The sequence below is a fragment of the Haliotis rubra genome, unplaced genomic scaffold (genome assembly GCF_003918875.1).
Source record: "Haliotis rubra isolate DU_JTF1 unplaced genomic scaffold, ASM391887v1 Scf112, whole genome shotgun sequence".
NCBI lineage: Eukaryota > Metazoa > Mollusca > Gastropoda > Lepetellida > Haliotidae > Haliotis > Haliotis rubra.
Genome location: NW_025765026.1, coordinates 213,735 through 282,851, shown reverse-complemented (window position 1 = coordinate 282,851; position 69,117 = coordinate 213,735). Strand labels below are relative to the sequence as shown.

General features: G+C 39.3%; 2 protein-coding genes across 2 annotated transcripts; both read left to right on the top strand.

Moving 5' to 3' along the window:
• Positions 1-26,926: 26,926 nt before the first annotated feature.
• Positions 26,927-33,271, top strand: LOC124289902 (acid-sensing ion channel 1-like). The gene is made up of 4 exons (XM_046726578.1): positions 26,927-26,951; positions 27,860-27,978; positions 28,430-28,525; positions 32,669-33,271. Exons 1-4 carry the CDS (start codon positions 26,927-26,929, stop codon positions 33,269-33,271), a joined length of 843 nt encoding a protein of 280 aa, XP_046582534.1.
• Positions 33,272-38,914: 5,643 nt separating this feature from the next.
• LOC124289891 (acid-sensing ion channel 2-like) lies at positions 38,915-57,979 on the top strand. The gene is made up of 7 exons (XM_046726567.1): positions 38,915-39,169; positions 49,983-50,267; positions 51,536-51,617; positions 52,767-52,885; positions 53,349-53,444; positions 56,523-57,035; positions 57,926-57,979. Exons 1-7 carry the CDS (start codon positions 38,915-38,917, stop codon positions 57,977-57,979), a joined length of 1,404 nt encoding a protein of 467 aa, XP_046582523.1.
• Positions 57,980-69,117: the final 11,138 nt, after the last annotated feature.

Here is a 69,117-nt window from a genome sequence, read left to right as displayed (position 1 = left end):
TACAGTCGTAACATCAACGATAGAACTTTAATAACGTTGATGACAGACGTAGATCTCGTTGACCAAGGTCGAACATCTGGTACACAAGACTGGTTTCATCAGAAGGACTGTGTAATGAAACCTTGGAGAAAGCGCCTCTCAAATTGGAAATGATCTTCACAGACATACAGGTGGTCGGCGTCTTCATGGAACCAACATGTCCAACGTCCAAGATTGACCGTCCCGTAACTGCTAAAGGTGGATGATATCACGAGGTTTAAGATAGACCTATAGGGGGTTATATTGTAAGAAAACTGAGTAGATGATAAATGCTTTTAAGTGACATTATGTTTACTTTTACAAAATACACATACATCCTTTTTGCTTCAGACAATGGTTCTCTGCTTGCTCGAAATTCCGGACGTGCCCATGGTCTGCGCATCTTGCTTAATGTCCAGGAAGAGGAATATTCTCGGAGTCATGATAAATACTTTGGAACAGGGTTCATGGTGAGTGTCAATGAAAAGTATCCAACTTTTGAATAATGATTATGTAAATGACCCGATTAACTGCATCGCATCCCCACCCAACCCTCACATACACCACCCACGTCCATCCCGAAAGGCAGTTACCATTATTCCAGGTTGTAGTACCCTCCCTACTACTAGTGCACATGCGACGACCAGGACACCAAAAATACATCCTTGATCTGGGATTGGCTGCAACACAATCCTTGGTCTGTGGATTGATGCTCAGGATAAGAACATATTATTATGAATCTGCTGCCATCCACAGAGGCACATATCAACATTGTCTGTAAGCAGGCGATGTCAAAACAGGGAAACTGCTGCAGCAACATGCAGTTATTTACAAATTCAATCATTAACAAGATATATGCTCTCTCCTGATATCATTTATCACATGATATTCCTATGTATTCCTATCATACATAGTAGTATTCCTATGTGTGATCATGGTATTTCTATTGGTAATATCTACTTGTTCTGACCTGAAGGTGGCTGTTCACGCTCCGGAGGTGATCCCAATTATGTCTGAGATTGGAATGGCGGTAGCTCCCGGCTCGCAGCACTTTGTAGGTATAGGAGTGAAGGTAAGTTTCATGCTCCGTTTAAGTCGAAAGGGAGCTATTTATCGGTAGTAAACCGCACCTAACGGGCTCTCCGGGTAAAGTTTCAGCCACGTTAAGCACATTCATTGTTGCCACCGCTATTTTGTCTGTAACTGACGGAAGAAAGTTGAAAAAGAGGAAAACTAACTACAAACTAACCATCTTCCAACGGTGACATGTGCAACAATTACATAGGAGATAGTCGGCCATTTAGGGACACATTCAGGAATATTTGTCGTTTGTTCGAAAATAGTGAGTGAGTGAGTGAATTAGTTTAACGCAGCACTCAGCAATATGCCAGTTGTAAGGCGAGGGTCTGTAAATAATTGAGTCTGGACCAGACAACCCAGTGACCAACAGCATGAGCATCGTAAACAGTCGTAAAGTGAGTTATTTATCAGTAGTAAATCGCACCTAACGGACACTTCGGGTATATTTTCTTCTACGTTAGGCACGTTTATTGTTGCTACGGCTATTTCGTCTTTGAATGATATAGAATTTAGGGTTAAGAATAACTAAGTACAAACACTACAGACGGTACACTATTTTGTGTGGAATAGAAAAGCATCACTCCGAGGCATTCGAGACATCCGAGTCAACAACAATTGTGGAGCAATACTTTAACCTTGTTCTTCCACAAAATGGCGATTGGAAAATTGTAGCCCGTGTCATCCCTTGATTACAGATGTAAGCTCTGAGCAGAGAATATAGTTTCACATGAAAACATGAACAGCAGCGAAGGATTAATTGTTACTGTGTTAAGTGTTATAAAATCAATATTTTTACTCTAATTATCCAAATAAATGGAATAATGTTTGTTCATTTTATTGCACAACGCTCATTTGTGACTTATAAGGCCAGATATAACATAAGACCTAGTATTCACAATGAGTAATAGATTTCAGAACATGAATCTTGTAATGATGTTATTTCTGTATTGTGACAGGAGGTGACAGCGCATGAGGGGATAGGCGGCTGTGGTCACAGATTCCTGAAGTATATTACTGGAAACTATTCCAGGGAGGCATGCAAACTGGAGTGTGAGATGGACTTCCTCTTGAGCATTTGTAACTGTAGGGACTTTGCAAGTCCAAGCGACGATTTTGCATTTTGTACCGTGCAACAGTACAGCGAATGTTATATCCCAGCTAAAGCTAAATATCTGCAGACAGACACTGGCTGTGAAGCTGGATGTCCTGAACCATGCAGCTATACCAGGTTCACCACCCAACACTCAAGCTCCCCATTGACCAGGAACTACATTACTGCGTACACCAAGGCCAAGGGTAAGACTGAAGAGTACTGGAGGGGGAATCTCGTTATTCTGGAGTTGTATCTGAGCTCTATGACCTACGAACACATGGAAAAACAGCTGTGGTATGGGATCCTAGACCTGTTCTGTGACATCGGTGGAGCACTGGGTCTGTTGCTTGGTGCCAGCCTGCTGACAGTGTTAGAAGTGTTTGACTTCTTTTGTATCACTGTCTTCTCGGTGGTGTTTGAAAAGAACAAAGCTCATAAAATTGACAGAGTAGACAACTCCAAATAAACCATTGGTAATGTAAATGCACAATAACATACATTTGAAAGCAACAATTGACAACGTCAACGATAATACCATTTGTTCTGAAAGGATCACACAATGTGCCATTCACACAATGTGCATGTAGAAGTTAGCCCCTTTGCCTAAAGCTTCACTTCAGTATTCCTGTCATACAGGTCATTTATATATTGTTGTGGGTCTTTATTAGTGGGAACACTTGTATATTGAGTATTAAATACCTGTAACTGCATTCTTGGCTCTGTGTCAGTTATGATGTTTACAATGTTATTCAAAAGATACACGCCATCACCATTTACACTGAGTGAGTGAGTGAGTTTAGTTTTACGCCGCTTTTAGCAATATTCCAGCAATATCACGGCGGGGGACACCAGAAAATGGACTTAACACATTGTGCCCATGTGGGGAATCGAACCCGGGTTTTCGGCGTGACGAGCGAACGCCTTAACTACTAGGCTACCACACCGCCCCACCACCATTTACAAGATACATAATGAGTTATGTTCAAAGGAAAACACTTCATCATGATGTAGAGTTAACTAAATCACCGATATGATATTTGAACAACGCTTAGTATTTATTAGTATTTCAGATAACAGACAACACAAATATATTCCCTCTGAAAGCACAGTCCGGCCAATTACCCAAACGAATACTTTGATTATTCTATGAATAAAGGTTAGCGGCCTTGCTGTGTGGACATTGTAAACTGCTACTACTTTGACACTACACTTTACCATTAACGTAACGATGTCGTGAGTTCATACTACATCACATTTAGTAACTGGTAAATATTCATAAACCATGCGAATATTGTGTCTGTTCTATGAATAAAAGTTTAGCGCATTCCTGTTTGGAAACTGTAAACTGCTATTACTTAGACAAACATGTGATTTACCATTAACGTAACGATGTCGTGAATTCACACTACATCACATTTACTAAGTGGTATATATTTATAAACCAGTCTAATTGTGATTGCTTTGCAAACACGTTCTGTAACACTCACAATGATCTAATTCCATCTAGATTAATGCCTGTTGGATGAAAATCAAGCAACAAATAATGTTTTCGTCATGAATAGGAATAATTGAGTCCACATTTGCCTTTAGTTCTCTTTCGAAATACGTTTTGAAATGTTGGATTACGTTTGCATCCCAACGGGGACCTGGTAGATCAGCAGCATGTGATCTGCTCTTACAATGAGGGAAATAATGTTCAATTCAGTACTCAGCACAAACATTTCGTTTTCGTTGCAGTGTGTGCATGTGTCTGTTTGGTGTGTTTTGTTTATATAGATGGGAATTTATATTTGTGGGACCTGTTTGTAATTTGGTTGTCACCCTGTCCATATTTGTGAATTTATGGTAGTGGTAGTTGTTTTAGTTTTGTGTGTGTTTTTTTTAGTAGATGTTTTAGTTTAGAATTTGAATTTTAGCATTTACTTTGCCGCTGCAGGAACATGTTTTGTTTTGAAAGGCTTTCTATTTCGTTTTTAGATGAAGGTATGTTTTAGTTAACTTCTGCCAAACACACCGACATGGCACGGATCCTTATAGACTGTACCTTTTTGCCTAAGGCGTTTAGATCCTGATGTGCAAAGACGATCCTACGTACTTGCAGTTCGTACAGGAATGCGCTATTATTGAGTGATCAAAAGGACAACGTGTGGAACCGGGTACTGTGGACATTTTGACGAGGTAATATATGTGAATTTTCCCCTTGAAAGACAGAAATATGAATGACATACATTCGTCAGCTACATATTCTACTCAGAAGCCTACTTCACTTGAATATGGGATTCTAGAAGAACTACGGGGAGCTTTAGGTGGAGGAGATTGACATTCATGTGAAGTTAAACTCACTGAAATATATTTTTTCCATCACAAGGGATAAATATTTCAGTGCAAAAACAGTTACGGATCTTTTAGTAATGTTAATTATCATTTAATCATTGAGTTTTTAAAAGAAATTGAACTAATTGAAAAATTTGGATTTTGGATTTAAACTTACCAATTTTTTAATCGTAGAATATGTGTATTTTTAGTTTATGGCTATATGTGTTTCCAATCACCAGTAGCTGAAGGGATGGTGTAACTCCAGCTAGGATCAATTCAGTTGCTGGTGATCTCCAGACGTTTTTTTATATTGTATTGTCCATAAAAGTTTGTTTAATTTTATAGTTACATGCTAGTTTTAATTCTCTAATTCTCTCTCTGTGATCATCTAGTTATTTTACTGTCCTTCGTTGACAGGTGTTATATAATTCAGTTGCATTTATTATGAGATCACAACTTTTTAAAGTCACGATATGGCTGAAATATTGCAGATGTGACTATAAATCTTACTCACTCACTCACTGAAATATACAGAAATAAGGAAAGGGAACTAAATGATGTTCGACTGGCACTATACGATATTGCTAAGTACGAAAATAACGACTTTCTTGGTGGCATTTGATAAAGAGAGTGAAGAGAAGTAGTCAAAGTAAAAGTGTTGCTATGAAATATGCTTGTATCTGCTATACAGTTACATCAACGGATTAGTACCCGCCCATGTCATTCAGTCAGCCGTTATGAGCAGACAGAAGGCTAGGAATACTGCTGAGGGTGCAAACACAGATTGTAATGAGAATCTCTTCCATACAGATAAGGACTTTTCTGCTATGTTTTTTTCTGCAAACTGCTAAGCTTACATGAGAACATAACGAACTTTTCACTGAAATGTCAAGATAACTGATTTCAAAATGAAATATGAAAGTGACATGTGTAGAATGATATATGTTCTGTAAGAGAAGAATATTGAAATTGCCAGTCTCAAGATTAGAACTAAGGAACTGAGGTCAAGTGAGGAAAAACTACAAAAAGCTGTGTTAGCTTTAAAAGATGAACTGGAGAGAAAATGAATTCAGTGTAGTGATATTCAAGAAACTATGGACTCACAGATTAAAGTGATCATCAAACGTACACGTGCGATTGATGGTCAAACAGATTATATGAATGTTCGCTCAAAGCTGTCATACTCAGAAACCGTCAAACATGTCTCACCCTGTAAGATTATTGAACAACAAAAGAAAGCCCCTATAATTGAAGAATGCAATGAACATGTATCAAGTGACCCCACCATTGTTTCACCAAGCCACAGTCCGGACCCAAGTCTCCCAGAAACGACAGAACGTGACCACAAAGCAAAGAGCTCAAGGCCACGGGAAAACAAGCCCAACAACCTATCGTGTTATCTCTAGCGAACCCGTGAAGGTCCGGGTTAGAATATTGATCTTTAGTAACCCACATGTCATCGGTTCCCAATTGCGCAGATCGATGCTCATGCTGTTGATCACTGGATTGTGTGGTCCAGACTCGATTATTTACAGACCGCCGCCATATAGCTGGAGTATTGCTGAGTGCGGCGTAGAACAAAACTTACTCACTCACTATCTCTAGTGATGACCAGTCGAGGACTGTATTGTTTAAAGAACAATGGACAAAAGCCTCCTCTGGAGTGTCCCGATTTAAGCGAAACAGACTTGTGTTATCTTATGTGAAGGCAAGCGAACCCTTTGACGTTACTGAAGACGCAGTCAAATGCTACACAGATGAGAGAGGTGTGAAAATAAGTCACATGAAGCTATTGAAACACTGGGAGGGATGAACTCCGACGTATACGATACGAATCAACCTTTCACCACAAGCAGTAAACATAGTTTTGTCAGACAACACACTCTGGCCACCAAACGTGAACTGCAGAGAATGGACACCTAATACCTCATGGTACACAAACAACACATATGGTGCTGATAAAGAACAATATTAATCATGAATGAACTGGTGAATATTATAATGATCTTATCACTCCGTTCAGCAGTATGGAACATACGCGGCTTGGAATGAGAACGATAACCGTGCACTATAAACAGTCATTTAGTCATTAAATTACTGGAATGTACTTCGCGGTGTCCTAATTGAGTCAGTCCCTATATTTTTCGTCCACACTCCACCTCACCCCACTTTTCAACAACACGACTGATTGATTGACCGGCTGATTGATTGAATATTTCTGAGCAAATACAGTAGGCTGTTAGCAAAGCCTTCACACAACAGCTACTAATTCATGCAATCCCGAAAATGATAGTGTCAGCCATCAAGCAATTAACAAAGTCAACATATGAATCTGTTATTATGTATTGAAGCCACTCAACAACACACGCCAAATATAACAACACACGTTGAACAGTCGGCAGTGATTTGACCACGAACGACCAGTTAAAAACTCTACACCAAGAAACAAGAACTTCTAATACTTCATGTACGCAGGGTTTGAAACCTAAATCCTCGCTACCTTGACGAAAGTATCTACTCTCTGGCAATGAGAGGCAACAAACCTTTACACGAGGTGGTGACTGTACAGGGGTTATCTCAAATATGTGACGTCAGTTCCAACATCTCCAGACGGGTAGTCTGGTTCCTCATCTTTTGTGGCGGTCTTGGTTTCACTACTTTCAACATCTACAAGCAGGTGTCTCTATATCTGTCTGTGCCTGTCAACGTGAGAGTCGATGAAATCCTTGACAACAATATTTTGTTTCCAACAGTAACAATATGTAATAACAATAAGGTGAGGAATTCACTGATTGAGAATCTTGGATGGAGCGATCTGTTGCAAATTGGGTATCCATATACTGATTTCGATGAACAGTTACCAAACGTAAACCTAAGTCAGTATGACTTCTCGAAGGTTTTCAAGGTTTCCCATCTACAACAGTCAGAGGACAACAGTTATGGACACGCCATGGAAAACAGTATCTTTAAGGTAGGTAGCATGAGTAAACAATAGGGGGTGCTAACGTGGTCATAATTATACGGGAATTATTATTGTTTGCCTCTCCATGTATTTATTTAGAGAAATAGAAAAAAAGCGACAAGGCAAACGAATTTATAACAGCAGTCGGGAGAATTTGCACGGTCATGTTAACATCAGCCATAATCAACTATCATAATTTTCTTTCAGTGTGACTGGGAGTCAGCGCCATGTGGACAAGAAGACTTTGTTTACCTGGAAACGGATATGGGGAAATGTTTCACATATAACGGTAAATGATATTGTTATGGAAACATCTAAATTTTGCAACCCAGTAGCGAGTGTTACCGCCACGTACTTAGATGACAGCATTTCTGTGAGTCCAGGTTTGTATCGACTAGAACAAAATGTTTGGGACTTTCCTGGACACAGTGGCATGCAGTAGATTCACCAGTGTAGAAACTGACAGCTTTAAAGGCTGAATTGTGTACCTTGAGTACCATATCAATGAGTTTGACATTTCATGATGAATGCAGTGATGAACCTAAGGGTGCTTTGGCCAACCATCTAACACATTTTATGGTTATCTGACGTTCAGCACCTTGTCAGATATTCCTTTTACACCCTCATTCATCTAATTTAGGGTATAAAATATGAATATTTTAACAAAACATTTTATTGAATATCCCTTATCCTTAATAATATAGTTATGAAGAATCAGTGAATAAAGCTGGAACCACTTTCAATGAAAACATCATGATTCTATCATAACATTGAAAAGTGTGACAAAAATATGAAAAACATCAGGTACAGTACAACCAGAAATTATTGAGAATTTAAAGATTGTAATTGTTGTATTTTTTCCACTCATTACTTACGTATTAAATGTGAATATTAGCAGAACATAACTCCCGATTCAAATTTTGTCAAGTCACCATGGGCAGCAATGCAGGCTTCAATGCGGCGGGGCATACTACTGATCAAAGAAGTTAGAAAGTCGTGGTCCATGCTGTCCCAATATCGGACCACCTCTTCTTTCATTTCAGCAATATTTGCCTGATTTTACTTATTGACACTTTCCTTCATAAGTCCCCAAACATTTTCTATTGGATTTAGGTCAGTGCAATAGCTTGGCCAATCCAATAATGTCATATTTTGGGTCCGAAACCAGTCCTGCGAATGCTTTGAACGATGTTTTGGGTCGTTGTCCTGTTGGAAAATCCAAACATGTCCATAGAACACGTGAGCAGATGGAAGTAAATGTCCCTCTAGATAGCTGTGTATCACTCACTGTTCATATTCCCTACAAATACACAGAGGGGCGTTGCCTCTAACACAGATATGCCACCCCACACGTTAAATTTTGGACCGTACTTTGGGCGCTGATGCAAAGGTTTTTCAGTTTGTTTGGTCCGGAATTCCAGCGTATTAGGAAACAGCCACACAGAACTTTCATCTGAGAAAATCACATTGTCCAAGTTAAAATGTCTATGCTGTAAGCACCAGTTCAACCTTCGCTCCTTTTGTTCAGGTTTCATGATCGCTAGACTTTTCTGCCAACCCATTGCATGCAGCTTAGTTCTAATTGTCTCCTTACAGACAGCCACAGTTCCTCTATCAATCATATCCAGCCTTAAGTTTTCTAAACTCCTTCGTTTGTTTTTAGAAACAAGAATACCAAGCCGCCTCCTGTCACCGACAGTCAAATTTCTGGGCTTACCTGCGCCTCCCTGGTGCTCAATGCCATATCCATTTGCAATATTTTTTAAAACACGATAAACAGTGGACAAAGATGCCTGTCCTACTTGAAATCACTTTAGCTGATCTGATGCGATAATACTCTAAAATCAACTTCCTCTTCTCTAAATCATCCATACTGAGGATCACTGAAAATGTCGTCTGCTAGCAAGTAAACAAAGGGGGGTAACTCTTCACAAACTAATGAAAAAGGACCAAGCACTTATCAAGGTTTTTTATACTAGAAATCCAAATTCTCAATAATTTCGGGTCATACTATATATTATTCCCTTTAATCCCACAAAACATACCCAATACCTGTTAATCACCTAACAATAGCTCTTGCTATCCAATTAGGAGCATATACGTTTAATTCCTACAAACCCGAAACTGGCACTGTCGGATGATGGAGACACTTTGACATATTGTGCTAATCTCTGCAATTCTATACAATTTGTAAGTAGTAAATAGTCACCATTAACAACTATTCTGGCACAGATTTGAAGAAAACAGTGATTTCTGTTAGTTGATAGGTTCAGTCTGTTTGTCACCAATACAGGGAAAAGAGTCATCTCGAACTGCCAGTCCGGGAAATGACATTAAAGATATATTTATAGAGGGTTATTTAAAAAAAAAAAACATATAAAAAGAAATATTTCTCATTTGTAGGCACTTAATATTTTCAAGTGACATGATGTTTATTCTTGCAAAGTGCACATACAAGCTATCTGCTCCAGCAAATGGTTCTCTGCTTGCTCATAATTCCGGACGTGCCCATGGTCTGCGCCTCTTGCTTAATGTCCAGGAAGAGGAGTATTCTCGGAGTCCTGATGGATACTTTGGAACGGGGTTTATGGTGAGAGTAAAAACAAGTTTCTACATTTTGAATAATGGTTATGAAAATGATCCGATTTATAAAAGTGTATCCAACCCCACCCAATGCTCACATGTTCATCCCCTTGAACGTATACCATTATTCCTGGTTGTTCGTACTCCCTACTACTATAGCAGACGACGAGCTCTCCAAAAATTAAACATCGTGGATATGGGTCTGACTGCAGCACAGTGATTGGTCTGTCGAATGTTACGCAGGATAAGAACATATTATTATGAATCTGCTGCGATACACAGAGAATCGTTATCTGTAAGCAGGCGATATCAAAACTGGGAAACTTTTATGGAAGCATACTGTTTTTGACAAAATATAAGCTCTCTCCTGATATCATTTATCACATGTAGTATTCTCATGTATGATGATGTCAATTCTACTGGTAACATGTATTTCTTATGACCTGAAGGTGGCTGTTCACGCTCCGGGGGTGATCCCAATCATGTCTGCTATGGGAATGGCGGTAGCTCCCGGCTCACAGCACTTTGTAGGTATAGGAGTGAAGGTAAGTTTCATACTCTGTTGATAATAGAAATGATTAATTTCAAACCTAAAAAAAAGTTGCAAAATTAGTTATTTATCAGTAGTAAATCGCACCTAAGGGGCACTTCGGGTATATTTTCGTCTACGTTAAGAACATTATTGTTGCCACCGCTATTTCGTCTATTACTAGTATTCCAAGTTAATTTTAATGAGAATCATTTTTGGAGTTCTATCTCTGTTCAAACTGTACGATTCTCTTCAAAATGAACTGCCGGGACAATGGCAACCGTCTGTAAATTTCACGTTCAAAAGCATTTTTAGCATTCAATTTGCAGGAGACAAACAGGAGACACATTGTTAAATGAATTTGTCTGTCGTAAAAGGCAACCGCATGGACCGGTTGTAAGGCTTGTACATGTCAGGGTGTGAAAACTTTATTAATTATGAATCATTACTTTACAATGGTTAAAATGTTCTCCACATTCTTACAAAGTTTGAGGAAGCACCTACCGTGATAATTCTTGAACACCTCAGTGACTCAATTGACACCTTACAGGATGCAGTAGTACTATCAGTATAATTGTGTCTGTAGTGCTAAACAACACTCACAACTGCAACAAGAAAAGACACGAACTAATTGGCTAAAACATATAAGTTGTTTGGCAATATTTTGGACAGTTGGCCTTCAGTTTCCACGGAAAAACAATATATTCCACATTAAAATAATTGTTAATTACATATGCTTCTTGTCTTAATGAGGGAATATTTTCGTACATGGCATTACATATAAAACATTCTATAAAAAACTAAATGCTGTAAACCCAAGCATTAGATTTGTACTTTTAGTATGCCGAGACTCGAAATAAAACGAATGAACAATGAAAACGATGAAAATGTATTTTGAGAGCATTACAATCTTTGATGCATCTTTATTTAGACAGACAATGATTCCTAACATAAACCTGGACAACGTTTCACAGGAATTTGTTAGCATGACAGCAATTTCTCCTGGTATAAAATATATGATATTGTAAGTTAGAATACTTTGGGGATGATTTTAGTAGTAATTAATGGCGCTAAATATTTGCTTTTTAATACATCCTTTGACATCATCCCGAGGCAACTAAGCTAACTCTTGCCCATAGAAATATGCAGCAATATTTTAGCTGGACCAAAGAGACTTTAGCTCCGTCCAGTCAAAAACAACATTCGGTCGGTTATCTAACTTGATCGGGATTAGCCTTTGATTACGGATGTCAGTTGATCAGAGGATGCTCTTGATGTAGAGATATTTGCACATAAAACATGAACACCGATGACGGCTGATCTGTATTAAGAGTTGTTACTGGGTTAGGTGATGTAAAAATTATTTTAATGAAGGAAAACATCTGAGTATTGATATTATCGCCCCAAGCGCATCTGCCCTTTTCATTCCCTTTTAGATTGACATATAATGTAATTAATCATCTTAATCACAGTTCATAGTTAGGCATAGTTAACATTCGTGGACAAATATTAAGTACACATGGAAAGGCGTGGACAAAAAATCCATTTAAACACACGCGAGCATACCGGCAGGCATTCCTAACAGTAAGGCTTTTGTCGCTATAATCGCTATAATCGTACTCTGTATCGACTCATGAATCCAACAATACAAGACTTGCACATTGAATGCCAAAGTAGAAGTGACATATGAATTTGTAAAATATTTCTCATTTTGAGAATAGACAATAACAATGAATAATGTTGATGTTATTCCTGTATTATGACAGGAGGTGACAGCACATGAAGGTATAGGCGACTGTGGTGACAGGCCTCTGAAGTATATCACTGGAAACTATTCCAGGGAGGCATGCAAACAGGAGTGTGAGATGGACTTCCTCTTGAGTAGGTGCAACTGCAAGGACTTTACAATCCCAAGTGGTAATGTTGCATATTGCACAAACCAACAGTTCCATGAATGTGTTATCCCTGCTAAAGCTAAATATCGTCAGACAGACACTGGCTGTGAAGCCGGATGTCCTGAAGCATGCAGCTACACCAGATTCACCACTCAACACTCCAGCTCTCCACTGACCAGGAACTACATTGCTGCGTACACCAAGGCCAAGGGTAAGACTGAAGAGTACTGGAGGGGGAATCTCGTTATTCTGGAGATGTATCTGAGCTCTATGACCTACGAACTCATTGAAAAACAACTGGGCTATGGGATCCTAGACCTGTTCTGTGACATCGGTGGGGCACTGGGTCTGTTGCTTGGTGCCAGCCTCCTGACAGTGTTAGAAGTGTTTGACTTCGTGTGTATCATTCTCTTCTCGGTGGTGTTTGAAAAGAACAAAGCTCAAATGGTCGATCCAGGAGATAATTCCAAATAATGCATGAACGATCCATGGAACAAAAACAAAGCCCCCTCCCAAAAAAACAAACAAAAACCAAACACCCCCAAAAACCCCACCCCACTCCAACAACAACAACAATGACATACATTAAAAACGTACTTGGTTCAGGGTTTGATAACGTGGCTACTTTTCGTTCCTATGAGATTGCAACCCGACAGATGTGATGAATTTGTTCTCGTACATGTAATGGCTTATATCTAGCATGAAATTAATTTTATTGTTTAGGTGTTCAGTTGCCATGCCAACTTCATAGGCCATAGACCAGGGTTAGAAATTTCTAGTTTATGCTTTGGCAAATGTCCGATGTTGACATGTATATTTCAATCATAGGATGCTGTTAATGAAAGGCATAAGAAATGTGAAAGAAGAAGTCCTCCCTTCGCAAAACCGATATGTTTAAGTTATGAAAATAGCAAATGCAAGTTGGTATATTAAAGGCTTTCAAAGTATTCATTTAGATGTCCAGATACGTTCAGAACAGAATATTCCCACAGGGTATTCAAATACTCTTATAATCAATGTGGAAGACACTTGAAAATAATGTAAAATTTCGAAAATTGTGAGGAAAATTAGTTTTTAGTGAAAGATGTTTGATAATAATTAACGAAACACTTTAAATCCGTCGGAGAAGTATGACAGTAGATGATATGACGGCCAGCGATCCTGAAGGACATAGGGGTAGGAAAGGAATGTTCAAAGTTGGCGATATTGGATCAGTTGTGTGTAATTCCGCAACACATTGTAAGACATGCATCCAGTTTTCCAGGCAGTAGAGAAGTGGCGATTAGAGGGAGGTTTTCTACTCTTCAAATTTTCTTCCCTTGCACCACTTGGCCATGTTCAGCCACCCACAGGGATGGGCGGCCCTTTACATGGACGGACCCACTTCCCTTCTATGTCACAGGCGTGTTCAGTGGGGGAAAATCTGGGCTCGTTGCTGGTCGTGATATTCTATGGACGTTTTTTCAGCTGGAACATTGACGACAAAAGCAATGTCGTCCTAAACGATTAAACCTCGACAAACACGTTTTGCAAACGGGACAACAAACGGCGTGCAGTATTTTGTCCCGACACTACTGCGGATAGTGCTGACCTTGCATTTTAATGTTTTTTTGTGTAAAATTGTGATTGTAACTGGTTTATGTGTCAATATATTAGTTTGATGAGTGACACCACAGTTAATGTTCATTGTCTCTACCTATGAATAATCATTGTGAGTGGCGTATTTCGTATAAATTCTTACAAATGTTGGACTTCCTCTCGGGCGCAATATTTGCCCTGTGCTTACAACTGTTTGTAATTATGTGAATAAATGTTAAATGTAATGGTGTTATAGATAGAAGAGTCTTTTGTACTTGCCGCCAGATTATTACCAGGAATGTTCAACTGGTTGAATTAAACAACAGGATATACACGTGTTGGTTGAATTGATTTGGGATGTATATGGAAAGTTGAATATAGCCTAAACACGTGGTATCCTCTCATGGAAGAAATAATGATATCAATCAAGGAGCAAATAGCTTTCTTCTTGTAAACTAGGAATAATGCGCACCCTCATTTTTTTATGGAATGTGTGAACCATTATTACTTTGATAAGACGATATATGGAGCATTACAAACATTATTGATTTACTAGTGATGCACTGCATTTACAAGGTGATATCTATTTACACAACACTCAGATGCCATCAAGGATAATGACTATTTTAAAAAAACAAATCAAGCTTCAATTAAGTGGCGTGACAAATGACATTCTCGTCATAAAAAGGGGCGACAGAATCCTCGTTTGACTTCATTTCACATTCATTTTCCAAATCAACAAGAAACCAGTACGAAAAAGAAATGAGTGTGAAACCATTGAAACCTTTTACCTGTCGATTTCCAAGATAAAACGAAAACTTGGTAAACAAATTCAGAGAAGAACCATGCAAGGTAGAAATGTTGCACTATTAACAATTAAAATTTCATCAATCAGTATACATTACTGCAAAGCAATTACAAGGCGGTACAAAACATGTCAATGTTATATATTAACAGTGAGAATGCTAATCACCCAGATGCAAAAATGGATAAGCTTCCAAAACAGGCTAAAACTACTGAACTGAACGTATTGTTGATCTAGACGCAAATTGAGATAGAGGCATCCCATTGGCACTTTATTGGGGTGGCAGGGTAGCCTAGTAGTTAGAGTGTTCGCTCGTCACGCCGAAGATCCGGTTCGATTCTCCACATGGGTACATTGTGTGAAGCCTATTTCTGGTGTTCTCTGTTGTGATATTGCTGGAATATTTCTAAAAGCGGCGTAAAACTAAACTCACTCACTCATTGTGCAACATTTGTATTTGGCGCTACATTATATCCTGTAGGGTCGTAAAACTAATGCTGTATACTTCTATCTGTTGTAGAACCTTAGACAGTATTCTTGTATAAACATAGCAGCCATTACATCACTGTCCTCCACATTATCCCAACGGAAACAGTGCATCACAATCACAACACTGGTTCACAATGATCCACGTGTACACTGCCACATGGTACTGTCAGCTTTGGAGAAAGAAAGCGTGAACATATAACTTTCTTTCCTCATTTACGTATAGAAACTGCTAATTACGGTAAATAATAGTAAACATTATACATACTGGTTATGGGTAATCTTTACAGATATGGACCCGTGAAGATTCGGGTTAGAAGTAGTCTTCAGCAACCCATGCTTGGCGTAAGAGTCGACTAACAGGATCGGGTGCTCTGGCCCGTTGACTTAGCTGGTACGTGTCATCATATCCCAATGGCGTAGATCGATGCCCTTGATGTTGATCACTGGATTGTCTGATCGAGACCTGATTATTTACAGACTGCCGCTATATAGCTGGACTTTCTCGTGAAAACTGATCTCACTCAGACATATTGTGTTAATTCATCAGAAATAATGTTGTTTTTACCTCCAACAAACTCCAACGATTTGGGTTTTTTTCTAGATTTTAAGAAAGAACGTTTGAAGATTGTGACACTTGTATATTTATATACTGAACAATGTTATACTCAAGTTCAAATTGTTGCAATCCAAACAACAGGACTATATTTTCGTTTTCATTGGTGCAATAATTTCAATGTTGGGAAAGAATATTACCAAATGGGACTCCCCAAACCTGATTAATCTTCTTGCAAAAGGACAGATCCAGTAAGGATGTCACGAGCATTTGCATCAAGACACACCGAATCTGCACGACCCTGTTTGTATAAACTCTTGAAAAACCTCAAACAAATGAATCCGCCACAATGACAAATGATGAGAGTTAACATCTTTTACAACTTGACTATTCTGTGAATTTTTTAAAATAGAATTTGTTTAAATTGCAGTGGGTGGTTAGTTGTAGTGTTTCTGGCAAAATAGCTTCAACACAGCCGTACGTTTCTGTAAACAAACACCTTCTGGAATAATCTGCTATATGATTCTGAATGCGGACTCCAAGTGCAGCAATTGAGTTGGGTTTCTTATCATGTACTAGTGGCATAAGGTAACTGTGCGTTATGTGATATTATCCCATTTTTTAATGGAAAAAGCTAATAACATAATTTGTAGTGTTTTCCTAAATCGCTATTTAACTGTAAATAATGGTAATAAGTGCAATTCTAATGCACTAAACTCCATTCACTTAGTGAATGCTCATAGCGCTAACAATCTGATTATTATTACCCCTGATAACTCTAGCTGCCTGTGAGGCGCTAGAAGGTTAATAACCACATGACTTATCCCACCAGGCACCCATTTTCTGCTGGGTGAACAGAGGCAGTTTTGAACAACCTCACTTGCCTAAGGTGAGACCACATGTATCACATGTGCTTCGTTGTGGAGCAGGACTGATGTCCTAGAAACTCTCAGGAGTCCAACTGCCAAACACGGTCATCCATCAACGTTGCTTAACTTCAACGGATTTGTTACCTAAGCTCCATGCACAGGACCACACACCACGCACCACCACAAGATGATATCGAAATCTGTCTGACACTAGACATCGTTGCACACACTTGAAGAAATATGGTGTCAGAAGTCAGTTCATAATTTCAGTATCGGGTGTGTCCACCATTGATATTGATGCAGGATTGACAACGACGACGACGCATAGACGACACTTAGCGATTGAAGAAAGCTTGGGGAATGTTGTTCCATGTCTGAGACAACGCGTGTCCCAAATCATGGGCTTGACGAAAACGTCTCTCAACTTCATCCTAAGCTGGGTCGATTGGGGACAAGTCCGTAGGAACAGCTTGCCAGGGGAGTACCGGAATGTTCTGATGTCTCCAGAAATCAGCCACAACAGGAGCAACATGTGGACGTCTCCATCCTAATGAACAGCTGCACATGAGGCCCAATGATCTCATCCCTGTATCGCTGACCTGTCCGATTGCCGTTGTCAAGCTGTGTCCGACCATGAGATGTGACGCTGCCACAACCAAACGGTCGACGTTGAATAACGCACGTGTCAGCATACAGTTCACCTCTGTACACCCTTATTGCCTTGCCATCTAAGTTGTCCAGAAATCCCGACTCGTCAGTGATCAGAACACCATCCCAATGTTGTCTCCTGTATCGTAGATGCTGTCTGTACGTGACTGTCGGTGACGTTGGAGCGAAATTAGACGTACTGCAGTCCGTTGAGACCGTATGTTGGGCTCCCTCAGTCGGAACAGTCCTGGAACTGATTGAACATCAGCCAGGAATGGTCTGAGCTGTCAAACTGGCAGTCTGGAATCGATTCCTTTTGATAGGTCAGCTGAATATGGTTGTCTTGATGACGTGACGTCACGCGTGGACGCGTTCCGTCTCTTCGTTCCCATTTATTATGTTGAAAACGTCTCCATAGAGATGAGATCGTGTTTCGATGGACACCAAAATATCTGGCTATTTCATTTTGGCAGTGGCATGACGTACCGACAGTTTTTGGTGAAATTAGTGTGTTTTCCACAACATTCAGATAATAGAGAATAATCAACTGTTCTTTAATTTACAATATGAGTTGTGCGAACTTCAGGTCTAAAAATCATGCAAAGCAGTGTGCACACATTGTGTTATTTAGGGTTATTTTAAAACTTTTCAAATAGATTTTATTTTATGCAATTATATGTCATGCACAGTTACATTTTGACGTTAGTTTATTAGGTCTGATTAAAGCAACGTTTAAGACAGGATTGAATGGACTGGAGTTTAGTAAGATATTGCTGCGCAAGTTTTGTCCGTCTGATCTCAAGACAAGGCTCATTCCAACATATATGTTTTCCACAGGGGAATATCTAAATGCATATATAAACAGCCCTAATCAGGCTAATTAATGTTCTGTGGAGAGAGTTTGTTGGGCTCCGACCCACTTATCATTTGAGACTACCTTCAGTATATCTGGAGCTTTTCAACATTCAACTTTAAGATTTTTAATATGGGTGATAAAATATCCATATTCAAACTTTATTCACAACAATTAAGTCTATTTGAGATCTTTCGTTTGGGGTTTTATCTAAGAATATTACTGGATCATGATGCATTTCTCGTTTGCTACAAAAATAAATACAGCACGTTTTGTCTTTAAAAAAAATTATATCCGTTTTCTTGTGACCGCTTGTGTATTTTGTTGAGACAAAGCTGTAATTGTTTCTCAATGGTGTTCCTCTTTGTGCCACGGCATGTAATACATATATTAAAGTCACCAACTAACAATGATCCATCGACGTTTTCATTCAAAACCTTCACAATGCTATTTAACACTGAAAAGAGCAACTGATAAAATGCTACCTTGAGGGACTCCCATTTCCTGATCAAATACATCAGCAAATATGGAACATACATTGACTTTAAAGAGCCGGCTTCTAAAAACCATGCAACAAAATCAGGCATACGGCCTCGAAGACCCATATTATGTGAATCTTTCAGAACCATATTTCGATGTCGTATCATAGGCCTTGTCCAAGTCACAAAATAAAGATACAACATGTTGTTGATTTTAATCTCACAAGATAATCAACAGTGCTCTTCTGATGTCTGTAACCACATTGGAAATCCATTATCAGATAATTTGATTCGAGATACCAGATAAGGCGCCTATTGATCATCCGTTCCATGGTTTTACAGACAAAGCTTGTTAATGCTCTTGGACGGTAATTAGAAGGATTGGTTGATTCTTTCTTGGTTTAGGATAGGGATGATGGTAGCCTCATGCCAGGAAAGGAGAAAATACCTGTTTCCCAAATATTGTTAAATATATGTAACAGACCTAAGACTTTTCCCTTGCATTTCTAGACTTTCCACAGTGATCGGTATACCATGGCGTGTGTCTATATTGATTTGTATTGTATATCATATATCTTTCGTGTTTTTTTTGTTTGTTTCACATGACATGTTTCAAATTAGAAATCGATTATCTTTTGATAATAACGGAAATAGCGTATATCTGGTTATTGGTTGATAACTATACGTCAGAAGTAACATCAGACGCTGATATTTGTGAAGGAAGATTAGGAAAGAGTTCAGAAGACAATATATTATATGATGTTTTCTGCCACAGACAACTACGATGGACATCCAGCCGTTTACATCCATAATAGCGAAAAAAACCCACAGATGTGTCTCTGTTGAAGGATATCCATTCGCTGGGAATAAAAACGATACACATGCACTATGCACAGCTACTACACCAGAGTGAGTGAGTGAGTGTAGTTTTACGCCGCACTTAGCTTTATTGCGTCGATCTGTAATTAATCAAGTCTGGACCAGACAATCCAGTGATCAAGCAGTATGAACATCGATCTACGCAATTGGGATGCGATGTCACGTGTGCAACCAAGTCAGCGAGTCTTACCACCCGATCCCGTCAGTCGCCTCTTACCACATGTCAGAAGACCAATTCTTACCCTTATCTTCGCGGGTTACACCATAGTAATACCAGGGTGTTATTTAAAGGGTTCTAACAGTGTAATTGCATCAATCCATCTGTCTTTTCCTCCCACCTCTCACCGTTCATCCCACCCCACTTCCATGCCCGTGGCCACATTCTCCACAGTAACAGCAAATGCATATGAGCTGTTAGAACAGCGAATCAGCGGCGACTAATGCATGTATTGAACACACTCGACAACACAAGCCATATATATGGACACTCCCCCATGTATCACAAGGTTGAACAGCCAGCTGAGATTTCACCACCACGAGATAAAAATTGAAGACTTCTACACCAATTAAGATGTTCTAATACTTCGTGTGCACGGGGTTAGAAATCCTCGCTACCTTGACGAACCTATCTGCTCTTTGGCAATGAAAGGCAATAAACCTTTACACGAAGCGGTGACTGTACAGGGTTTATCTCAAATATGTGACGTGAATTCAAACATCTCCAGACGGGTAGTCTGGTTCCTTATCTTTTGTGGCGGACTTGGTTTCACCACTTTCAACATCTACAAGCAGATATCTTTATATTTGTCCGTCCCTGTCAACGTGAGAGTGGATCAAATATTTGACAACACCATTTTGTTTCCGACCATAACAATATGTAATAACAATATGGTGAGGAGTTCACTGATTGAGAATCTTGGATGGAGCGAAGCGCAGCAAGTTGCGTATCCATATACTGATTTCAATGAACAGTTACCAAACGTTAGCCTTAGTCAGTTGGACTTCACAAAGATTTTTCTTGACGGAATAGTATCAGTGAACAGCAGTTACGGACACCTCATGGAAAACACTGTCCTTAAGGTAGGTTCCTACACTTGCGCAACGTAAATGAATAGCATGAGTAAACAAAAGTTGGTGCTTGTGTGGTAATAATCAATTGAAATTAGAGTGTATTGCTCCATGTTCATATTTATAGATGTATGTTTGATACAATTCGTACAAACTGAACTGCATCCTAAAATGCAAATCGTTTTTATCATCCCTACATCTCTACTGGCAGCGTACTTATCTGCTCGTACTGTTTATATACCTTTTCAGTCCGGGATATATACTGAACCACAAAACCAAATGCAAAATTTTGTTCTTACAAGGTGGTGTTTTTATTATGATTGTGCCGTTTTGTTAACATGTTTTTCAATCCAAATTGACAGTTATTACCAGCATCAGTGTGTTTTCTGATGAAAAAGCATATCAACCAAACGCACCGAAAAAGACAGACTTTGTCAATCTGGGATAAAGATACAACATGTATCCGTATCATTATCCACTCAGAACTTTGTAGAAATCCGTCGAAACCGGTGGGAAACTCCGCGGCATGTTGAAAGCCATTAATAGATAAGATTGCCAAGGGAGGCAACTCTGAAGCGCTATCAAAAAGGCATGCCGCTAAAAATACTAATGCCATTGAACATATATTATGCGAGATGTGACCCACAACCCACACTCAAAACTTTAAACATTGTGACCGATAATAACTATCACCTAATCAATGATAATACAAATTACAAAAAAATACTCTAATAACACAATCTAGCTACAATGATGGTGACTTCTTGTGATAAAGAATTCTCTTGTTCATGATTTTATTAGGCAAACAGGCATTGCTATATTCCTTGAATAAAATGTATAAAGATAAATGTGACACAGGATGCATATGAGTACTTAACATTTATACTTGAATACTTACCATTAATTCTTGTATGTTACTACGATGGCATGGTTAGATACTCAACATATATATGTTAATAGGATTACTAGGTAATATATAAATATATAGTTTGCGATAATCATTATGTTTATTAGACAAAATCTGTATATGATACAGACACTTTAAACATATTTCTTCCCGGAATGCATAAAGAGCAGTTTGTTAATACTATGTGAGGTGAGGTGAAATTTGGTTTAACGTCGTGCTTGAGAATATTTCGCTCATATGACGACGTGCATGCATGTGTATGTGCGGCTGCTTGTACTAGCCCAGACTGAAGCTGGTTTTATAGTGCTAGCCCACTGAGATACCATGCCGCAGTGAAGCATGAATACCCCTCTCAGACACATTATACTGACTCCGAGCCGACCAGTACTTGTTGTACCCATTAATGCCGAGCGCCAGACAGGGACCAACAAGTACCATATTTTAACGTCTTTTGGTATGACGCGGTCGGCGGGGATCGAACCCGTGACCTTCCGCTTTCCGGGCGGACGCTCTAACCACTACACCACGGAGGCGGTCGTTAATACTATGTTAATATATTATGTCTAATTTATGAATAGTAAGGAATGAGAATAATAATTCCATGTTAGCATAAACAAAGACGTATAAGCATTGTGTAATACCTCACAATCAGAAACAAAAATGGTAAATTCTGGTGGCAGGATTCGGTTCTAGTTCCTGCTTGCCGTTAGGCTGAACAAATTGGATCATATGTCCATGGTGCTTACCCTGGCATGGGCCTAAGATGGTATATTTGTTGACATCGCAAAATGAATTCGACGAAAGAATTGAGGGTGAGCTCTGACTGAAGGATGCGTATTTTTGCCAGACCTACATGCATAACTTGTCACACTATTTACGACGAACACTTGCAACGTAGCTTTGTCAAACTAAAGACAAAGGTATAACATCTGTATCTAATGTCCATCAATCAATCACCAGTGTTTGTCATCAGGAATTCGTAATGTAGATCCCAAATTCCCAACTACTTGTGATAAAAGAGAGGCATTCTAGAACTGCTTAAATAGGCGTAAATATTAATTATCAGCAAGCGAGCTGAACACTTCCTGGTTCTTTGTTTCGGTTATGATGAATGTTGTTTTGTTGAAGGATAATAAACTGAAACGTACTGGTATTGTTTCAGCAAAATATATTTAGTAAATGGTGTATGAAAACCAGCTTCTCCAGCCCCCACATTCCACTCTAACAGACGACACAACACATTGTATCAACACAGGGCTCGCTGTGCGCTACAAGGCCGAGATTTATTACATTAACCATCATCATCATCATCATCATCCCATCATAGTTTACCCGTAAGATACTTATTTACACAATATGCAATGTATACTACGAAAATATTAACAAGTCACAGTTACACAATGCTGAAGCCCGACACGTAAAACCAGAGATATACTTTTAAAGAAAAACTCAGGAACCGTGTTCCCTCAACGATGCAGCAGCACAGGACTGGACGGTTTACAGCAACTGAGTAAAGCACAAATATCTACGCATGTCAAATTAATGTATAAATACATACAAATATCTGTATTGGAATAATATCTTTTTTGCTTTTTTAACCCACATTAACTACAATCTCAACCTCCATCCATCGTTATTATACCGGTATTATAGCGGCTCTTCAGCCCAGATTACACGAGTCGTTCAACCTCAACATAGTATTATAACGGCTCTTCAGCCCGGAATACAACTGAGTTACATTCAGTCTCAGCACAGTATCACAGCGGCTTTTCAGCCCTGAAAACACGTGATATAACGGCTCATATCCCCAACTTGGACGTGCCATCCATTCATTATCAATACGGTATTATAATGGCTCCTCAGCCAAAATTCCACATTTATTTCATTCAATCTCAACATATCATAACAGCTCTTCAGCTCTTAGCAGGCACAAACACATAAATTGCATGCATGCAGTATTATAACGGCTCTTCAGCACCGTATGTATACTTCTTGTCAAGATTCTAGTCACACATATATACAATGTAGCGGACTCCAAGTATTCTCATGGCTCTTCAGCCAGCAGGAAACATACCCCTGAAACACAGAATATTATATTATTCACACGTATATATAAATCTTACAGATTTATAAAAGTTTTAAGTTAAAAAATCAACTGACCGTAGCTGCACGTGATGCGAGAATGACGTTCACGGCTTACACTACCTTTATATACCCTTATTGCAACGCCACCTATGAACATGCACACCTCCCCTGTCCAGGTGAGGTGAGGTGAGGCGAGGTGAAATTAGGTTTAACGTCGTGCTTGAGAATATGTCGCTCATATGACGACGTGCATGCTTGTGTACGGGTATGTGCGGCTGCTTGTACTAGCCCAGACTGAAGCTGGTTTTATAGTGCTAGCCCACTAAGATACCATGCCGCAGTGAAGCATGAATACCCCACTCAGACACATTATACTGGCTCCGAGCCGACCAGTACTTGTTGTACCCATTAATGCCGAGCGCCAGGCAGGGACCAACAAGTACCAAATTTTAACGTCTTTTAGTATGACGCGGTCGGGGATCGAACCCGCGACCTTCCGCTCTCCGGGCGGACGCTCTAACCACTACACCACGGAGGCGGTCCCCCTGTCCAGAGTTACATACCCTGGAGTTAGCAATTTCCGTATCATTTATCCTTCAACCGAAGGAAATATCATCACATCAGTGTCGCATGTTAAATATTATACTGACGCTTCACTCATATCGAGGGCAAAAGGCATCAGAAGGAGTTACCTCCCCGACAGGGTCGATGTGTATCGTCAGCGGGAATATACATGTCGGCATGATATTGCTCTTCGTTTCTTATTTACTGGAGTTATTAACCACCATATACACCCCATCCCACCCCGGACGAACTTGTATCTCAAAGCCCAAGGAACACTACAACCAGTAAATGTTAAGGGTGGTTAGATATGCTGCAAAAGTTCTGAAAAATTCTTTGTCTTTTACTACTTTCATTGATAAAAGCGACAACGGAAACAATTCTTGGTGTTTTAATACGTGATAAATAAAAGCGACAACAAACACGCATTTTTAACATCGGTGGAGAACAACAATCGGGTAGAGTTGGGCTGGTCATCAACCATAATCAACCATCTTATTTCTTTCAGTGTGACTGGGAGTCAGCGCCGTGTGGACAAGAAGACTTTGTTTACCTGGAAACTGATATGGGGAAATGTTTCACTTATAACGGTAATTGATATTGTCATTGAGACATCCAGTCCTGCGACTCAGTAGTGAGTAGTTAGTTTAGGTCTCAATCAACTGGAACAGAATGTTTGGGACGCCGTGGCGTCTAATGGACTCACCAGTGTAGAAACTGGGAGCTTTAACGGCTGCATTGTGTTGGGTATGGCAGCAATTATATCTTAACCGTACCTTGGGACAACAAAATACGCATGATGTATAAATGCAGTATCCATAGTCTAAAGGTAATGCTTCGTGGTGTACTGACATACCCAAGGAATATATACAGACCCATCTTCTCCTTAAAATGTTCATTAAAATGAAAGCATAGGTACACGTTAAACGTGAATCTTCTATGGAGAAGCAGATTGTGTTTCCCAGACACAATGTATTTGTACCGTATATTGGTTACATCTACTTGGGTTGTCAGTCCAGATTTGAGAGAGGTCATTATGCGACGATGTCGCATTGGCCATACGTGTTACTCATAATTACCTGTTAAAAGGTGAAGATCCTCCGTTTTGTATCCATTGTGATAAGAGAACCACGGTCAAGCATGTCCTGCTTGACTGTGTTGAATTCTCCATCATAAAGGGATAAATATTTCAATGTAAAAACAGTCAAGGATCTTTTTACAAATGTTAATTTTCATTTAATTATTGGTTTTAAAGAGACTGATTTATTTGATGAATTCTGATTAATGTGTTTTGTAAATAGCTATATTTTAAAGATTGGTAGTTTAGATTAGTAACTTAGATTGTTAGTGACTGTACCCTGAAAGGGGGTTAAAGTATTGTACAATTATTGTCCTGAGAGGGTACGTAAGTCCCAAAACTTTCAAAGTAAAAAATAAATTTACCACATTTTAAACGTAGTATTTTTGTTATTTTAACTGTTGGCTAACATTTCTTACAATCGCCAGCGGCTGAAGGGATGGTGTAAAACCAGCTAGGGTCCATTCAGGTAGCAAAAGTAATGTAAGTCCCCATGTTCCCTGTATGGTGATCTACCTTCAGTTGTTGGCGATCTATAGCCTGTTTTTTATTGTATTGTCCAAATAGTGCTATTAGTTTTAACTTTCCACTCTAGTTTTAATTCTACTTGTGATATTCTAGTTGATTTACTGTCCTTCGACGACAGGTTTTTATACTATACACATATTCCAGTTCAATGTCAAATATGCTCTCGTCACGATATGGCTGAAGTATTGCCGATGTGACGATAAATATTAACTCACTCACTCACTTATTTGTGATAACCAATTGGCTTTAAAAGATCATCATTGACGAAAAAACACATTTATTGAAAATTGGTTGGCTACCTTCTATTAAAATGAATTACAATCCATCCTGGTATCCTCAGCCGTGATATTGCGTGAATATTGCTAAATTCGGCGTAAAACCATACTCACTCACTCTGCCCAACTGGATTAGCAGATCACAGGATGGAGCGCAGAGGCACGCTTTCTTAAAAGTTCACAGTCGGTAATTAGAAAATTACAATCATGACATTAACCGACAAATAACGTTGATTACAGACGTCGTTCTGGTCGACCAAGAGCGAACAACTGGTATACATGTACATGTACACGACTGTTTCATCAGAAGAACTATGAAATAAAACCTCCTCTCAAACTGAAGATGATCTTCCCAGACAGGATAGGTGGTTTGCATGTCCAACGTCCAAGATTGACGGACCGTCACATTACTGCTAAAGGTGGATGGTGTCACAAGATATAAGATAGACCTATAGATGGTTATAATATACTGAACAGCAAAAGAAACGCAAGTTTCGAAAAAATGAAATCTCATGAAGGTAAGTGTTCATGTTTATGGAACGTTCATGGTAAATGATCCCAAATGAGATGACGTCATGCAATGTGACGTCCATACGACCCATTCGCACAAAACACAACAACAGTGCAGCAAAACTACAATTTTAGCACGTGCATCGACGGTTCTGGATGGAAGGCATGCATTTCAATTTGAGGTATCCCTTATAAAGGTTTATGTCAAAAAACAGTTCAGTATTGACGATAGGAGGTGTACACGCCACACAAACAATGCCTAGACTAACGACCGAGCAGAGGGGAATGGCTATTGGAAAGTTGCACACAGGTAGCTCTGCAACCACTGTAGCTAGACAATTGGGCTGTCATCTTACCACCATTACACAACTTGCTCAACGTCATCAGCAAACCAGGGTTGCTGCTGATCGTCCCCGTACCGAACGGCAACGAGTGACAACTCATGCGCAAGATCGGTTCATCCGGGTCACTCATCTAAGGAACCGAACTCAAGCAGCAACAGTAACAGCAGCCTTAGTTCAAGGGTCAATGGGAGCAGTGCCAAGCGATACGATTAGGCGTCGTCTTCGGGCTGCTGGAATCCACTGCCGAAGGCCATATGTGGGGCCAATTTGGGCACGTCAACAACGCCTCCGACGTTTGCAGCCCTAATACAGCAAGGGTGTCGATGGATTATCTGGCTCAGAACAACATAAACGTTTTTCCATGGCAGTCTCTTTCCCCGGATATGGCTCCCATCGAACATTCTGGGACGAAATTGGACGGAGGAATGCTGCAGCCACTCACACTTGCACAATTGGAATAGAGATTGGTGTTTGAGCGGAACCAATTGCCTCAGGCATTCTTTCAGACTGTAGTGAACTCAATGAGGCCACATTGCACGGACTGTGTGCAAGCTCAAGGTGGCTATACGCGCTACTAAAGAGACTGTCACTTTTCGCGTTCAGGGGTATCTCCATTTGACGGACTGAGATCAGTTTGAACTTATTGCAATTCAATGTCAACAGCAACTTTTAGCTGTTAAATTGACAGTGTTTTCTATAGAATAAATGATTAGACATAATTTTGGTTGTCTTCTATTCAAAACTTGACAAAAAGCCAGACTTGCGTTTCTTTTGCTGTTCAGTATATTATGAAAACCTTTTGCAGATGCTAAATGCTTTCAAATGACATTATGTTTACTTTTTACAAAATGCACATACATGCTCTTTGCTTCAGACAATGGTTCTCTGCTTGCTCGTAATTCCGGACGTGCCCATGGTCTGCGCCTCTTGCTTAATGTCCAGGAAGAGGAATATTCTCGGAGTCATGATAAATACTTTGGAACAGGGTTTATGGTGAGTGTCAATGAGTGTCAATGGTGAGTATCCAACTTTTGAATAATGATTATATATAAAGGACCCGATTAACTGGATCTATTACCCACCCGCCCCTCACAGACACCACCCACGTCAATCCCCAGAAGCAATTACCATTATTCCAGGTTGTAGTACCCTCCCTACTACTAGTGCACATGCGACGACCAGGACACCAAAAATACATCCTTGATCTGGGACTGGCTGCAGCACAATCCTTTGTCTGTGGATTGATGCTCAGGATAAGAACATATTATTATGAATTTGCTCAGATCCACAGAGGCACATATCAACATTGTCTGTAAGCAGGCGATGTCAAAACAGGGAAACTGCTGCCACAACATACAGTTATTGACAAATTTATTCATGAGGGTTATGCCCATGTATGATCATGATATTTCTAGTGGTAATTTATATTTGTTCTGACCTGAAGGTGGCTGTTCACGCTCCGGAGGTGATCCCAATCATGTCTGAGATGGGCATGGCAGTAGCTCCCGGATTCCAGCACTTAGTAGATATAGGAGTGAAGGTCAGTTTCATACTGTGTCGATAACAGAGATGATTAATTTCAAATCTAAAAACAACAGTCGTAAAGTGAGGTATTTGTTAGTAGTAAATCGCACCTAACGTACACTTCGGGTATAGTTTCATCTAACTTTGGTTGCTAGCGACCAGGAGCCGATTGTGCAATGGGTTGTTAATTGACAGGTCAGTACATCACACACTGACTCACACGTTCACTTCCGAGTGGAATAGGATAGCATCATTCCGAGGCATCCGAGTGAACTCTTGCCAAACTAAGCTGGAATTATGGAGTAATAATTTTGTCGGGGCAAAGAGACTATGCTCAGTCTAATTAAACGCAGCACCCGGTTCTTTAACAACATGGCGAATGTCGTAGAGATTTATGTGGATTGGAAAATTGTGGACCGTGTGCTGTCAACTGCGCTATGACAGAAATTCCCAGTTTTTCTTGTTTTTAATTAATTTACTCAAATTACTTGATGCACTTCGCGACCAAATTCTGACATATGGTGGTGTATTTCAGAAAAAGTAATATAGGCCATAGGCCCAGGTTACACTTTGAGAATTACAGAGTGAGAAAATATGTTATAATGAAGACTGTCTCAGTAACATAGCTTGATATATATATGCTGATAAATGTTTTAAGATGCTTGCATTTGATGATTGCAGAAGCGTATTAAATTTTTGGATTGTTGGATATTCATAAAACTGTAAAGGGATATACAGTCGCCGCAATGCTTGATATTTATTACAAATAAGTAAAAAGTGATATTCATCTTCTATATATGGAATTTTACAGATATTAAATAATCTGTCATTTCTACCCTCACCAATATACCTGCCAGTTTCTATTCGTAGTTTATGAGACCCCGATCTAAACTGAGCAAGCGCACGTCTATGTTTAAAATAGCTAACTATGAAGATATAAGATTCAACACCGAACATAGGTTTAAACAACATGTATCCAAATGTTTTTGTGCCTTTTATTAGTGCAGAATGCCAGTCCTGTTGATACGAAACTTTGAGTCTACCAAGAAATTCATTCAAAAAAAGCGTTTCACTTCGAACCATCTGTTCTTGCCAAACAAATCCAAATCCATAGACTTCTAATATATGCTTTATCCTAGATGCCCAGCTCCTGCAACCATTACTTTCCATTTGTACAAGCATGTTATAACATTTCTTTACATATCGCTCATTTGACATTTTCAATAATTTACACCAATATTTGATAGACCTTTTGATGGTATAAATATACAATGGATATCTTCCACATTCGCCTCGCACAACATGCGCTGAATCAGAGGATTGAATTCCTAGAAATCGTTTACAAGCTGCTACATGTATAACTTCTATTTCGTTAACAACATTCAGTCCCCATATTTCTGCACCGTATAATACAATTGGACAAACTTTGGTGTCGAAAATCTTAAAGAACAAGTGAAAAGGTAATGGCTTAAACATTGACAGTGATCTAAAAATACCAAATACAACTTGCTTAGCCTGCAGACATACATTTTCTATGTGTTTGGTCCATACTAATGACCTACTTAATAAAATACCTAGATATTTGTACCAGGAAACACATTCTATTTGTACACCATTATAGAACCATTTTTCATACTTCGACAGTCTTCCACCTTTTTAAAAAAATGTTACCTTTGTTTTTTCCATATTTAGCGTCAAACAATTCTCAGAACAAAATATCTTTAGGACATCAAGTCTTTTCTGTAAACCAAACACTGTATCAGAGATAAACACAACATCATCAGCAAATAAAAGAAGAAATAACTGTACAAGTTCAGGATGAAGCTGAATTCCTGGTACGCAACATGCTTCGATTTTATAAACTAGTTCATTGATAAGAATGGAAAAAAGAAGAGGGCTTAGGATACACCCTTGTCGTAGACCCAATGGACAATCAAAACATGTTGATAAATTATTATTACATTTGACACACGCTTTAACACTTGCATAGAGGGCTTGAATTGATTTAAGCATTTTGCTGCTTACTCCTCTTAGCCTTAAAATATTCCACAGTTTTGTCCTATTCACGAAGTCGAAGGCTTTGGAAAAGTCTATGAAACATGCATGCACTTTACCTCTCTTTTTTGAGAGATAGCGTTCAATAACGGACTGTAGGATAAAACTGTTATCAATAGTACTGTAACCTTTGCGAAAACCCGCTTGCGATTCAACGATTTTTCCATAGCAAGAGCACCAAAATGTTAGTCTATTATTCAGAATGTGTATGTACAGTTTGCTGAAGATACTTGTAATTGATATACCTCTGTAATTGTTAACTACACTAGTGTCCCCTTTTTATGTATAGGTACAATAAGACCCATACACCACGATTGTGGAAAATACGCTCGATCAAACAGAGCATTGAATAGCAACTGAATATAGGGAACTAAAATATCCTGTGAGGACTTAAAAAATTCTGCTACCCAACACTCTTGGATGATTATAGTTCTGTAATCGCTGCACAGATCTCATCTCTTGTAATAGGAGCGTCAAGTATACTAGGGCTGTCTTGATCTATCTTCTCTTCAATATCATGATCGATAGATCGTAAATCGACATTAAATGTATCCATATGTTGGAATATGTTTTTGAAATGTGTATACCACGAGTCCATTGTTAGGTTGGGAATAGAATTCTTAGATGAAGAAAGCCTGCACATGGTGTTCCAGAACAATTTTGAGTTATTCAGATTTGTAAGTAATTTATCTTTTACAGATCCGTAGTACTTTCTTTTTTTAGATCTTAAAGTGCAATTGTACTTGTTTCCGGCATGTACATACTAGCGAGCGCTCCATCGTTAAAATGCCTAAAACACTCCAGAAGTCTGTCTTTCTCATGTCTTAGAAATGTGCACTCTTTGTCAAACAAAGTTTGTTAATTTCGTCTATTTATGCCATGTTTGCGTTTCATATACTGTGCAGCTTGACATATTGCATTTGTAAGAAATGTTACTGCGTTGTTAATATCTGAAAGAACGTCATCACAAAAGCTTTCAAGCAATCTAGATATATCAGGTGAAAGTAAATTCTCCCTGGATTGGCCGACCTTGTCCACATCCCACTTAAATCTAAACTTCGCACTCTCGCCACGTGCATCCTGTGTTACGTTACCATCCTCGCGTAGAGTGGCGTGTATTCCACGTGACTGAAACGTACATCGTACAGGTAGATGATCAGACTCAGACCTCGTAACGGCATCGAATTCGTCACACAATGTGAATAAAGAACTTGAAGTGATAATAAAGTCAATGACACTTGTACCCACTTCTGAAACAAAAGTATATTCACCAACACCTGCATCTGAACCACATCTTCCATTCATGATAATGAGATTGAAGTAAATACAGAACTGTAGCAATGAACGCCCGTATTTGTTTATCACCATGTCACGCGAATGACGTGATATATTACGGGTATCGTGTATATATGAGCAATGGTCTAAACCAACATGACTCGAAATATCATGTAAAGTGTAATCCAACTCTATACCTGTTCTTGCATTAAAATCCCCACCTAGTAGTACATCTACATTGCCAAGCTCTTGAATTATGTCAAGTAACGATTCTTGTAAAATACGTATACCGCACTCAGTGGGCTTGTTGTTATACCATGGATAACTTTCTGGGTGTATGTACACACAAGCCATAAGTATATCCTTATTTGTAGAGAGCATAGACTTGTCAAACACAATAAAACTTGCATTCTCAGTACATTTGTGTAACTTAATGAACTTCTGTATACTCCTTCTAACTAACACTAGAATGCCGCCTGATAGTCTTCCTGCATTGGATAGTTTCACTGCTGGAACACTATAACGCACATTCTCAATAATTTACTCAAATTACTTGATGCACTTCGCGACCAAATTCTGACATATAACGATAAAGATCTGATTGCTGATTTATCATTTTTTGTTATGGCAGAAGTTCAAAATAGTCAGTTATCTTCCTTGCTTTGGAATCATCCGATGTAAAACTGAGAAATGTGAAAACCACTGCACAACTCATATTTTGCACATGCATTTGTAACACAATTCTCCTTTTGATAATAACTAGAATTCACAAGAATAATAGATTTCAGAACATGAATCTTGTGATGATGATATTTCTGTGTTATGACAGGTGGTGACAGCACACGAGGGCATAGCCGGCTGTGGGGACAGATTCCTGAAGTATATCACTGGAAACTATTCCCGGGAGGCATGCAAGATGGAGTGTGAGATGGACTTCCTCTTGAACATGTGTAACTGTAGGGATTTTGCAAATCCAAGGGAAGATTTTGCATTTTGTACCCTGCAACAGTACAGCGAATGTTATATCCCAGGTAGAGCCAAATATCGTCAGACAGACTCTAGCTGTGAAGCTGGATGTCCTGAGCCATGCAGCTACACCAGGTTCACCACCCAACACTCCAGCTCTCCACTGACCAGGAACTACATTGCTGCGTACACCAAGGCCAAGGGTAAGACTGAAGAGTACTGGCGGAGGAATCTGGTTATTCTGGAGATGTATCTGAGCTCTATGACCTACGAACACATGGAAAAACAGGTGGGGTATGGGATCCTAGACCTGTTCTGTGACATCGGTGGAGCACTGGGTCTGTTGCTTGGTGCCAGCCTGCTGACAGTGTTAGAAGTGTTTGACTTCTTATGTATCACTGTCTTCTCGGTGGTGTTTGAAAAGAACAAAGTTCATCAGATTAACAGAGAGGGCAACTCCAAATAAACCATTGGTAATGTAAATGAACAATAACATACATTTGAGAGCAACAATTGAGAACGTCAGTCATAATAGCATTCGTTCTGAAAAGATTAAGCATGTCTCTGCCTTACTGGTAGCACATGCCATTCACACAATGTATGTAGAAGTAAGCCCCTTTACCTAAAGCTGCACTTCAGTACACCTGCCATACAGGTCATTTATATATTGTTGTGTTCCTGTCCTAGCGGGAACACGTGTATACTGAGTATTAAATACCTGTAACTGTATTCTTTGTTCTGTGTCAGTTATGATGTTTACAATGTTTGTCAATAGATACACACCACCATCATTTACAAGATACATAATGAGTTATGTTCAAAGGAAAACACTTCATCATGATGTAGAGTTAACTAAATCACTGACGTGATATTTGGACAACGCTCGTTTTATTAGTAATTCAGATAACTGACAACATCAACATATTCCCCTGAAAACAAAACGAATACTTTAAGTTTAGCGGCATCACTGTCTGGAAATTGCTGTATGGCATTGTTGTAAACTATTTTGACATAACAAAACATTCACTTTACTATTAACGTAACGATGTCGTGAATTCAAACTACATTACATTTACTAAGTGGTAAATATTCATAAACCAGTCTAATCGTGATTTCTTTGCAAACATGTTCCGTAACACTCACAATGATCTAATGCCACCACGATTAATGTCTGTCGGGTGAAAATCAAGCGACAAATGATGTTTTCGTCATGAATACAAATAACAGAGCCCAATAACAGAGTTCTCTTAACATACGTTTCCGAATGTTGGATTAAGTTCACATCCCAATTAGGACCTGATTCTTCAGCATCATGTGATCTACACTTACAACGAGGCACAACGATCTTCACTTACAACACATGTATTTCTCTTGTAACCTCTTGTTTTTCGCAGAACCCGCTTGCTGATATAAATCGATCTAACCCTGCTTATCGTTTCCATATATCAAACAACGGAACTTCTCGTCATATTTGTGACATATAACACATGACATATAACACTTTTTCATACTTGAAATGAAACGGTCAACACAAACGTTAGCACAAATGAAAACCATGCCTTTTTCGTTCCTTAATATTTGCCGCCAAATTTCACGTTCATGTAATATCAATGAGGGGTGCAATATTTCAGGAATTGTATTCTGTGTAAATTTCAGATGACTTTTATGACAAGCTGTCTTGAAACTCTGTTCTGAATGCTGCAATTCTAAATATATCCACAGTGGCCCTTTTCAGTAGCAAGTGCATGCTACGGTTTTGCTAAGTCTATCATGTGAGACAGTGGTGTGCATGTTGAAATATGTTTTGACAGACGTGAACCTAATTGTTTTTCAAACTGAAACAGGTGCTATTTTGAGAACCCACAAGGTATAAATTGTTGTTGTCTCATATACTTTCTGAAAGATGAATGAAGAACTCCTTCATCGTATTAGGGTTTGGTTATGTATATTCCTGGGAAGGGATCGCGGTTTCCGTTGCCGTCGAGAAGTCCGGTCTTGAACTTTTCAAGTTCAAGGATGCACGTCTGCATGTATGAAGCATGTTTCAACACATGCCACAAATATTTCTGCAAAGATAATGAATGTAATTCTTTGAATGCAATAATGTTTGATTATGTAAGTTCCTGGGAAGACATAAGAGGAATCGCTGTCGACGTTGCTGACATCAAAGTAGAATATTTAACCTGAGGCGGGTATGGACTTACCCTTTCAAATGCAAGGCTGCATGCTGGCAATCTCCGTGGTTTCTGCATGGATTCATTAGCTGTTGCAGCATATGGTGTCAGCACCGTCAATTTGTCAGAAGGAAGGATGGACTATGAGTAGTATACACAATAGTGGAAGGGGACCAGGTCCTTCCAAAGGGTTAATTTTCCAAATCAAGCCTTTGTTAAGTCCCTAATCCGCTATTGTGTATACTACTCTTGGATGTGCATGCAAACTTTCACGAAAATCGGTGTAAAAGTTTCTGAAATATTGACTTTTGAGTGAGCATGGGGTCTGTCTGGCGAAAGGCTAACTATCCAACGTATTCCCGTACTTGTTATAACGTAGCGAGGCGAGAGCCTCTTGAAGCTAAATCATACCGCAGCTCTCGACAGTCCCCCCCAGGTCGCCTCGCTGCCGACCGGCTGGCTACGTTATGTTGATGTCCGTGAAACAGTTTATTGTGAATCTCCTTCTATGATTTGTTCGGTTTTCCTAATGAAGTCTTGCTGGGCCCCTTACCTCCCTTGTTCTATGAACTTTTTTCTCTCGTCTTCACTGATGGAAGTGCTTTTACGAGTCTTGGTTCGAATCTCTTGCTTCATTCTGAGGTACTTGGCGATTTCTGAGAGCACCAAACGAAACTATTCCTCTGAGATTTTAGAGTCGGTGAGCGCGGTGGAAATATGATCGTCTATCATGTTTAGCTTCGCTTTGGCTAGAATTTCGTCGTGTTTCAATGCTTTACGTTGCCAACCCTGCCACTCCGGCTGTTATTTCGATGCCTAACATCACAGGTGCGAGCACGATGGTGGATAACAACCCGACACCTGTCGCGCCTAATCCCATGCTCGTTGCCATCAAAACGGTGTCCACGGAATTGACAGCCCTGTGATATATTTTCTGTAATGCCGACCGTGTATCGCGTTCACGTTCTAGTTGATGTTTGATCTCACATAACTGTTGCAAACGAAACCCGTCTATGGTTTCCAGTGTTTTTGCTGCTTCATCCACGACTGGGTACAGTCCCATCCATTATATATATATATATATATATATATATATATATTTATAACATAATATTTAATTCCGTTAATATCAGATCGAGGCTGATAAGGTTAAGATTATCATTCACGTAAATATTCGCGACACGAATCCAATTTTTTTCTATAACACGAACTCCATCGAGGCTTACTAAGGGTGTCGATCCTGGTCGTATGACGATACGACAGCATTGGTGATTGTGTTTGTCGAACCAGCGTATTGTCAACCAAGTCAAAAGTTTTCATTCTGACCCACGAGCATCTGCGAGATAGACATCTATTACGAGCGTGTGTGATTTGATAGTCAAATTTGAATCGAAAAAATCCCATTGGTAAATGGGTACGTCGAACCGTAAATATGAAGTCATGTCGTTTGAAGGTAACATGCTGCCCGTGTGACCTGGTATTCGTAAAACTTGTATATCAAAACCTGGAGTGAAAGACGTGAGAAGGATCCCGTTGTTCGTAATTTTGGAGACGTAACCATTGTTTTTAAAAGATATGTGGGGTGAGTTGAGGGTCATGTCGATCAACCAGTCAGGCTTTTTTAAGTCTGCTAGTGACACCCGCTCGTATACGTTGTCTTTTAAGCGCAGGACGTATAAGGTGTTTTCCTCGCCGGGCAGATCAAATCCCCGCGTGTCTCCGAGATCAGCTAGTGTTACGTTGGGATGATGGTTTCCTTCGTTTTTTTAATACAAAATTACGAAATGGTTTTCAATTGGTTATCGGATAATTCCTCGGACGTGCACTTCAAACCCATGAGATGTATGTTGTCCAGTAGGAAAATTTTGGTGATTGATATCATGCCTTCCACGCTCACTATGACTCCCTGCAGACTGGTGTAGGTGTAACGGTAAACGGAGTAAACTTGGTATTGAGTTTGATCCCTTTTACGATTTCGACGACGTCACACGGCGATGGCGGTTGACCGAGGTAGACTTGGATGTACAGCGTGGATTTCGCCGGCAGATTTTCCAGGACGTTTACCACGCTGTCGAATTCCGACACCATCTGCAATCCCACGTTTTGTGTCCGGGTTTGCTCGACAGCATGTGGGCTACTCTTTGCCTCAATGTGCTGACGATCACGCTGCGTCTTTGCGTAGGGACATAAGCCACGATCAGCGTTCCGTTGTTCACATCTTTCGTAAGGTAGTGATTTTTGTTGTCCATGAAAACGTGGGGGGAGCCGACTCTGGGTTCGTCAAATCCGCGCGTGTCCCTGAGGTCAGATATCGCTATGGTGGCGCATTTTAAAACGCATGTTCCTGGACCTTGAGACTCCGTCATTGTCGTATGTGCAGCATCGCGCTGAGATATCATATACTTACGGGACCATGTTTAATGTCTAAAACCGATATTTTCAATTCCGTGATGTTGCCTCGGATGAATTTTTTGTACTGCCGCGACGAAAACGATTCGGTTGTGCTGTCGTTGTACTTTTCCGCAATAAGGAACGAGGTCGGGTAATTTCGTGCCAATCACGGTGGTTTTCGGTGGTATGTCGTTCGACATCAACCCGAGCATTCTCGCCAGCAGCCGAATGAGTCTCAAGTCGGTTTTTTCGTTGTTGGTTAACACAACCGTGCTATTCGGGTCATTCATTTTGAGTTCACTCCCACGGGTTTGAATATTTCGTCGTTGAGCGAGCACACGCTGTAGTAGCCGTCCGTTATTTGGTTGCGTTTGTCGTTGACGATCAGCCTGTTATTGCTGCCGCTGATGTTGGTCCATCGCGGGTAGTAGGTGATATCGCAGAGCACGACTTCGAGCTGACCGGAAGTGTTATCGATTGCATGCAGCAGTTGAATGGACTCGCCGTTCGTGATTCCCAGAAGCGTTACGTACATATTGAAAGTATATATGTATACAAAATAATAATAATTCAATCTGTACAAACCGGGAGTGTTTTATTCTAAAAGCGATAATATAAGTGCTGTCGATTTCACGCATATGAATATCGTGGTGGATGCAAAGGATGGTTTATATTTTCGAACTCCATTTATCGATGTATTTACAAAGTATAGGATTTCAGTCACGAACGTGAAAACGGTACACGCTTGGTTTTCGAACCCGATGCAATTCTGGCAGAATCAATTCAATTTCGCCATGTCATGTGCTACGACGGCGCGTGGTGTGACGTTGATCGTCACTCGTTGTGATGCGCTGAGTCGGTCTGTGTTCCTTTTTCATGTGTACTACCTTTTCACGTATTTTGAAAGAGATCAGCACCCTGATTCCGCAGGACAAGGCGTGGAACACGGTAAACAATCCTTACGATCGGCTGGCGTACGAACGGATTTGTGATGAATTCGAACTCAATCCAAAAACTGATTGGCGTATACCGGGTACAAACCATGTGTTGGGCATTCCGTACAGTGGAGCGAAATATGTGAAAGAAGTCAGTGATGGTTTACTGAAAAGTGGTTGGCTCCGACACGACTTTGCTCTGTCGAGTAATGAATGGCGAGATGATCGTATGAATTTTAAAAGAGATGTTGCTTTTACCGTTCAAAGGGTGGAGCAGCCTCGATACGCTGAAGAAAGTATATATGTTGGAAAGTATATATGTTGGATACATCGAAAGGGTTTTCTCGTCCTGGTGTCGTCAGACTTAACGATTCGATTCAAACGTACGTGTGGTCCGTGCTAGGCGCGCAAGCGCAAACGCGATCCAGCATCATAGGTAAAAGGACGGCATTCTACGCACAGAAACAATTCATGGCCAACGTCGAGGATGCCATTGCCAGACCAGTGGATTTACCGAGTGCCATCGAACACTATCAAAACGTGTTGCAAAATGCCAGGTCGAAAGTCGACTATGTGTTTGGTGTGGGATTGTACATGGCTCCGAGTGATATGCAACTGAGGATCCACACAGTGGTGGGCTACAACAACGAAATCGTCATCACAACCAGCAATCAAAAGTTGGGTATCAACCTGAGTCACGTCGGACCACCCACCAGCACCAGTGAAACGGGGATAGTGACGTCACCGCCATCGCCGGAGCCCAGCGTTCAATCCCCACCACCACCACACCCATCTGTACGCGCCATGGTCAAAAATCAGCAACACATCGATCGTGAAACAGCGCTCGTGGTCGGCGGAATCGCGGTGGGGCATTAGCTAGGCATCAGAAATCGATTCCTACCCCACCGTGGATTCTGTACGCCGTTGCAGCCACTGTCGTGGGTATCACTGCAGGTGTATGGTTGTATCAACAAAACAAAAAGATGACACCACCACCACTACCATCGATGGTCCGACCCATAACAAAAAACACAATTACATGCAAACCCACACATTATGTTATAATCATGTCTACCGCCGACGGAAAAAACATTCGTCAACAATGCGTATCACGCCGTCGTGGTCAGCGGTCTAGCCATCGGCTACGCTCGATTTGGCAAAATGATCACCAAACAACCAGCACCCAAACTCGATTTTAACCTTCAAGACATGGGTATACTCGTGTTTGACTTGGGACTTGTTTGATGGCTACCAAAGAGATACTAGTCAAGCAAGGCATCATTCCAGAAAACATATTAAAGTAAGAAAAGTATATATAAATAAATGGCCACAATCGCGATGATTGTCGGCGGGGCATTAGTCAACGCCCTGGCATTTTCGGGGAGCAATTATCTCTTCTCCAAATTACGCACATCCAATGCTGCTGAAATCGAAGCAGACCGGAAACGGCACGATTTAGTCGTGGAGAAATTACAAGCCGCGTAAACCTACTACGAGAAAAAACGCATGCAGAGTATAGATTTCATCAGCGCCAAACTCTCGCACAAAAACCATGCCGTTCGAACGTTTAAGGACGTGGACGACGCCATGCGAGAATACTACCTGCTCACTGGCAAACGACTCGAAACTCTCGAACCCACCCTCTCTCAGTATTACACGCCTTCCCCGGAACGGAAAGACCGGGAGCTGATCTTAGCCGCGACCGTGTTGATCACTAAACAATTAGACTAAAAAATATATTTATGTGTATACATAAAGATGGGAAGACGTGCACCGTATAACTGCAAGAAGGTGGTGTTCGAAAAACCGAAACATGTGGCAGGAAATGCACCACCGAATATTGCAGCAAAGACATGATGTCCACACGAAAAGGTTTCGTGAATTACACCTGCGAAGTGTGTGGCGTGGGCGTGAAATGCCAATATCGCCGTTGCAAAGCCCACGGAGCGTACGTGGTACGAGGTCATCTCATCTACTTAACGCAAAGAGACTATCTCAACGAACGAAACCGACTGCTCAGAATAAAAATAAAATAAAAAAATATATATTTTACGTGCGCTTCATTTTTATTCAAAAACTCGTCAGAGATAAGGCTGACGGAGTTACCTCCCATGTAGCAAACAACCAATTAGAGATTTGACTTAGCACCTGACTATAGCGAAAATCCAACCTTTTAGAGATTTGACTTCGCATCTGGATATAGCAACAATGCTAACTGTTCGAGAACTGAAAATGATTGCTAAAGAACGTGGAGTGATCGGTTACTCCCGCTGGAGGAAACCTCAGCTGTTGAGATTGCTCGACATGCAACCCGTCGACGAACAACCTCCCCCTCCAACGGTGAAACAACTCAAGTTATCATACTGGAAAATGTTGTTCCGGTGACGTGCAAAATGTGGTATGACGTGGGGTCTGAGAGTTTGGTCGATGTAGAGCACTGCTGTGATGCCGCCTCCTCTCCCTGGACCAATGTTCTGGAACACCACAGAACCCACTCTCTGGTTCAGGCCTATTCCACTCCATACCATGATGCTTGCACCTCCCCATGAGTTTCTTTCCATAACACATTGGTCTGAGCAACGCTGGCCACGTCGTCGCCATATTCTTGTTCTGCCATCGGCAGTTAATACGCAGTACCGACTCTCAGCTATGAACAGAACAGTTCTCCATTGCCTGTATCGCCAGTTTTGGTGTTGTGTGAAACTGTAAACGTTCACGCCGATGACGAGGGGTGAGGATAGGTCCACGGTAAGGTCTACGGCAATGGAGGTTCCCGCTGTTAAGACGTTGGCGTACTGTATCAGTACTGATTGGTCTTCCTCGTGTTCACACTGTCTGTCGTGCTGTTCCAGATGCCTGCATGAAGGGATTCTGTACATGCTGTCGCACAACATGGCGGTCTTGTCGTCTTGTGGTCACCCTTGGTCTGCCAGTACGGGGGCGATCATTTGTGGTGTTTGTGGCCCGGAAATGTTGCTGCAGCCGGTAGATGGTCTGAACGTTGACCTGGAAGTGACTGGCAACGGCTTTTGCAGTGTGGCCAGCTTCAAGTCTTCCTAGCGCCTGGTTCCTCATCCTGCTGACGTTGTAATGTGAATGTTTCAACCAGGTTTGGGGATGCATTTTATAGGGGTGGTCCTTGTGAACAGCACGTGCAGCTTGAGTTGCATGAAAAACATGGAGAACACCGTACCATCTCCGAGAATAGTTTGCGTTTTTGAGACCATTTCCTGGGTTCAATTCTGAATTTGGGAAGGAATGTCTTTTCTCAGATAGGTTGGAGATGTAGTCACAAATATACAATCAAAACATTAAATGAGTTTACAGTTATACGTGTATGCGAAGGAAAATTCCAAACTGACGTTTCTTTTGCTGCTTAGTATATTTGCCACGTGTCAACTTCTGCCTGATACAGCTATGTTATGGTGGAGGCCCTGACGGAATGGCAAGTGTACGTCTGTGACAAACCAGCTTTTTTATATCTTCTGCATGAGATAGCCCAAGGTACTTTTCCCAAAAGGACAATTTGGCGCTGTAAATGGGAAGGTGTATTGTATTACCATTGTAGATGTCGCTGTTCAAGTCATATGTAAATGACTGATTATGGAAGACGTATAAATCTTGCACGCAACGAACGTTTGTGTCCATTGTATTGCTATTCCTATGATCGAATCTGAATACCATTTTGCCTTGAATGTCCATTTTATCACGATCTGAGATCATCTCTCATACCACGTTTTTATGACGTATATCCTTCTGAAAACAAGTTAGCCCTACTGTTTACTTCTCAAAATAATATTGTTATAAGCAACCTAGCTAATATATATGTATTAGCTATGAAAAAACGTACGAAATATTTTGCATCATGCTGATCTTGCGTTCACATCTCAATTACAATTACACCTTTGTATCCATTCCGTATCCATATCATGGCGCTTCACGTTATATTTTAAACCTTTCTGATATGTATGTGTATAATGGGCCGAAGGCCCCCTTACATAGGACCAAAAGCCTGATAGTAAACCATTGAAATAAACGAAAATACAGTAGGAAATATATGCCATGACCGGATTTACGTATGTTTCCAAAGATTTCCCAACTTCGGGCATATATTTCATATGAATCTATACCTTTGAAACATATGCTCATCGTACATTTTCGTATGCACAAGTACCTCGTCCATGTATGCCATGACCGGATTGTCATGTATTTCCAAACATGAATTGCAAAACAGATACCCCAGTAAATACATGATCATACAGTATTTCTGATGCATTCCCTTGAATTTCAATTTGTGCTGAAATTTCGATTTCGTTCTAAGTTTACTCAGGTTGGAAACATGTAAATTTACGTAGGTGGGGAAACACATGTAAATTTTCAAATTTGCAAATGTTTACACACCTTAGATATTTATGTACCATACCGGATTTCAGGGGTATGTATATGAAGGGTTCATACACCTTCATGTTACCTGTGCTCAAGCAAGATGATCATTTGTTTCCATCATGAGTGAGTGAGTGAGTGAGTGAGTTAATATTTAACATCACATCGGCAATATCTCAGCCATATCGTGACGAAAACTGTTTCCATCATGTGAATCACTTGGTTCATGCAATTTAATTTTCACACATTTTGTACGTTTGAAATTAACGTTCACGTGACCTCATTATTCTTATCATCAAAAGAGCCTGACTAAGTAAGCAGTATTACGCAAAAAGGGGCGATGAGCTGCCCCTTTGTCCTTGCAAGTGTCCCTAGCTGTCCCAACAGAATAGCACTTTATCTCTCTTGGAGCGCGGCCAAATACGCTACACGAACCAACTCGTAATTTCTTAAGTCTCTTCAGCTGGCGCATCAGTACTATAAATAGTTTTTGGCAGTACATAATTGGAATATTATTGCACTGCATGTGACCTTTCTTAATAGTCTCACAGTGCCTGAATCATGTTATTTCTCCTTCCGCTCAGCCTTTGCTGTAATAACGCCATACATGAACTTAAGTTGTCCACATTTGTTTCATTAACACAAACGTATACGATAACAAACATTGCCATATCAAATTAAATATTCTGTGAGACATGAAATGAAAAAGGTTTTTATCGTGTAGCGATTATGACCGGATAGCACAGGCGGGTGCGTTCTCTGAGTATACCATAGGCATGTTGGACCTCCATGATTTTGTGAAATTCGTCTTGATTGTCCTGTTTAAATTGACGATCCATAAACCCAGATTCCGAAAGCAAACGTCACACAAGTAAATGTGATGTTGCACTGCTGTAATTTTCCCTGTCGGAGAAGTCCTTCTCACAAGATATATATTCCGTTGTTTGGAGCAGGCCTATGACTATTATGCCCCAGTGTTGCTAAACATCTTGCAGACCTTGAGCCTGACATAGACGCAGACCTCGCATGTTCAAGTTCAGATGTGACAGGTGCCGAAAATATTGATTCCAACAAGATTGCAATATCTCAGTGGTCTATTGTTTTCCTAAGTAAGTGGAGTGCTTTCTACAACATTGGAGATAAGGGTATCGCTGTCCTTCTGATATTCCCCCGAACGGAAGCTCTACCCATTTAGGGTACAATGTGTATGTTACAGATTTGTAGGGGATATTAAGACTTTTCTACTTTGACCAGGATTCTTCGAACTTGCAACAGTCGTTTAAGAAGATCAAGAGAGAAAGGGGTAGTGTGCGATGTATCTGGCAGACGTATATGGAGAAAGTTCGAAGATAGTTGCTGTATATATACAATAATAGAAATACCGGTTACGTACCGGCCAGTGAGATTATTGTGAAAGATCGCAATATGTATCATCATAAACGGGCCCAGATAAAAGTACATGTCATTCATTCCCACATTATATCCCCTTCTTAGACACGGGACATGGTTGTTACAGGTAGGGCAAACACTTTCTTCTATAGGTATCTGCCGGTTTCACGCTACATACATGTATTCAGATTATTGAGAAAAGTAGCGACGCTTGTTCTCCTCCATCACACATATAATTGTATAGATACCCAGTGATTAGGGATAGCACTGCAGCAACTATTTACGACATACACTATCATCTGCAGTAGTAACTGCCATACCTAGCATCGTATTTATTACTCTCTTACATAAGGTGAAATATCACAGGGTTGTCATGGCAACAATAATTTGGCATACTATTTATTGTCTTATTCTTTTATCTGCGATCAGAATTTAAATCAGTTTTGACATGAGCGCGTTAAGAGAAAAGAAGCTGTTAAACGAATATGCATGTGATCGAACCTATAGGCCTTTGTAAAAGCGAGTTTCAAGCCACCTACATAAAAAAAACCTTCATGATAAGTATCAGCTAATCCGTGGCACGATTCCAACCATATCATGAGCATGTGTTTGTGAATCATAATTAAATAGTGATGTTACAAGGCGTCCATGCCGCGTCAACAACACATGGAAACGCACGAGAATTGCAATACGGGCCCCTAAACCACTGATGCTCCGTGACCTTGAGACACATGAGATTGAGCCAAGTAGGGACGGGTAGAAGACAACAGACAAAATGGACACTCGTGCTGTTATACTTTTGAATTATAAGTAAACATTCGTTCTTATAAATGTATACTTTCCAATTTCAACCAAATGTACATTCGAAGGATATCTTAATCTAGGTTAAGCTATTGGAATCATATGTACAATTAAAAGACCCAAACTATGGTCTGTTGTCAAAATAGTTTGTTTTACATATCTTCTCCCAATCTGTATCCAGAGACCATATAATAGTCTATTATATGGTCTCTGCTGTATTATAGTCACAGAATGATATTATTTCAACTTCCGCCCAGCCCTTACTGTAATGTTTACGCCCTAAATGACGCATATCTAGATATTCCCAGGTTCAGCGTTTGTTATAATCTGCAGGAAAACTCACTGCAGGGTTCGGGTTACAGAGTAAACATACCAAACACCCATGGCTGGCGGAGACCAACATCTTCAGTAACATTTACATCTGCCAACGCTTAATTCGCAAGTGGTGAGGCAATAAGCTAATGAGGCTAAGGGTCCTGTACCATGTTTGTGAAATATCTATGCTGCCTTATATGAAGTCGATAATTTGTATGGAGGTGCATTTAACAGTTTCACCCAGTAACAGTAAAGCATACAGATAATTCGTTTCGGTACTTTGATAGGTTAATAGGTTTACATTATATTCTATGATATTGGGATGCCAAAATGATTAACATTATTATATAATGTATAACAAATCAGACAGCAAAAAGCAAAAATTAAAAACGCATGAGTAACATAAATGATGTCAGGTAGTAAGCTTTCAATAATTACAGAAACTGCTTAGTTATCTAACTTTATGAACTAATTGCAGTCACTAGAGTTTTCTATAATCTACCCCAGAGATGGAATCAAAATAGGTGTACAGTATATTCCGTCGGGTAACTGAAATTTGAGAAAACGTCCGTATGGGACAATATCTGTATTCCGAATCAAAAAGAGGCCATCCCATATAGTGGTGTAACGATTCATCGATAGTATTCGTAGTATGCGATACGAATGCATCAATACAAAACACATTTAGGCAATACATGAGGATATTTATATCACGAGGGTCCATGATACATCGATGGATCGCCACAAGAGACGATATATCCCTATACTACTTAAGTACTACTTAAAGTTGTAAGGAGTATTGCATTAGGAATAGGAATAGGAAAGGAGTCTCTTTGAAATCCTTCTGTAAATTAGAAACAAATTGAGCCTTATAGGAATTTGTTTGTATCTGTTACATGAACCAAGGAGTTGGTGTAGAAGTGAAAGAGTGTAAACATGTTTCAAACTCTGTGAACTGTACAATACTTGTCTTCAAGTAATTGAAATATGTTTTAGTTGTTTGACAAATAACACCATTTATTTACAACTATGAATGATGTCTTAGCTTTGTTAAGAAAGAGAACAGATACAATTTAGATAGCAGACTTAAGAGTTTTTTTCAGTGATTCTGATTTCTGGTATAAATTACATTGAATTGTTTGTGAAAGAATTGGTGTAGAAACACAACTTCCCAAAGGAAACTTCAGTTTCAAATTTATTTGAGGCGGGCTGAACATGTTTGACTGAACCTTCTTCAACATGAAATACTGAAATTTTATTAGATCAACAGCTCTTTAAGTGTGTGTGTGTGTGTGTGTGTGTGTGTGTGTGTCTGTGTGTGTGTGTGTGTGTGTGTGAATGTAACACAGGTTTTAATGAATTTATAACTATTTTAAGTCACGATATGGCTGAAATATTGCCACTATGACTATAAACTTTAACTCACTCACTCACTCATGATATATCGTCTCGCCTCATTAAACTGGTATCAGGATGTATCGTCTCCCCACTTAGGCTACGAAACACAGCTCTAATACCAAGTATGTGCATATTAACACATTTACAACTGTTACAGTAATTTACATCGGGAATCAGGAATACATTGTAATCATCTTTTTTTGAAAGTATAGATAGCTAAAATTAGGGACCTACCGGTTCATGTCTGTGTGAACACACCTGTCTGTGTTTTATTGCAATAAGCTGTCTCTGCTTGTATGTCATGTATAAGAAGTGTACCTAAGGTCAGTTATTTAAACTGTAATGTAATTTCCATTGCAAAAAGTATAAACGGTATTACCTACTGATCAGAAAGGCTTATCAGTACCCCGCCGCCACCACCTCACCCTATGCCTACCCTATCCCACACCCTCTCCCTCTCACACACATGCACACACGTGCACACACTACCTAACATACATATCGCTCTGGCCCATAGACCCAATATTTGAACCTTTTAAACAGACATCATGTGTGTGTCAAGAAAGGCAGGCACGTTAATACTGGTGCTCAGTCATGGGTATCACTTCGCCATGTGTTTCTAATGATCTCCGGGCGTTATGGCGTGGTCCGACGCGCTAACGAACTCGATGTGACAGTTACATTACAGAATCATTGAAATACATGTTAAAGTAGTGTTAATCTTGTAACACTATATTTACCAATTACCAACCATTTACGCGTGTGCTAAATATATGACAAATCTAACCCTAGTCATACGAGATTTCAAAGGTATTAAAATGCATGTCTTACAATCATATCATTTACATATGTTACACATGCTAGAAAACACATGAAAACAATGACCAGATTTACACACCTGTGAAATACATGTAAATACAGAGTTGAATGTCAGTTTATTTTAACACCCCTTTAAACGTGTGTAAATCTGAAAGCCAGATGATACGTACATTTCAAATGTTTGTTCATATGGACGCCGGATGAAACGTATATTTCCTAACGTTAGTAAATTTGGGTAATATAGTCATTTTGTGTGGTGTTACTGAATAAACACATATTCACTTACCCAAAGGACAATTGTCATACCACAAGCCAGATTTCTCGAACCACTTCCGAGGAGATTGAAAAAGGGCATCACAATCCGGATGGAGTTTGGACAAGTAGAAAAGATGCACGCTTACTGGATCCTTGGGCTCTTGTAGATTCGAACATCCGAGCAATTCTGGTTAGTTGGATTAGTGCCTTGCCAGTTCTTCGTCTGTTCAGCTAAAGCAAAGGCATGATAGTGCTTGTTGTTGTCATCACGCTTTAGTTCAATTGTAGTTTTAGTAACCCTTCTTCAGCCCGTGAGAAAGGAGGGTCTTTTAGGATCCTGTGAACGGCTGCTCTTTGAGATCTTAATGTACTGGGTAGGTAGTTCAGCCTTTTTTCATCAGTTTTCAACATAAGATTTTCGAAGAAATTTGGAAAGATCCAGTGCGTTTATGGTTTGGAAATCTACGTTGATTCTACGCCGAAAAGACCAATCTATGAAATAAAAAGGAAAACAGTTTTAAGGAATAATTAAATTGTTTTCACTGATCTTTTTATAGGAGTTCCAAACATTTACAGGTAAATGATGTTTGCTTTAGAGTATTTGCTGATTTCCCTTCCATTTTAAGTTTTTCAAGTTCATCTTCATCTAAGTCACCATTAATTTCATCAAATTCGGCCTTTTCGCCCCAAAGCGAATCAGTAAGTTAACGAAGCGCTCGTACAATTTCTCGTAGCGACTAAGCCGCACCCACACAATCGGACGCCATCTTCCTTTGTCAGCGTTCGGTGCATCAAAGCCGCCCTCACGCGCACCCGCTGTGACGTCATTTGAAAACAGAACTGATAATGGCCCATCGTTAAGGAATCAGATGGCCAAATGTTATCATTAGCAGCGGCCCGCTCAATTGTGATAACTGGAGGGCGGTTTCATGATATTTCCATCCAATTTAGCTATAATTTGCATTATTTTTCAAGACGTATTGTATTTGCACTTTAGTTCTAACTGCCACTAATCATGGTAAGCACTTATGTTTCTCTTACCAGATATTTGTATTCATTTGTAAACCACGTTGAAAAGATTGCTGTTTAAATTGCGCAACACGTTGTAGTATTTTGTGTTGGTATCACATCAGTTGATTTGTAACAGACAGGTTTCTTCATGTTTCGACTCCGAAATCTATGTGTTACAATGTTGCTTTTGAGGAGAATACATGAAATACATGAAAATATTCTGTATTCAATTTTATGCCCTACTGTCATATGTTGCTGAAGCCTAGGTCGATTATTACTCTAATCATTCAATATCGGTTCACTTTGAACTTGTTATGATAAAAATTGAAACCATTCACTCGTGTGTAAATATTTGAAATACTTCCGTCTCTTGGGGATCAAAATTATTTGAAATATTTATTGAACATAATGAATACTTTTCAACAGTATCCACTTTTGAGAAATACATTTAGCCTTTCGACAGCATAGCAACGTCGCATATGTGTTATAAGAATACAAATATTGTTAAATACGAAGCAAAAGTAACTTGTTACAATGTCAAAAGATGCAATTCAAAAGTTGCAATTTGGTTGACACCTTGTATGCGGTACGGTTTCTATCTTCTGTTCATGATGACATACTTTCAGTCACGTCAGAATCGTAATCAAGTCCTCATGGCTATGAAGGAAGAGCAGGGAGCAGTTTAGAAGACAGTTACACGTCTGATCCATAAAAGACAGCAACCACGGACACCCAATGCACCTTTTACCACCCCCCATCCCACCGACTCCACTTTTCTCCCCATGGCCACATCCGCACCCGAGGATACTGCTAATGCTCTCTCTTTTAGCTGTTGATCGATTCGACTTTTCTGGGCAAATACACTGAGCTGTTTGCAAATCCGTTACCTAACAACTACTAAGTGCATGCAATCCACGACAAAAGGATAATGTCAGCCATCGAGCATTAAACAAAGTCAACATGCATCTGTTATGTATTGAAGACACTCAACAACACAAGCCATATATATAGACGTTCATGTACCACAAGGCTGAACAGTCAGCAGAGATTCGACATCAACGACCAGTTAAACAGAGACACCAAGAAAGAAGATGTTCTAATACTTCATGTGCGCAGGGTTTGAAACCGGAAGACCAACGTCTCTCTCACTCTGGCAATGAGAGGCAACAAACCTTTACACGAGGTGGTGACTGTACAGGGATTATCTCAAATATGTGACGCCAATTCCAATATCTCTAGACGAGTAGCCTGGTTCTTTATCTTTTGTGTCGGACTTGGTTTCACCACTTTCAACATCTACAATCAGATATCTCTATATCTGTCTGTCCCTGTCAACGTGAGAGTGGATCAAATCCTGGACAACACCCTTCTGTTTCCAACCATAACAATATGTAATAACAATATCGTGAGGAGTTCACTGCTCGAGCATCTTGGATGGAGCGATGTGTTACAAGTGACGTATCCATATACTGATTTCAATGAACAGTTACCAAACGTAAACCTAAGTCAGTTGGACATCTCCAAGATTTTCAATCTACAAGTATCAGCGAACAGCACTTACGGACACATCATGGAAACCAGTATCATTAAGGTAGGTAGCATGAGTAAATAATAGAGGGAGCTAACATGGTCATACTTACTTGTATGGGAATTAATGTTCTTATTTTCCTCCATGTATTCATCTACAGAAATATGTTTGGCACAGTCAGCTTAACTGCATCCTGAAATGCAGACATGTAATATCTTCCTTTCAGTGACTGCATACACTATTTCAATCTGAGATGTTCAGTGTTTTGTTCACCATTTCATTGCTAGGCATTGCTATATTACTTGAATAACATTTATAAATTTGACACAGGATGAATACTAAACACTTTTACATGTATTTATATATGTATGTATATGTATACTCTGAGACTTGAATAGAATTCTCGCCATTGATATGTTACTTAGACTACTTATATATAAATATAGCTTGCCTTAGTATAAATGTTTATGCAACAAACTCTTCATATGACACAGACACTAACATTGCTTCCCAGAATGCATTGAGAACCTCGTCCATACCTGTGGGTATGGTATAAGATATACATATATGAAGAAATTAATATAATGCGTGATGATGTTTGACCTTGCTCATTACGCACTCGCACGCCTGTTATCTTCAGCTGGCTATGACACAAATGCTACTTACTCACTCACTCATGCACTCACGGATACACTCACTCACACACACAATTTTAACTTTTATTTTAATCCAGTTATTACGCCATTTATATTTAAGGCATATTCGTTGAAATCGCAATGTGAATTGAAGGTAAGACTTAAGGAGGTATATTTGTGCCACACCCGCGTGCATAACTTATTTCACTCACTTTATTCACAAAGAGCACTCGAACCCTACCTTTGTCAAACAACAGAAATAGGTATAACATCTGTGTCTAATTTTTATTAATACATCATCATTGTTTGTCATCAGGAATTCGTACATGAAGGTCCCAAATTCCCAACCACTTGTTATAAAAGCCAGCTCAGCACTTCCCGTTACCTGCTTCATAATTATGATTGGTTTTCTACTAAAGATGACGCACATGATATCACTTCCAAGAATTAATGGTATTGTTCCAGTAAGATATATTTAGTAAATAGTATATGTAAACCAGCCAAATCAGTAAGTGTTGAGAAGGGTTAAATATGCAACAAAAGCGAAATTTCTGAAAATTATTTGGTGTTTTACTACTCAACAATAAAGACGACAACGCAAATGAATTCTTCAACCTCAGTTGAGAACAGCAGTCAGTGGAGCTGGCACGGCCATGTTAACATCGCCCCATAATGAACCATCTTATTTTCTTTCAGTGTGCGTGGGAGTCAGCGCCATGTGGAAAAGACGACTTTGTCTACCTGGAAACTGATATGGGGAAATGTTTCATGTATAACGGTAAGTTATATTGTCATGGAGACATCCAAACTCTGCAACCCAGTAGCGAGTGTTAAGGCCACGTACTTGGATGATAGGATTTCTGTGAGTCAAGATTTCAATCTACTGGTTCAAAATGTTTTGGACATTCCTGCACGGTGTGGCGTCCAATGGATTCACCAGTTTCACGGCTGCATTGTGTCAGGTATGGCAGCAATTATCCCCAGACCGTACCTTGAGTCATCAAGGTAAGTGTAAAAGTACTCTTTCACGGTGAAATGACATACACAAGTAAAAGACGCAGGCTCGTCTTCTTCTCTTGAAATGAAAGCATAAGTAAAATGTGAATCTTCTATTGAGCCCCAGCTTGTGTTTTCCAGTATTGTATTGGTGATAACCACTTTGTTTAAAAGATCATCATTGACGAAACCACACTTATTGAAAACTGGGAGGCTACCTGCTTTTAAGATGAAAAATAATTTAATAAAAACTAATGACCAAATTTAGAGATAGTTCATTTTGGGGTGATGATTTTCGAGAACCAAGCTGTATGATTGTGTATGGATTTAGAAAAAGGACTATTACATTCACAGCGTGTTTTGCAGTATTTTTTCTGAAAACTTCATTTTTGTGTAGCATAAAATTCGTATTTATTGTGTCAGTTTGCTGTCTTACATTTCTGTGATACTAAACAGACTGAAAGTTGTTCTGATATTTAAACTCAAACGTTTCAGTCATATGCTGTCTGTCACATAAGGAACGGCTATGTGCAACTTGATTAGCAGAGCACTGTGGCTCTTAAGATATCACAGTTAGTAATTAGAAAATTACAATCATGATAACGACAGACAATTAACGTTAATGGCCCATGTCGATCTAGTCGACCAAGTACAGGAATGTTTCATCAGAAAGACCTTGGAATGAAACCTTGGTGAAAGGGCTTCTCAAATATGAGGTGATCTTCACAGACCTATTGATGTTATGTTATTATGGTTATCTGACGTTCTGCATCTAAGCCAGATATCTCTGCTATAGATATAATTATAGTGGGTTATTTCACAAAAAGTCTTCTGAAAAAATGAGATACCTTTCTTTTGTGTAGGCGCTTGGCGTTATCAAGTGACATAATGTTTACTCTTGTAAAATGCACATACATGCTTTCTGCTTCAGGTAATGGTTCCCTGCTTGCTCGGAATTCCGGACGTGCCCATGGTCTGCGCCTCTTGCTTAATGTCCAGGACGAGGAATATTCTCGGAGTCATGATGGATATCTTGGGACAGGGTTTATGGTGAGTGTTAATGAAAAGTTGTTAAATTTTGAATAATGATTATGTAAATGACCCCATTAACTGAATCGAATCGAATCCAATGCCAACACTCATATACACCACCGAACATGTCTGTCCCCTCAAACAATTACCATTATTCCTGGTTGTTCGTATCCCTGTACTACTACTGCGCATGCAACGACGAACACACCAACATCTTGGACCTGGGACTGTTTGCTGAACGGTGATTGACCTGTAGAATGTTACTCATAATAAGACATATTATCAAAATCTACTCAGATTCGCAGAAACAGCTATCACCATTATCTGTAAGCAGGCAAGATCAAAACAAGGAAACTGCTGCCGCAACATACCATTATTGACAAATATATATGCTCTCTCCTGATATAATTTATCACATCTAGTATTTCCGTGTATGACCATGGTATTTCTAGTGGTAATTTCTGTTTGTTCTGACCTGAAGGTGGCTGTTCACGCTCCGGAGGTGATCCCAATCATGTCTGCTATGGGAATGGCGGTAGCTCCCGGCTCACAGCAATTTGTAGGTATAGGAGTGAAGGTCAGTTTAACACTCTGTTAAAATGAGTTACATATCAGTAGTAAACCGCACCTACCAGGCTTTTCGGTTATATTTTCATCTACGTTAAGTACATGCATTGTTGTCACCGCCATGTCGTCTGTAACTGACTCATGCTGTTGATCACTGGATTGTCTGGTCCAGACTCGATTATTTACAGACCGCCGCCATACAGCTGGAATATTGCTGAGTGCGGCGTAAAACTAAACTCACTCACTCACTCACTGAAACTGACGGAAAAACTTAAGAATGATGAAAACTAAGTACAAACTAACCATCTTCCAATGGTGAATTGTGCAAAAATTACATATGCGATAGTCGGTCATTTAAAAACACATTCAGGTATATTTGTCTTTTATTCAAAAATAAGATATTGCATCAGGTCTTTGAATGGCTTGTGCTGCTGTCATTGGATCCAGATCAATATCTTCTCGATAACCCAATGACAGTTCAATTTTCACAACAGAAACAAACGCAAAACTAACAGTTTTTAAATATATTAATAGACACCCTAAATATAGAATATACATAATCTTTTCAGACTCTTTCGTGCCTTTAGGCTATAAAATGATTTTGTTTGTTAACATCAAGTTTTAATCGAAATAGTTGAATCATATGTTGATCTTGCTACTGGCCAATACGACATCGTCCTCTGTTGGTTACCCAGCCATGTTGGGATTTCTGGTAATGGCCGAGTTTACAGCTAAGGCAGCACTCGACAAATCTGTGACACCACGTCTTATTCAATACGTTGATTATAAACCTGTTATTACATCGTACATCCGTGATCTGATGCAGAAGAAGTGGGACACCCAAGAAGGTATTAATACATTTCATGCTATAAAACCCTATATTGGTTATACCTACTTGGGTTGTCAGTCCAGAGGTCGTTATACGACGTTGTCGTTTTGGCCCTTCAAGATGTACACATAGGTATTTGCTTAAAAGTGAGGATCCTCCACAAGGGATAAATATTTCAGTTAAAAGTGTTAAGGATCTTTTTATTCATGTTAATTACCATTTAATTGTCGAATTTGTAAAATAAATTGAACTGATTGATAAATTTTAATTTCATATGTTTTGTAGAGATGTTTTTTATTATTTGGTAGATTAAATTACAAACTCAGATTGTTGATAGCTGTATCCTCAAAGGGGTTAAAGTATTGTAAAATTTTTTTCCTCCTGAGAGGATACGTAAGTCCCCAAACATTCAATGAGTTAATATAATCCTGCCACTTTTTTAGTCGTAGAATATGTTTTTACTGTATGGCTGGATTTGTCTAAATTGCTAACAGCTGAAGGGATGATGTAAATCCAACTTGTGTCCAGCAAGCAAATGTACTGTAAGTCCTCATGGTCCCTAGTATGGTGATCTACCTTCAGTTGTTGGGAAAATCTATAGCCTGTTTATATAGGGCATTGTCTTATAGTGAAACACTTTTAGATTTCCATACTAGTTTATAGTTTATATCTATATCTGTGATCCTCTGGTTGTTTTACTGTCCTTCGTTGACAGGCTTTTATATTGTGACTTACTTTATCATAAATCTATAACTTGATTTAGTTACGATGTGGTGAAATACTGCCGATGTGACTTAAAATCGTAACTCACTCACCCACTCACTCTTTGAATAATGGCATTTAGAAGTGATACACATAAAGAAGAGAGTTTTTATGGGTGTCTATGAGGAACACAACGTTTCGGAGTATATGCTTTTTTTTTTTTTTATACAGTCTTTAATTCAGCCTCGGTAACCACGGGTTTACATAAACCATACAAATCCACGTGGTCAGGGACTACTGGTTTATAGCCTTAACCTTTTACCAATTATATTTTCTATTGTAAATCTAACATGAGTGCTTCTACACACATAAACTTTACCTATATATATCTTTATTTCCAGAGCATATTACAACTCATAATGAAATGCTTTATAGAAACTTTGATATCGGTATAGTGAGACTTATACATAAAGTATTTTAAATGCATATTTCAAAATACTGAAGCAAACGTCCTTACTTAAGGAGTAGGGATATATTCCGAAACGTTGTGTTCCTAAGATTTTGTATGTTTGTAGTTTGGTTTGAAGTTAAATGTACATGTCTGTAAATTTCGAGTTCACAGAAATGTTTTCAGCATTAAATTTGAAGCACACAAATATTAGACAAACATTTTAAAAAGTCAGAATGCAGCACATTTGCCTGTCGCAAAAGACAACCTCACGGATTGTTTGCAAGGCTCGGTACATGCCATCGTATGAAAACAACATAGTTATGAAACAGACGATTTGGTTACTGACAGTGGTTAAAGTGTCCGTTGATGAAGAAGCGCATCCATTCTCCACATGGTTACAATATTTGAAGATATATCCTTGTGGCGCCTATCGTAATGATTCTTGAAAGTTTCTAAACTGGGCGTAGAACACCGCAGTCACTCATACGACACCTACCAGGCTGCATTGTTACTATCAGTATAATGATGTCTGTTGTGCGAAACAACAGCCACAACTGCAACAACATGAAACACAAACTAATTGGCTCAGTCAATCAGTCAGTCACTCGCTCACTCACTCAAGGAATAAAATATTTCATATTGTAATAATATCAGGATAAATTTGCATTTGTTATTTGTGAGGGAACGAAGTCAACTCTTGCCAAGCGTATGTGGACTTATAGAGCAATATTTCAGCTGGAGCAAAGATACTTTGCTCAGAGATTTCTGTCGATGGGAGAATTGTAGCTGTGCCGTCAACTGCACGACGACAGATGATTTCTTGTTTTCTATCAAGTGACTCAAACTACTCAATGCTAGGACCTGATGTATTGGGATAAAGATCTTATCACTGATTGATTATTTTATCACGTCATGAGTGTCAAATGGTAAGTTATCTCACTTGATTCGGGATACAGATGGCAGCTGGTGAGAGTTTCTACTTGCACATAAAAGCATGAACGCCGACGACCGCTGATCTGTGGTTGGAGATTACGCGTTACTGGGTTGGGTATTGTAAAAATAATTATTCTTCACACAGTGATGATGTTATTTCTGTATTATGACAGGAGGTAACAGCACATGAAGGTGTAGGCGGCTGTGGAGACAGGCTTCTGAAGTATGTCACTGGAAACTATTCCCGGGATGCATGCAAAAGGGAGTGTGAGATAGATTTCATCGTCAGCATGTGCAACTGCAAGACCTTTACAAACAAAAGCCTCGATGTAGCAGTTTGCACCGCCAAACAGTTCCAAGAATGTTATGTCCCTGCTAAAGCTAAATATCTGCAGATAGACACTGGCTGTGAAGCTGGATGTCCTGAGCCGTGCAGCTACACCAGCTTCACCACTCAACACTCCAGTTCCCCACTGACCAGGAACTACATTACTGCGTACACCAAGGCCAAGGGTAAGACTGAAGAGTACTGGAGGAGGAATCTGGTTATTCTGGAGATGTATCTAAACTCTATGACCTACGAACACATGGAAAAACAGGTGGGGTATGAGATCCTGGATCTGTTCTGTGACATCGGTGGAGCACTGGGTCTGTTGCTTGGTGCCAGCCTGCTGACAGTGTTAGAAGTGTTTGACTTCTTATGTATCACTGTCTTCTCGGTGGTGTTTGAAAAGAACAAAGTTCATCAGATTGACAGAGAGGGCAACTCCAAATAAGCCATTGGTAATGTAAATGCACAATAACAAACACCCGAGATAGTCATTGAAGACACCAGGTGTTCTGAAAAGGTTAACCCTGTCCTATCCTACTGGCAGCACATGACTTTCACGCAATTTGCATGTAAAAGTGAGTGCCCTTTGCCTAAGGCTGCACTCCAGTCCCCCGGGTCATTCATATATTGTTGTGTGCTGCATTAGTGGGATTATGTGCATATTGAATATTAAAATACCTGTAAATGCATTCTTTGTTCTGTTTCTGTTATGATGTTCACAGTGTTATTCAATAGGCATATGACAAACATCACTTACAACCGGATCAATGGGATATTTCCAAATGGAAACATTTCATTATGACATACAGCTAGCTAGATCACTGATACAATATTTGGACTACGCCGACGGTTTTATTACTATTTCAAATAAATGAGAACACAGGAACAACTATATTAGACAGGGAAAGCTACAAGAAATAGTAGCTGCTTGTGCACTCGAGTTGATGCAAATTATCCATGTGGTCGATTTCTGTTTAACAGAAGTTTTCAAAGCTGTTCCCAACCCATTTTTGATATCGTCAAAGTTTTTCGGTCGCCAGGGAAAAACTTCAGTCATTTGACACACACTCAAATACCCAAATCCGAGAAATTGCACAATGAAATAGGATGCCCTTCCGGCACTAGTTTTAAACAGATATACTATATGTAAATCCATCTGAGCCATACATGGAGATATACATTTTGAAGATAGAACGTTTTGTTGATGTTTATTTGCTTATCTGAATCTAATCAATTTCATGTCAGGTGATCCAGGTTTCCATAATCAGTGTAATCCATGATCATTATTTGACAATGTGAAAATAACCAACGTTCATGTCAATGAATTAAACGTTGCATATCCTGTGATGGATTTACACATGGACTTTGGTAATAATGTGAATAAATGTTAAGTGTATTTGTGATTCTACCATGAATCAAGAAAATACTAGATTCTGATTGGTTGTTCAGAAAAATCAGACGGCATCAATTGTGGATTGACGCTCATCTGATTGTAAGGCCGCTTCACCGCGCATTAACAAATCTTATTGTGAGAACTACTTCCGTTTGACCACAATGATGGCGGATCATAACAACAACTCCATGGATTTTGACGCTGACTTTCGAATTTTCCACACAGGCAATTGGAAATTTTTGGATTAAAAATGCGTTTGATTTCATTGCGCTTCACTGCGCACGTATAGAACACTGCCGCACTACTTCAGCTTGACCACCAACATGACTAATATCAACACAACAGACGTGATGGAAATGCTGATAAAACATTTATTTAAACTCGAAAAATACAGTTATATGATTTCCCCCCCAACAATTATGAGGGAACCTCACTATCATATTACCTTCTATTATAAAAATATTCAAACTCAATTACAATACACAGCCCCAAACATAAACAAAACAATATCTAACACATAAATCAGAAAGCCTTGTAAAATACATCCCTATCTATACAAAATATGCAGCAAAACATTAGTAAACATTTACCTACCTGGTAAATGGTATATTTAATTCCGTTTAGAATGGGAAATTTGCAAGATAGATCTAACGGTCTGGCGAAACACCACATTTATGCCACTCATAGTCATACTCCATCATATCCCGTTGCATCGTTCACAAAATAATTCTGCTCTCTGCCAGTTTCCCCGCAAGGTTGTCACTGTTATGTTCATCTACTTTGAAAAACGCTTGGACACAGTCCAGTCCCAAACGATGAAAACAAAGTTCCAAGGAATCACAAGTTAGTCGCATGTACAATAAGCAGCAGTACTGTCACTCTTTTGTCGCATGCCGGGGTGGAGGCAGTACGTGAAATCATGATCGGCCGGTCATAAAAAATCAACAGTCTGTGATGAGTTACAGTTCGTAGGTTGATCAGGAAAGGATCTATTCTTCGATTCTGCAGGGTTCAGATTCAACAGTCAGTCAAGTATTGTCCACTGTCACTTCAAATTTCAACCTTTCGCAAAATGTAAACAACACTGGCTCGTCCGCCATTTCAAACTGTTGCGTAACTGTCTTCTTCCAAGAAATTAAGTAGGTCAGACGATTCCATTATAGTGTGGCCAGGGGGGGTACAGTTTCACGGCACACAAAACAATAGGCTGGTTTTAGTCGTGTGGAGTTGGGATGAAAAACAACAACAAGATCTCGGGTATTACCTAATTGCATTGAATAAACAGTAGTTTGATTTCTTTGGACAGAATATTGTTATGTTGTAATAGTAATACGAACGAATAAAAAAAATACGAACGGCATCTACCGCTCCCTTCACAGACGAGTTCAATTCGCCTCTCGTCCCATGCCGGATTACGCAGTGTCTTCCGCAGAGCGAGGAAGTTCGATTTTAAATGGGTCATGGTAGAATGGAGATAACCCTAATGTAGTGTGTTTGAAAATCAGAGACATGCTTTACATGTTTATCTCATAAACAGACTATTGTCATGAATGTGATACAGCCAGTGTTGGACAGGACAATTATATCCGTGTTGGCTGAATTGATCTGGGGTATACATGTACAGTGGACTCTGTATAATCTGACATCTGAATTATCCGACAATCTGTGAGATCCGACCTAGTTTTGGGGTCCCGGCAGCGTTCTTCTATATTATCATCATTTATACATTGATTTATACGACATCTGTACATTCCGAATTCCGACACCATTTTCTGGTCCCAATGACACTATTAATCTGTACAATCCGACATCCACTCCCCATACTGGACTGAAATAGCCAATCAACCTGTCAATGGTCAGTTGACAACTAACATCCTGTTACTGGTAATCTCTTTGGTCCCAGCACTTGCTAATTTGGAGGTAAGTGTGAACATGATTGTGATAGCAGTATATGTATGTAAATTGTACTGAAGATAATAAATCCAATGATATACATGTACATGTAAATACAGAATTTGTTTTTTTCCCTTTATTTAGCAAGAAAATAGCTATTAAGCATTAATTTCTTGATATAAGCCAGTTACAATGTATGATACTGTTTGAAAAGTATTGAAGCAAGGAGACATTGAATTATCCGACATTCTGTATAATCCGACATTTTTTCCCGGTCCCAGTGAGTGTCGGATTATACAGAGTCCACTGTATATGGAAAGCTGAAAGAAACGTTTTCTTCTTTCTGATGTCTTGATTTGTTACTAAATACGTAGTATCTTCCCCTGAAAACACTGGGGTTTCGTTGCTCACATGTTTTCTAACGCTCACATTCATCTCATGCTATTAGGATTAATGTCTTTACAACAAAAATCAAGCTGCATCTTTAAGTCGCGTAACAAAATGATGTTATCGTTATAAATAGGAATAAAAGAGATCTCATTGGGCATGAGTTAAAATGTTGTTTAAGGGTTATGTTAGTGTCCTATTTGGGACCTGATAGTTCAGGATCACGCGATCTGCACGTACAATGAGCGAAATGTTTCCATTCAGCCTAATCAAATATCATCACTTCCCTTGCAACCAGTTATTTTCGCAATCTGATATACATCGATGTGACGCTGTTTATAGCTTCTAAATAACAAAGGTCAACGGAACACCTCGTCATATTTATGACACTTAAAGACACTATATCACACCGCACCTCTCTAAAAATAAATAATGCATTTCTCTCAATAATACTAACTATCAGTCATCAGGGAAGCTCCATATAATTTATTCTAAAAATATTACATATTTAGATTACACAATTAAATTAATAAGTTCGAATGAATTAATGCAACGTTGCTTTAAATCGACTCTCGCCCTCTACCGATCGAACCTTATTTCAAGCGAACCCCATAGAGCTATGTCCCTCAGATCGCTCTTTACGAATACCCTACGCACAACTTGTGATTGTACCAATTCGGCAAATACCGACAACACTGCGTGCAACAATTTTTGGTGTACGGAACAACTGTTTACATTCCCTATATGGCAAGTATTCTCTGCTTGGAAGCTGTTCGTCTCGAAGTTTCAATTATCGATTTCAGGCAAGTCGTAAGAGATAGCAAGTCTTTTATTGCATCAATAGGATACTAAAGTGAATGCATAAGCAACAATATATATAATATAGGCCAAAATGTAGTCGAAAATATGTGACATTCTATATTGTATCACTGAAAACCTTCTACTAATCAGGCACTCGTGAAGAGCAGCCTCCTGGTGGTGAGTGCTGTTAACGCTAATAGCCCCTGTATCCCTGGTGTTAGCAACTTGACACCGTCCATGTCGACACTCCATGGTCGGTGGGGAGTAAGGGTGCTGAACCATATTCTTTTCTTTATGACAACACAGCTACCTGGATCATCAAGAAATGAAAAAAGAGACGAATTGACAATGTCGATGTATATTTGAGAACTGTTTATTGTAATGCTGATTCCTGGGCTCGTTTCCTGGTGAGGGAGGCTACTGATTTTCTGCCGATGAAACTAAATCCTTTTGCTGTTTTTGGAATTTGTGGGTATGTTAAGAACGCCAACAATCTCTCAGTCAGTTATCGGTAGAGGGGCGGTGGGGTAGCTTGGCGGTTATTATTAACGATCACTCGACACGCCGTAGACACGGGTGTGTAAAGCCCATTTCTGATTTCCCCGAATATTGCTGGAATATAAAAGCGGCGTGAAACCATGCTCATTCACTCACTCACTGTTATCGCTATAACATTTGCCAATACTGCCACAGGTCATCACATCCCAATTGTGTAGATCGATGATCATGTTGTTGATCACCGGATTGTCTGGTCCAGACTCGATCATTTAGAGACCTCCGCCATATAGCTGGAATATTGCTGAGTGCAGCGGTAACAACAACCAGCCTTAATTTCCTTCCGCCAAATTTCACGGTCATGTAATATTAATGAGTTAATTCAACATTTCAGATTTCAGTCTCAGTAAATTTTCAAAGGATATATTTCAATGCAATCTCAACCGTTACTCACTCACATACTCATTACAAACGCTGATTATGATCCCTCTTACAGATATGTTATGGGTTGACGTGTTTGTAGCAAACCAAATGACACATTGAGGACATCGAAATTGATATGGTTGAATTGTTTTGTGTTTTTGTTGGTGATTAAATAATTATTTACATTGTACTGTGACGTACCTCATGATACAGGCTGGTGTTGAGGATTGTGGAGGAAAGCGTCTGAAACATTTCCCCAGCGACTATTCATGGGAAACATTCAGACTACTGCGAGTAAGGTTCAGCAAAGTCCAAGCAACATCTCAGTAGGAAGCATTAGAAATGGGCTTCACACAATGTAGCCATGTGGGGAACCGAACCCGGCGCTTCAACGACTATCCACTCTGTGATGAGACACTTTCTTCACTAGAATACTGAGGTGGTCCACTTTGTCATGAAGCACATTAACCAATCATAATATAATATTTCACATGTATCAAACCCATTATTATGTGAAGAAAAAAATTGAAAATCTCGGAAGGAGGAAGACATGTTTGAACTGGCGCCAAAGAGGTAGTAGGATTTTGCTTATGCGCAAACAATGATTGCCTTGAAATTACAACATAAACCCGAGTCAACACGTGCGACCTATGACGGTATATACATTCGTCAACTCAAGGAAGGCGTTTCAAAGTTATATAAAGTTAGTTAGAACCATGTTAAGGGTGAATTTGCAGTAATATTCAAGTTATATCAAGAAGATCTTGAATAATGGAAGAGACAATTTGATAACTGAAATCATGAGCGTCAATCTTGCAGTTTGGGGTAAAATTATATGAAGCAATCGAATCGACTCAATGACTCTGACCATCGATAAGCACAAATTGCTAAAGATAAATTATAACATGTATCTGCATGATGGAGAGGGACCTGCTGAATATCTGTTAAAGTGAGTGATTGAGTTAAAATTTAACGTCACATCGGCATATCTCACCCATATCGAGACGAAAACAAATTATTCAATAGAAAGTGAAAAAATTTGGAAGATTAAAACCTGTCGACGATGGGCAGTAAAATACTAGAGAATCACATATATAAATATAAAACTAGCGAGCAAAGCTAAAATATTCCAATTAATGAAGACAATACAGTATAAAAGACGGGCTATAGATCGCCAACAACTGAAGGTAGATCACCATACTAGGAACCATGGGGACTTACATTACTTTTGCTACCTAAGTTACTAATCTAAACTACCAATCTTTAAAATACACCTATTTACAAAACACATTAAGCAGAATTTATCAAATAAATCAATTTCTTTTAAAAAACCAAGAATTAACATTTGTAAAAAGATCCTTAACTGTTTTCCCATTGAAATATATCTGTTAAAGTGTAGTAATAAGAACATATGTGCCCGTTATTGTCACAGTTATCTAAATCCAGTGGGGCATGAATATGCCAGTAAGGCTGTATCCACCGTGGAGTTTCAGGCGTCTACTGCTATGTAGTTGCTGCTGTTGGTTGTGGTTTGTTGGCGGATATTTCTCAAACTAAGAACACAAGTCCGTCTGCAGGTCCACACCGTTTTATTGTGAGCTTTCTAACTAGGAGCACAGAACTCAGAACTAACTACTCTCGCTCGTTAACTTGAATATATATCTCAGTCCTGACAATGTTAGTGTGTTCCTAAAATGGTAATATTGCAAGACCATGTGGAACCTCGTCCACAACCCACATGCCTCTCGTGCAGTGGTCGTAAGGATCATCCTACTCTTGACCTTATAATGAGTGAGTGAGTGAGTTAAAATTTAACGTCACATCGGCAATATTTCAGCCATATAGTGACGAGAAATGTTTTATATAAATAATAAATTAAAGTTGCTAAAGAATCAGTCATCGAAGGACTATAAAATAACTAGAGTATCACAGATGGAGTCTAAAACTAGCATGAACACGTAAAACTATTTTATTTACGAAGACAATACAATATAAAAACGGGCTATAGATCGCCAACAACTGAAGGTAGATCACCATACTAGGAACCATGGGGACTTACATTACTTTTGCTACCTGCATGGACCCTAGTTGGATTTACACCATCCCTTCAGCCATCTAGCCATAAATTAAAAACACACTTATTCTACGATTAACAAGCAGGTACACTTAGATTGACTAAATGTTTTGGGACTTACGTACCCTCTCAGGAGGACAATAATTTTACAATACTTCAACCCCCCTTTGAGGATACAGCCACTAACAATCTCAGTTGCTAATCTAAACTACCAATAATAAAATATATATCTATTTACAAATCACTCAACAAATCTAATTTTTTTAAAAATGCAATAATTAAATGAGAACTGACATTATTAAAAAGATCCTTCAGAGTTTTGGATTTGAAATAGATATCCCTTGTGATGGAATATTCAATGCAGTCAAGCAAGACATGCTTGACTGTGATCCTTTCATCACAAGGGATACAAAACGGAGGATCTTCGCCTTTCAATAAATATTCATGAGTATATCTGGTATGGCCAATGCGACATCGTCGCATAATGACCTCTTCAAATCTGGACTGACAACCCAAGTAGGTGTAACCAATGTAGGGTTTTATTGCATGTAATTTATTAATACCTACTTGGGTGTCCCACTTCTTTTGCATTAGATCGCGGATGTATGTTCTAATGCTGGCTTTATAATCAGAGTATGGGATAAGAAGTGGTGTCACAGATTTGTTGAGGGCTGCCTTAGCAGCAATATCAACCATCGTGTTCCCAGAAATACCAACGTGGCTGGGTAACCAACAAAAGACGATGTCGCATTGGCCAGTAGCAAGCTCATTATACAATTCAATAATTTCTAATAAAAGTGGATGTTTGCAAGAAAGATTTTTAATAGCCTGAAGACACGAAAGAGAATCTGAAAAGATGATATATTGTTTATATTTACGGTGTTTATTAATATATTTAAGAGCTGTTAAGATGGCGTTTGCTTCTGCTGTAAATATAGAGCTGTTATCCGGTATTCTAGAAGATATTGTTCGGGATCCAATGACAGTGGCACATGCCACTGCGCCACCATCCTTGGACCCATCTGTAAATAAGGATTTGTATGTATTATATTTATTTCTTAATTGACTAAATTCTTGTTTATACTGTAATTCATTTGTTTCTGATTTTTTAAATGTAGTTAATGTTAGGTCAACTTGTGGCTTGACCTTATAAAACCACAGCACAAAGTTGCAGTCTCAGAATTTCAAGAGTATGTTTAGCCTCCTGCACCCATCATCAGGCCACCGGCCAAACAGTTGTCCAGTGCACGCCTGACCATTGACCTCGTTACATCCCCCATGAAGTGTTTGCCAAGGAGAGAGGAGGAGGCTGTGAGTGTTACAACCCAGCCGGGAGATCACCCCGTGCACACTGCACGTGGCACGCCATATAGTGTATGTCATATACAGTGTGATAGCTGTTTTATCGTCTTTTTTTTTTCATCTGAACGCACATACATGTAGTATGGTAGCTGTAGTCACTCAGTGATTGTGCAGCTGAGCATGGACACTCATACATTAATGTAGGGAAATGAAACGCTTAAAGAATAATCGAATTGAAAAATGCTTAGACATTAAGATATTTATGCCCCAAATGTTATGACTTAAAGTAATGAATCATCAGGTGAAACGTGCGATTTTCAGGTAATTGTCCTGTTAGATATAGTAATACATTACACATGAAAACTGTAGACATTATCCGTGGAGTAAATCACATATGGCAAGGACACTTGTAAATGTTCCATGGTGATATCTGATTTGAAAAGCAAGTGCAGATATAATGGAGTTTTGGCAAGAAGAAATATCTGGACTCATATTTAATATATTTATTGCTTATACACCTGCAGAAATCACTTCTGGTCGGTGGTGGTCGGTACAACTGTTCTTACTTTTCCAAAAGTATTGTATTTTAACTGTCACTGAATTGTTACTGCCACTATTTCTATTTTCAGAAATTCATATTGATTTGTAAACGACGTTAGAAAGAATGCTGTATAAATTGTATAACGCATTGTATTCTTGTGTGTTGGTATCGCATCAATTGTTTTGTAACGGACAGATGTCAGGGTAAACTCAAGTTTCGACTCGGAAATCGATGCATTACAATGTGTAGATAACAGATGAGACACACCGTTATATATGTTCCTGATTTTGAGGAGAATACAAATACATGAAATGTTCTGTATTCAATGTCATGCCCAACTGTCATATTTGCTGAAGACTAATGAATGTGTTACACTGTCAAAAGATGCAATTTGGTTGACACCTAGTATGAGGTACGATTTCCACTTTCAGGAGAGTCACGACAGAATTGTAGTCAAGCGGAAATGTCTATGAAGTAAAAGAAGGGAACAGTTCTGGAGTCAATATACAGATGTCGGCGTATGTTCCGACAGACAACTACGATGGCAACCAAATCGTTGACGTTTATAGGAGAGCTAAGTCAGATGTGGTTCTTTTGAATTCCAACACCTGAAGAAAATCCATTTCCTTGGAATAATAACGATATACATGCACCATGAACATTCATTTAACCATTGAATTACTGCGGTGTCCTTAACGGGTAAATGCATTAATCCCTACATCCACCCTCACCCCACGTCTATCAACATGGCCACATCCGCAGCCGAGGACACTGCCAATGCTGGTCGATTGAACATTTCAAGGCAAATACACTGAACTTTTAGTAAAACTACTTATGCATGCAATCCTAACAAAAAACCGATAATGCAAGCCATCAAGCAATTAACAAAGTCAACATGCATCTGTTAGGCATTGTCACCAGACTGAACAGTCGGCAGAGATTTGACCACCAACGACCAGTTAATAACTGTAACCCCCACCCCCCCCAAAAAAAAAAAGAAAAAGGACGTTCTAATACTTCCTGTGCGCAGGGTTTGAAACCTAAATCCTCGCTACCTTGACGAACGTGTCTACTCTCTGACAACTACTAATGCAGGCAATCCACGATAAAACGATGTCAGCCATCAAACAATTAACAAAGTCAACATGCATCTGTTATGTATTGAAGACACTCAACAACACAAGCCATATATACAGACGTTCATGCATCACAAGGTTGAACAGTCAGCAGAGATTCGACATCAACGACCAGTTAAACAGAGACAACAAGAAAGAAGACGTTCTAATACTTCATGTGCGCAGGATTTGAAACGGGAAGGCTCGCTATCTTGAACAACGTATCTACTCTTTGGCAATGAGAGGCAACAAACCTTTGCACGAGGTGGTGACTGTACAGGGATTATCTCAAATATGTGACGCCAATTCCAATAGATCTAGACGGGTAGTCTGGTTCCTCATCTTTTGTGGCGGACTTGGTTTCACCTCTTTCAACATCTACAAGCAGATATCTCTATATCTGTCTGTCCCTGTCAACGTGAGAGTGGATCAAATTCTTGACAACACACTTTCGTTTCCAACCATAACAATATGTAATAACAATGTCGTGAGGCGTTCACTGATTGAGAATCTTGGATGGAGCGATGTGTTGCAAGTGATGTATCCATATACTGATTTCAATGAACAGTTACCAAACGTAAACCTAAGTCAGGTGGACATCACAAAGTTTACCGATCTGCAAAAATCAGTGAACAACAGTTATGGACACACAATGGAAAACACTATCATTAAGGTAGGTAGCATAAGTATATTACATGTAATAGGGGTGCTAACATGGCCTCAATTATGTGGAAATTAGCTCTTTTTACTGCTCCATGTATTTATTTACACAAATATGTTTAGCACAATCTGCTGATCTGCATCCTGAAATGCAATGGTTGTTACTATCCATATACGCATGTTGGCAGCGTAGAATCTAATATATGCTCTGACAGTTTACGGGCTATTACAGTCTGCGTTGTATATGAAGGATTACTGGGTAATATATAAATATAGTTTGTGATAATATAAATGTTTATTATACACAATTTTCATATGACACAGACACTGATATTGCTTCCAGGAATGCATAGAGAGAACTTCGTCTGAGAAATTAACAATAGTAATGAATGAAAATAATAATTCCGTGTTAGTGAGTGAGTGCATGTTGCTTAAAACATCATCTGAAATTTTGCAGCTATTCGCGGCTAGATAAACAAATGTAATAAACGTGAAGAGGAAGATCATTAAAACGTCAGTCCACATCACAGTAGACAGTCAAAAATTACATTCAGATTTAGAATCTATTTCTTATCGTATAGCTTGATTTCGTTCAAATATGCTAAACTAAATGATTAGAAAAGGTATTGAAAAGTTCAGAAATAGTTTGAACAGTGTACAATGGGAAATTATGGCCAGTGCTATAGAAAAGAGTCATATCCCCTTAAATGGTTAGCTCCATACCATCTATTTATACAGCGGTGAAGGCTAGCGTTAAATATAATCATAAGCTCTCAGAAATGTTTCCCTATCCGTCTGGAGTCTGCCAAGAATGCGTACTTAGCCTAAATTTGTTCTCGATTTTCATGAATGAGTTGTAGCCTGGTTTTAATTGGTAACAACGAATCTATTGAATCCACTGTCTTCTTATTTTAATTATGGTCAGGTTGGTTTTATTAAAACTGTGATATACCCACCTATATTACTGTCCTTTGTCGACAGATATTTTAAAACGATTACCTTGTTTTCATGGCTGTAATATTGCCGACGCGATGTAAAATTTTAAATCACTCACTCATTAATGAGTTGGCTATTGAGATTGAACTCTGGTCCAACTTTACCAAGATATCACACAACTGTTTCTTTGTTATTTCCAGACGACTTTATCCTTATCCCAGATAGTATTGGAGGTCTACAAAAGCGTATCAACGTATTGGAAAGGTTCTGTATAGCGAATGGGTTAGATATTAAATTAGATAGAACTAAGGTAATGGTCTTTAGAAAAGGTGGAACTTTTTCAAGTAAAGAAAGGTGATCATACAAAGGTGTGAAATTAGACTGTGTGTCTTTTTATAAATATTTAGGTGTCACTTT

Excerpts from the sequence above, each read along its gene's own strand:
- LOC124289902 (XM_046726578.1), top strand. The coding sequence starts at position 26,927 with ATGGCTATTGGAAAGTTGCACACAG. Across the intron at positions 26,952-27,859 it reads TATTGGAAAGTTGCACACAG|ACAATGGTTCTCTGCTTGCT; the intron begins GTAGCTCTGCAA and ends TCTTTGCTTCAG. Across the intron at positions 28,526-32,668 it reads TAGTAGATATAGGAGTGAAG|GTGGTGACAGCACACGAGGG; the intron begins GTCAGTTTCATA and ends GTGTTATGACAG.
- LOC124289891 (XM_046726567.1), top strand. The coding sequence starts at position 38,915 with ATGCAACTGAGGATCCACACAGTGGTGGGCTACAACAACGAAATCGTC. Across the intron at positions 39,170-49,982 it reads TCGTGGTCGGCGGAATCGCG|ATATCTCTATATCTGTCTGT; the intron begins GTGGGGCATTAG and ends ATCTACAATCAG. Across the intron at positions 53,445-56,522 it reads TTGTAGGTATAGGAGTGAAG|GAGGTAACAGCACATGAAGG; the intron begins GTCAGTTTAACA and ends GTATTATGACAG.